This window comes from Elaeis guineensis, chromosome 11 (genome assembly GCF_000442705.2).
Source record: "Elaeis guineensis isolate ETL-2024a chromosome 11, EG11, whole genome shotgun sequence".
Lineage (NCBI taxonomy): Eukaryota > Viridiplantae > Streptophyta > Magnoliopsida > Arecales > Arecaceae > Elaeis > Elaeis guineensis.
The window spans coordinates 115,822,422-115,884,366 of NC_026003.2; the positions used below are offsets into that span (position 1 = coordinate 115,822,422).

General features: G+C 40.7%; 2 protein-coding genes across 3 annotated transcripts; one reads left to right on the top strand and one right to left on the bottom strand.

Annotated features, from left to right (window-relative positions):
- The first annotated feature begins 15,072 nt into the window (after window positions 1–15,072).
- Window positions 15,073–25,867, top strand: LOC105053992 (squamosa promoter-binding-like protein 5). 2 transcript variants are annotated; one of them, XM_073246221.1, is made up of 4 exons: window positions 15,073–15,827; window positions 15,942–16,057; window positions 25,160–25,207; window positions 25,281–25,497. In XM_073246221.1, the coding sequence occupies exons 1-4, from the start codon at window positions 15,304–15,306 to the stop codon at window positions 25,298–25,300; spliced, it is 708 nt and encodes a 235-aa protein (XP_073102322.1). In that variant the 5' UTR covers window positions 15,073–15,303; the 3' UTR covers window positions 25,301–25,497. The 2 variants fall into 2 exon arrangements, with proteins under 2 accessions (XP_073102322.1, XP_029123105.1); XM_029267272.2 differs by having other exon boundaries at window positions 15,085–15,827; window positions 25,160–25,867.
- An 8,094-nt stretch (window positions 25,868–33,961) lies between these two features.
- On the bottom strand, window positions 33,962–35,466 carry LOC105054338 (uncharacterized). Its single transcript, XM_010935833.4, has 2 exons — window positions 34,757–35,466; window positions 33,962–34,631 (listed from the first exon to the last, which is right to left on the bottom strand). The coding sequence occupies exons 1-2, from the start codon at window positions 35,263–35,265 to the stop codon at window positions 34,046–34,048; spliced, it is 1,095 nt and encodes a 364-aa protein (XP_010934135.1). The 5' UTR covers window positions 35,266–35,466; the 3' UTR covers window positions 33,962–34,045.
- Between the last annotated feature and the right edge of the window lie 26,479 nt (window positions 35,467–61,945).

The following is a 61,945-nucleotide window of genomic DNA, read 5'->3' on the forward strand; positions in this document are numbered from 1 at the left end:
AGATAGAAGAAACAGTCTTTCACCCCTGAAAGACAGAAGGCCATTGATGAGGAAGTGGACAAGCTACTCAAGGTGGGCTTCATCAGAGAAACCACATATCCCGACTGGCTCGCAAATGTCATCATGATGAAGAAAGCCAACGAAAATTGGAGGATCTGTATCGAATACACCGACTTGAATCGGGCTTCCCGAAGGACAGCTTTCCACTGCCGAAAATCGATCAACTGGTGGATGCGACGTCCGGTCATCGACTGCTCAGCTTCATGGATGCCTTCGTCGGATATAACCAGATCCAAATGGTGCCCGAGGATGAAGAGCATACGGCCTTCGTGACCACCAAGGGCCTTTACTGCTACAGAGTGATGCCCTTCGGTCTGAAGAATGCCAGAGCCACCTCCCAACACCTCGTTAATAAGGTCTTCAAAGCTCAAATCGGACGCAATATGGAGGTGTACGTGGACGACATGCTGGTGAAGAGCACGCAGGCTTCAGATCATGTCCAAGAATTGGAAGAAATCTTTCGCACTCTTCGACGACATCGGATGAAGCTAAATCCGACTAAGTGCGCCTTCGGGGTAGCTTCGGGGAATTTCCTCGGGTTCCTCATTTTTCAACATGGAATCAAGGCCAACCTCGAGAAGATAAAGGCGATCATCGATAAGCGGCACCCGAACACCAAAAAAGAGGTGCAACAGCTCAATGGAAAGATCATCGTGCTCAGTCGATTCATCTCTCTATCGACTGAGAGGTGCCTCCCATTCTTTAAAAACCCTGAGGCAGACGAAGGACTTTTCTTAGCCGAATGAGTACCGGCAAGCCTTCGAAGATTTGAAGAAATACTTGACTTCTCCACCTTTGCTTGTAAAGCCAGAGGTCGGAGAAATATTGTACTTTTATTTAGCTACTGCCCTAGAAGTGGTTAGTTCGGTACTCATCCGGGAGAATGAGAGCCGAACTCACCAGCCCGTATATTACACCAGCAAAGTGCTCCACGGGGCCAAAACTCAATACTCAAGGGCGGAGAAGATGATATTTGCCCTTGTCATATCCACGCAACGACTCCGTCCGTATTTTCAAGCACACGCCATCGTGGTCCTCACCGACCAGCCTCTGAGGGCGATCCTCCATCGCCCCGACATATCAGGATGACTGGCGAAATGGACGGTGAAGCTGAGCGAGTTCGACATCCAGTATCGACCGCGATCTATTTTGAAAGCCCAAGTCCTGGCCGACTTTATTATGGAATGCCCGACAGCCGACCAAATATCGGAAGATGGGAGCTCCAAAAAAGCTGCGACCTTTGAATATGACCCCGGGTCAACTTGGGTGTTACACATAGATGGAGCTTCCAATGCCCAAGGGAGCACGATCGGGTTCCTGCTCACCAACTCGGAGGGAGTGGTTATCGAGTACGCCCTCCGATTCAACTTCAAAGCTTTTAATAATCAAGCCGAGTATGAAGCACTTCTCACTGGCTTGAGAGTGGTGAAGGAGCTTGGGATCGACAACCTCAGAGTATTCTCCGACTCCCAGCTGATTGTGGGGCAAATCAAAGATGAATTCGAAGCACGGGACCCGACCATGGTGAAATATTTTCAGAAGGTGAGAGATCTCGTGGCGCATCTCAAGTATTTCGAGATCTCCCACATTCTTAGATCGGAGAATGCTCGGGCCGACATACTCTCCAGGCTTGCGACGTCCGCCTATGGCACCTTGGACCGGACGTTCGTGAAGAGTCTCGAGCAACCGAGCATCGACAGGGCTGAGGAGGTGCTACAACTGACGACCGAGCCAAGCTGGATGGACTCGATCGTTCAATATCTGACTGATGGACCTAGCCCTGAAAATCGCATGGAAGCCAAGCGACTCTGATGGACGGCCTCCCAATATGTAATGATGGACGGGCGACTCTACAAAAGGTCGTTCTCCCTTCCCTTGCTACGGTGCCTGGGACCGATGGATGCGGACTATACACTCAGAGAGGTGCATGAAGGGATCTGCGGGAGTCACCTGGGAGGCAAATCCTTGGCCTACAAAGTCCTACGGCAAGGTTACTACTGGCCCACCATGAAGAAAGACGCGGCTGACTTGGTTCGGAGGTGTGAGCCGTGTCAGAAGTACTCCAACTTACAACACCGGCCCGCCAACCAACTGACTTCCATTGTCGTCCCATGGCCCTTCGCCCAATGGAGGATCGACATACTCGATACTTTTCCTCCGACGTCTGACCAAAAAAAGTTTATAGTTATCGCAATCGACTGCTTCACCAAGTGGGTGGAGGCCGAACCTCTGGCGTAAATCACCGAGCGTAAGATGAAAGACTTCATCCAGAAGTCCATCATCTCTAGGTTCGAACTGCCGCACACCATCATCACCGACAATGGACGACAGTTCGACAACAATGATTTCAGAGAGTTCTTTGCGAGATTTTATATCACGCACAAGCTGACCTCGGTCGGGCATCCATAGTCCAACGGAGAAGTCGAAGTAACCAACCGGATCATTCTGCATGGGTTGAAGACTCGACTGAATGAAACCAGAGGCCTCTAGGTCGAAGAGTTACACTTGGTTCTGTGGGCATACCGAACGACACCCCAAGTCCCGATCGGAAAATCTCCTTTCAATTTGGCCTATGAGACCGAGGCAATGATCCCACTAGAGATTGGGCTACCATCGACTAGAGTTGAGCAATACTGTAAACCGGACAACTCCGAGTATCGGAGAGCTGATTTGGACCTTCTATCCGAGCTCCGACGTGAGGCTCAACTCCGCATGGCTTCCTACCGACAAAGAGTAGCCCGATACTACAACGCTAAAGTTGGGCCAAAATCTTTCAGACCTGGAGACCTGGTTTTAAGGAAGGCGGAAGTCTCGAAGCCTCAGGATCAAGAGAAACTATCTCCAAACTGGAAAGGACCCTACAAGATAGCAGACACCTGCAGGCCGGGCGCCTACCGACTTGAAACTCTGGAAGGGACGGCCATTCTCCAGACTTGGAATGCCGACAACCTAAAATTGTATCATCAATGAATTCTGTATGCCTTTGCTCGGAATACAATTCAATTTCAAAACTTCGGAGTGTACAAAGTTTGACTCTCTGTCGAGGGTCGGCCCTTGGCAGAAGTACGAGCCTCGATGCCCCAACTTGGGCCCAACATCTCGTTGGGAATCTACGACTCGATCGTCGAATCTACGACTCGATCGTCGAATCTACATCTCGATCGCCGAATCTATGGCTCAATCACCGACAACACATGACTCTTACGAGAATCGTTCTGTCTACACTAACGGAAGGCCAGTGTTGGTGATGAAACCTCTCTAAGTTGAAGCCGCGCTCCTTCCACAGTCGACTCTCGAGTAACATGGCTGGCTAACTTGCCGACTTAGCTTCGACTAAGAAGGGCAAAACGTCAGGACGACCGCAGTCGCGCTCACGACATACCGACTTGGTCATGATCGGTCGAAGGATATTCGACTTGCCACCATTTATCATGCACCACGACGTACCCGCCCGACCAAGATCTGGGCAACGGGTATTCGACTTGCGACATGCCGATTTGGTCACGATCGATCGAAGGATATTCGGCTTGCCATCATTTATCATGCACTGCGATGTACCCACCCGACCAAGGTCTGGGCAATGGGTATTCGACTTGCGACACACCGACTTGATCACGATCGATCGAAGGATATTCGACTTGCCACCGTTTATTATACGTCCCGACGTACATGTCCGACCAAGAGCCGGACAATGGATATTTGACTTGTCATCGTTATCCTATCTGAATACGTCGGACATTACTCGACTATTAGACTCTACGGTATGATCATGTCAACGAGCTACATTCGATGATTGGCCGACACTCGACCTAACGTACATGCCCGACCAAGGTCCGGGTGGTGGACACTCGACTTACAATCGGTACGGCTCTCGACCATCAAATCCCATGCAACCTGTACGACAGTCGGGATGCCGACCTGCGATCGGGGCTTGCTCTGCCTTTGATGGGGCGCATGCTACTGACTACTTTGATCGGCAATGCTGGATCCTACCGAACGTCCTAACGAGATATGTCAGAGCTACGACCTATACTTTCGGAGATGGCTCGATAAATCAAACACTTTGAACCGTACGTGGAAAAAAGTTTGAAAAATCTTTGATTTCATTTAGTTGAAGTGACTTACAAAATTGGACTGAAGTCCGGTTATAAAATTGGGACAAAATCCGATTACAAATATCAAAGACGAAACAGAAATAAAAGAATACAAAGATAACAGAGCAGACACTCTGACTATTCATCGGAGTCGACTTCTTGCATCGGAGAGAGTTCGGGAGCAATCGATGTGCCCGTTCAGGTCAGGGAGGGACCGGAGGTTGGAGCCGCCTCACCTTTTGCAACTCGTCCTGTCGGCAGTGGGTCAGCCTCCTCCTCTGCGGTTCGGTCTTCCGACCCTGGAGGGACAATGCTGCTCAGGTCGAGCTCCGGGTGCAGACTCTGAATCGCATTTCGGACGTCCTCGTACCCCACCCGATAGGAGGCGAAGCCACTCTCGAGAAGCTCCTCCCGGTACTCGTCCGAGCCACGAAAGTCCTCCATCGCCTAGCTCAATGCCTCCTTGGCCGACTCCGCCTCCACCTTCGCTATGTCGGTGTCGGCTTGGGCGGAGGACAAGTTCTCCTCGGCCTTAGCCAGGTTCTCCAAGCTAACCCGAAGCTATTCACGCTCGGCCTCAAGCTCCCTGACGCAGCCGTCCCGCTCACGCCGCAGTCGGTGAATGGAGCGGGTCTTGCGCTGGACCTGCTCGCGAGCCGACTGAAGTTCGGCCTTCGAGGTGGCTAAGCCGTTGGTGAGTCAGAAAATCTCCTCCTTGAGCCTAGCCTCGCGGTCGATCGATAACTTCAGCTGGTCCACCAGCATCGTCTTCTCAGCTTCAGCAATTTTGGCCCTATTCTTCCAGGCCGCCCGGACGTCGCCGAACCTCCGGTACTCTACCTCCAGCTCAGACATATTGTAGATCAGCTGCAAGAAGAAGGCCGATCGTCAGAAAAATGAAATGACAAAAATAATAAGAAAGAAAAAGAAGAAGAGCTCACCTAGATCATGGTCGGATAAAAGGAAGAGAGCATCTCGATCACCGGCCAACTCCTCAAGAGCTCCCGATCGGTCGGGAGAATGGTTGCCTAACACAACCTCCTAGCCAAACTGTGGTTGGTCAAGGCCGACGTTCCTTCGGGAACCTGAGAGTCGGACGACGCGATGCGGTCCCCCGACCTTGTGTCGTCCGCCGGCACCATCGGAGCCTTCCCCCGATCGGTCATCCAGGCCCGAAGATCGGAGAGAGACAGGAAGCTCGAACTCGACTGGATCCCTCCCGAGGGTGCGACGGGAGCCACCGCAGGTCGTTTGGGCTCACGTGCTTCGACCCGAATCTCTTCCGTGGGTGGGGGAGCCGACACTCCTTCGGCTGCCCCCTCAGCCACCCCTTCCTCGGACGGTGCCTCGAGTGGCACCGCCGGCGCCGACAGGGCGATGACCGGTTCAAAGCCCGACGCACGTTCGGTGTCGGGCTGCGCTGCCACCGTCGCAATGTCGATCGGGGATGATATCTGAGGCCTCTTGCGAGGCCGCAAAGGTCCGGCCTTGGGCGCCGGCCTCTTTCTCGCTGCATGTTGCCGAATGTCGACATCTGTCAATCTCACTCTCGACGGCATGCCTGCAATTTCAATGAAAGATTAGCACAAGTCCGAAGACGGATAAAAAAGATAAAAAAAATGACCGACAAACCGAACTGTACATAAACGGGGAATCAAACTTAGGCCGGCATCGTACAGAGCTTGCTCGGTGACGAGCTCCCTCTGCTTCGGCACCGACACATCCTTCAGTCGATAAAAGTCCTCTCGATCTCCAGCCTCCACCCGACTGTTTTCGTTCGGCTGAGTCCGAGGGTCGCCCCAGCGGGAAGGAAACCCCCAAGGTAGCGAAGAAGAATAAAAAAAAATTGGTTCTTCCACCCGTGGATCGACGATGAAAAATCGGTAATGAACGAAATACCCTTCCAGAGATTGAAGAATCACCACCCTCAGACTTTCGGATGGGGTCGGAGAATGAAGAACGCCCGGAAGAGAGAGATACGGGGAAAAGTCGGTAAAAGTCGATACAACAGAGCAAAACTGATTATCAACTGGACTGAATTCGACGCCAGTTGTGCCGGACAAAGCCCGTAATAATCCAAGACGTTTCGGACGAACTTCGGAATCGAGAAGCGAAGACCTGCCCGAAGGTCCTCGACATAAAAGGCCACATGGCCTGGAGGCGGGTTGTTAACCTGACCCTCAACCCCAGGGGCGAAGAGTTCGAACTGCTCTGGGATACCGTACTGCTCCCTGATCCGTTCGACGTTTGCCCCCAAAAGTGAAGAAACCTCCACCTTCGGGATCGATCGAGAATCGTCGGTCAGATTTCCCGACTGTCTTCCTCGAGGAGAGGTTCTAGCCATAACGCTAGCCCCAAAAAAGAGAACAAAAAAAATGGCAAAGGAGAAAGGATGCAAGGAGACAGGAATGGAAAAAACTTCGAGAAGAGCTTTCAAAGGAAGAGCATGGAAACAACTACCTGAAACTGGGGGATAACTCGATAGGGCCTCAGCGCCAGAAACAGATTTGCAGCAAAAAGTGAAGTTTTGGATGTAAGTGGCCGCATATATATAAGGCTCTTCGACGGTCGAGATGAAAGCACATCGAACGAGGTTTTCCGAACGTCGATACGTGGTAGCGCCTGGGCCCTTCCTCGGTCCGACGGTTCGATACACCTGTCTCCAGATCGAGCCACGTCGCCTCCATCCGCATGAATGGTTCCGGCCCAATAGCCCCCTGACACGTGGCGGAAAAACTGCATCTCGAAATTCATTAACCGACGGTGGTTCGCATTTCCAAGGAGACCGCGGTTCGTATTCCCAAGGAGACAACGGTTCGTGTTCCCAAGGAGACGGCGGTTCACATTCTCAAGGAGATGGCGGTTCGCATTCTCAAGGAGATGGCAATTCGCGTTCCCAAGGAGATGGCAGTTTGCATTCCCAATGGGATGTCTGACACCGAATCATTCGTTGGTATGGTCGCCAGAGTCGGAGCATGACGTGATGGAAAACCACTCCTTTCGTCTGAAACCGTCGCCCACGTGGAAACGTTGGCCAACACGATATCCGACTCAGGAGTGGGGGGGGCAACTGTTGGGATATACCGACTGACCCCTGCACGCCGACTTACCCTCGGACCGGTCCGACCGACGTCCGACTCTACCCACCGGACCGATAGATGACTCTGACAATGACTGCCGACAATATCTGATCGAAGGTATGCCGGTCGAACAGATCCATACTATTTTCGACCGGCCGAGCGGCTGAACCCATATCACCGACTCACTGTCGGAGGTGGCAGCCGACGTCCGACTTCCACAAGGCACCAGATCAGCCGACGCTGTTCTCGAGTCATCATCTAACGTCCCGGCAGCCGAATAATGACATATAGTCGGTCAACCCGTCCAAATGCCATACAACCGCTATGGGCAGTTGTCCTGTCAAGGACATGCGATATGACCGTCCTGGGGCATTGTCCTGCCAAGGACATGGATTAATCCCAGTGACTTGACAACCCACGGTGATTTGATAGTCCCCGACGATTTGACAACTCCCCAGTTGTCTGCACCATTAATGGTGGGACCATACCGCATTCTACTATAAAACGGGATAAGGCTACAGTTTTGGTAAGTTTTAGGCAAGCTTTCTCAAGCTCTCTGAAGCGCCTCTAAGCTCTTGAGCTCTCTAGCTCTCTCTCTCTCCCTCTGAGCCCCTGATTTTCCACTATTGCCTAGTCTCCTCTCTGACTTGACCGTCGGAGGATCTCCGTCGGAGGTATTTTCGGTCAGTGAGAATTTTTCTTGCAGGTGCACGACCCCGACGATCGGACGATGAGGAGATTGACCGCAACAGAAGCTATCATATATATTATAATATCCAATCTGATGACTGTAACAAAAAAATATAAAAAATAATAACTTTCGAAAGTAAAATAAGTTTACTCATTTAGAAGGATCTCAGCCTAATGCACGCCATCATGATTTGCTTCGTCGCAAATATGAAAAACGTTTGCAGCCTTTCTTCTTCTTCTTCTCCTTTGTTTTTTATGTGTGTGTGTGAATGCGTTTGCAGCTCAAATTATCGAAAGAGTATCGGTGCAATCATCATCATCATCATTTTTTTCCTTCTACTTCTTTTTCTTCTTCTTTTGTTTTTTGTGTTTGTGCGTGTGTGTGTGTGTGAATCCATTTGCAGCTCAAATTGCCCAAAGAGTATCGGTGCAATCATTCATTAGCCTGGGGGACCCAGGTTCTCCTCCTAGATTATCTTTACAAGCAACCTCTACGGCTCAAGTCCATGCCGCCTTCCACCCAAGGAGCAAAGTTTGACACGAAATCTCCATATAATACAGCCACAACTGTGCCCAAATGGTGATTGAACCACATGGTAGGGACCATACGGTGCACTACCTGGAACTTTGCGTGCCCTTCGAACCTGGCATTGAGCGACATGCAATGCATGGCTCCAAGCTATATGAATCACCCACTGCAAAGTTACACAGGATTGCATTTGTTTTGGATAGAAAAAAGAAAAAGAGCACGAATCCTTTGCGGTTCATTCACGTTCGTACAGTGATGAATAGCCACCACTAAAAGATGGACAATCATCAAATAGAATAACTCATGATGAATGTATGCCACATACATATGAATTGTTTCATGGCCGTTCTTGTTGTGACGGCGGTCATTCAGGACTGCATGATGTTCTGTAGTGCCTCAGTATTGTTGTTTGAGATATTGTGGAACCAATATCATACTAAAGCTAGTTGGTTGTTCTGTCAGTAAACTAAGAAAAGATTGGTTATGATCGTCGGAAATTTTGAATTCTAATACCATTAAGCCAATAAGAAAACTACCAATAATTTATATCATATTTAACAAAGACTAATAGAAAAAAAATATATGATATTGGACAATAATGAAAATATAATGTTATCATCTTTCATTTTATTTTTAGTATATATAAAATAATATGTTTTAAGACTGAATAAGTATTTTATAAGAGAATTTTGAAAGAAAAATTTGAAATTTAAAAAATTACAATAAAGTATAAATAAATAAAATACTGGTCATTGTTTATGTTATTACAAATTTTTAGAATGTAATAATATTTTTATATTATTTTTCTCAATAATGTAATGGGGGTTGACCGAAACTATCATAATAGCTAGATTATAATCTTTTTATTTGAAATTAAAGATATTTTTTTTAATAAAACTGAACACTCATATAAATATAGTATGAATATAACAAAAAGAATCAGAAAATAAAATATTATAAAAAGGTGCCATAGCCATCTCAGTTTACAAAACATCTCTTGAGTACTCTACAGCAAAAGAAAGACCTAGTCATCTGTATTATTCATCTTTCAATTGATAGATACACCTGTCATCCATATATATATATATATATATATATATATATATATATATATATATATATATATATATATATAATCAAAAAATAAAATATTATGAAAAAGTGCCATAACCATCTTAGTTCACAAAACATCTCTTGAGTACTCTACAGCAAAAGAAAGACCTAGCCATCTGTATTATTCATTTTTCGAATTATGAAAAGGTACCATAGCCATCTCAGTTAACAAAACATCTCTTGAGTACTCTACAGCAAAAGAAAGACCTAGACATCTGTATTATTCATCTTTCGATTGATAGATACATCTGGCATTCATATATATATATATTCTCAAATATGTTTCAATTACCGTAGAAAAGTTGGTGCATACATAGCTGAGACCCACGTCTGTCTCTGTATCCAGTTCATCACCGTTGCAGAATCCCCCAAATGATAACATAGTTAGGCCCCAAAGTTGGTCTCATATACATAATACTCGTCTAAGTCACTCATAGCTCAGCCTCTGGGATGGTGGTATGAAAGAGATGATTAACGTCTGTGACCAAAAACAAGATGCAGAAAATGTGATTATAGTAAGTGTTTGTGTGCGTGCGTGTGTGTATATATATATATATTAGTCTAATCGTATACCCCGCGACGTGAGTAGGAAGCCATAGCCGACGGGGACCAGCTGGAGATGCTTTTCCCTCCGCAGGGACGCGCGGCTACTGTTCTCAAAAATATAAAATCTTCATCGTACGTACAACGATGCACATTCGGAGGAGCGCCCCACCATCGATCTCTACTGTTGCTTGCTTTTGTTTTCAGTGCCTCTGGCTCACCGAAGCATATATGTTGCCTTGTGGACACACATAGCTGCTATTTGCTACGAGGAAGTTGGTAAGGACAACTTGTTCACGGTTCCTGCTTGCAAGGATGTGTTTGGAAATGAGATGGCGTCCGAGCACAAGAGTTTTTGGAGGGTAGGTGCCAAACGCTATATTTTTGGAAGGTCAGATTGTTCATTCTTAACAAATCTATCAGCAGTAGATCGTTTAATTATAAATTAAGTATCTTGATATTATCTGCGATATCATTATGTTGATTCTTAACAGATCAGTTGAGCATCTCACTATGATATGTGACATCATTGCATTTATTATATATTTTTGTAGGTTTTTATGATATTTGAGTTGACCCGGTCTCCAGTGATCAAATATACCAACATCAATCATATGCAATTGGTGTAATAGTTGCGATTGATCGATTTAAGAAAAAAATAAAAAAATGGATAATATATACAAAACTTATGCTTTTCGTAGATTTTGTTGCATGATGTAGCTTGGACATGATTGATTTTACTCCTAAACCACATCTTTATTCAGAAACTTATCCTTCTGGATAGGTTAAATTACGTACAGGTAGATGAGTTTTGGTGATTCCCTGAGTCCCTTGGAAATAAATAAGGATGTGATTATTTTATTCCATATGATTAAGGAACGATCAAAATATTCACAAAAGTATTATATATTCATCTTCAACGAAAGTTACCATATAGTGTTGTCAATTATACTACGGCACTATGTATATTATTGGATGCAGAGAAGGTACTATAACCAAGTGAATTCAGAATTATCCAATTTTATCCTTTGACTATCTATACTAATTGAGGATAGAAAAAGTTCCACCATTATTTTTTATTCCGCATTTGAAGTAGACAAAATTGCATTGCTACTAGTTGAGTCACCCAATTTCAAGAAAAAAAAAAATCAAAAATGGATATTATATATAAACTTATATTTTCATGAATTTTATTAGGTGATATAGTCTTGGATACGATAGATTTTGCCCCCAAATCATATCCCAATTTATTCGAGGCAAGCCAACTTGATTAGCGCATAAGGGATTCAATGATATTTTTGGATAAGTCTTGGTGATTCCTTAGATCCTTTTGAAAAAAATAAATTCCTGATTATGTTATTCCATATGACTAACAAAAGATCAATCGTTTTATCAACAAGATATTCAACATATTTATCTTAAAATGAAAAAGTTAGCATGGTGCTGTCTACTATATATACCATGGTACTAAGTATTTTTTTTTTTTAGAAATTTCATGAAAACTACTTATTTTATTTTTCTCTTTGCGGATGCATGTCATTTTTATCTTAGAATTTTCTTTTTTTTTAATTTCTATATTGAATGTTTTTTCATCTCTCCGGTTAAAACATTGATGTTATATGTCTAAAAATTATTGAATCCCGAATGAATTTAGTCGTGCAGCACTTAATATACTTTCACGAACTAGAACGTCTCCATGGGACAAGCTCCAGGAGAATCAAAAAAAAAAAAAAAAAAGGAAAAAAAGAATGCAAGGGTAGCTATCATACAAAGAGTTAGAAGAGCTGACATCAACGTTCCTTGTTCTGGTGTTGCTTCCCTTTTTCGATTGTTTTGGTAAATGTTCTGGCGCTCATTGTCCACCAAAACATGTTTGCTGTGTTTCCATACGTATGTCGTTACCATCCAGCAGGAACTCTAAAAGGACAGTCCGATGTTCATGGCATTTTTTTAAAAACAATACTGCAATGTGGTCCTGGAACTGTTTTTGGTTACAATAAGAGCATAGCTGAAAAAGGTAAATAGAAAACCAATTCTCATACTACATAGAGAAAACCCATCAATAGCATGTGGATTGCACAGTCAAATACTGTATAAGATACGTAGTCCACAAGTACACATCACGTCGAAAGAATGATCCCTTTTATATAAGCACGGTCTATAATTTGGAGGCTGTATAGAACATTTTGGGTCTCACGATTTTACTCTTTAAAAAATACCTCACATAGAAAAGATGTCTCCTTCTATATAAATCAAAGTATTTCTCGACTTCAATCAATGTGAGACTAATGATATACAACAGTGACCATTGAAAACTGCATAATATTCTGTTGTATAATTGTACATTGCGGAGGACCTTGATTATAAAAGATTAGATCAAGAATGCTATGCTCGAGTAAAATCAATTCGATAACTATTTTCGAGTCACGCTCCACGCCACCGTCCTCTATACATGCAGGCGGTTGTGTTCTCTTGTTTTTTTTCCATTCGCTAGCTGGATTCTTTGAATCAACCTTGTGATTGAATGTGTGACAGTATGGGAATCACTTTTTATTTTCTTTTCTTGAGTAGGTGACTGGGTTCTTTGAATCAACTATCAGTGACCTAATGTGCGACGACATGCAAATCATCTTCAGCATATGTTATCCTCTCTTTAATCTCCACTTTCCATAGACAGAGCCCATATTTATGGACAATATCCACTAAATAATAGAACGATCCACTTATTTCAAGAGCTATAGGGAAGAAGTTAAATTTCTCTCAAATTCAGTCACTAAATGATGCTAATCAATTTATCCAGTCCGATCTAATTAACACGTCCATCCTTTTCCTTTTCTTGATGCCACGACGAATGATTTTAAATATGCAAGCATATTTTGCGAATTTGCTTTAACGAGAGAAGTCCAACTTAATGTTCCAAAACAGATTGCCTTGTCCTACTTGGATAAAAAACCGGACACAAGCTTGCTTCCGGAATCCAAGATCTAATAAGCGAGAACAAATTCGCCGACGAGAGAACAGCGTAACAGGAAAGAAGAAGCGAACAAACCAGACTGAGTTTACGGTCGCAATCGTGGCCCGTGGGACACCGTATCCCAGTCTAGGATCCAGGGCGGATAACATCCGCCGTATACCGTTTCGGTCAATCCTAACGAGCGACCAGAATACGGTGGTCAATCCTACTAACAAGTTGCGAGAATAAAGGCAATCCGTCCCTCCCACCGTACCCTCCATCCCTCCCAAACTCCACTCTTTTCCTTACCATCAGATATTCTCGCAGCCAGGATCCGTTTGGTTGGCGTTGATTTGACGTAAAAAAATAAATTTTATATTAAATTATTATATTTGATATAAAAATAAAAAAAATAAAAAATTGATAAATTTATATTTATTTTTTTAAAAAATAAATAACATAAGTATTAATGTTTGATAAATTTTTGAATGATGATAATTTATATTTGATAAAAATATTTTTAATAAAATTATATAAATAATTATTAAATTTGTTATGATATTTTTTTAAATTTATTTAATGAAAATTTTTTGTAAAATAATTAAGATGAAGATGATATTATGTAAAGAACTATATAATTATGGTCATTATATAAAAAATTAATTGAAAATAATAATATTATTATAATATTAAAAATTTATTTTATGTTGAAGAATGTTGTTGCTGCATATTTTTGGCTTAGGTTAGAGTGGTTGGAGTCAATCGAGATCTTGTGAAAAGGATGGCGATCGAATCTACAAGTGAAGTTCCTAATTAGGAGTGGTTCCAATGAAAATTTCTTGATGCTCAAATTAAAAATTCAGAATAGATCAGAGAGTGAATGCTTAGATTTATTTATATCTTTGGGATCTCTCGTTTGTCTCTATTTATAGGTCAAGATCAGAATCGTACATGGAGACATGACGGCGGGGCCCTTTGACCTCATGTGGATATATCTTTTAAGTTCTCGCTTCCTTCTTACGGGTTTGAATTGCCCAGCTGCTTAATGGCTCAAGTTAGTTTGCCTAGAGCTAGGGGTTTATGTGACATCTTCATGTGCATAATTAAACACTCTCTTTTAATGATTTGATTTGAAAGGTATGCAGGTATTTTCAATCAACTATTTTAGAATAATAGTCAAGATGATAGTCAAAATTAAGATTGATAGTTGACATTGAAGTTGGAAGAGACAATGATCTGCGTATTCGAATCGATAACCGATCTTTAAGTTGGCCGTTTGTATAAATCAAAAATTTAATATTTTTTATTTATTAAATTTATCTATTTTTTTTATAATTAATATATTTATAAATTTAATTATATTTTTATATAAATTTATTTTTTATTAAATATAATAATTTTTTTTTAACATCATTTTTCAGAATAATTTTTCATCCAGCAACTATGATACAAATTATTTTTTTACAAATTATTTTTTAAATAAATAATTTTTAAAAATTATCAGATTCTCTCGTAACCTTCGTACCCCAATCAAACCGACCTAAAGAGATTTTTTTTTCTTTTTTTTTTTTTAAAGGTACAGACCCTGAAGAGGCTTTAGCAAAACGAACTACACCTTTCTTGCGAGCTTTGAGTCATGAGGGGGGGGATGTGTGTTGGGGGAATTAATTCTCTTTGTGAGGCTAAGCAGATGGACCCCCTGTGCGTGTCAGAGGCGCCGCGTTTAATGCAGCACCACCCCCTTCTTACCCCTCCGGTCTTGTCATCCGATTGAACCGCTCGATCATCTCGGGACACGTGTCTGGGACCCACGTCTCAGCACGTGCGCTGCACCGGGGTCTACGGCGCCTGGCACGTGACCCCACTCACCCCTTCCTTCCCCTGCCCCCTCGATATAATCCCGCGCGGGGTTGGACTGCCGGTCTGTCGCAGTGAGTCGCCAGTCGCCAGTCGCCAGTCACCAGTCCGCACTCTCCAGCTGGCTCTCGCCCAGTCGTTGCAGCCTTTCCGCCCTCTTCCTTTATTACTATTATTATTACTACTACTACTATTATTATTATTATTATTATATCATTTCTTTCCTCTTTTAGTTTTAGGAGGCAGAGAGAAGGAGGAGGCCTTCCTTACCCACCTTCCATTGGGGATCGCTTATTAATAGAGCGAGAAATATAGTGTTAGGATACTACCGTCCTTCAAACGAAGAGGAGAGAGCGAGAGAGAGAGAGAGAGAGAGGAGGGGGGATGGAAAACGGAGGAGGGGCCGTGAAAAGTGGCGGGCAGGGGGCACCGTCGTCCTGGGACATCTGGGATCTGGGTAACTGGAGTTCCGCAGCCATCGCCGCCGCCCCTTCGTACTACAACCCACACGCCATCGCCTCGTCCACCGCCTCCTCCTTCTCCTCCTCCTCCTGCTGCCCCCCATTCACCGACCACGCCGCCATGGTCCCCACAGCCACCGGGGACCACCTCGCCCAGGGCCAGCGGTACGGCCACCACCACCACCATCTCACGTGTTTGAAGCTCGGAAAGAGGCAGTACTACGGAGAGGAGGGGATCGCCGGTGGCGGGATCAAGAGGGAGAAGCTGTCGTCGAATCCGGCAGCGGCGGCGGCGGCGGTGCCGAGATGCCAGGTGGAAGGCTGCAATAAGGCGCTGGTGGACGCCAAGGACTACCACAAGCGGCATAAGGTGTGCGAGATGCACTCCAAGGCCCCCAAGGTCGTCGTCCTCGGCGCCGAGCAGCGCTTTTGCCAGCAGTGCAGCAGGTTTAATTCTCTTTCTTTCTTTTTTTTTTTTTTTAATCCATCTCTCGTCTCATTTCCTCCCCCCCTACTCTACTTCTTGGAATGAATGATTAATTTGGATGGATTACTTGACAGGTTCCATGTGATATCGGAGTTTGACGACGCCAAGAGGAGCTGCCGGAGACGGCTGGCAGGGCACAATGAACGCAGGAGAAAGAGCACCAATGACTCCATTAGAAACCCTTCTCTAGGTACACCATCGATCCTCTCTCTTTGTTAAGTTCCCCTTCGTCCTTTATTCTTGTTCTCTTCCATTATTTGAATATAAAAACTTAAAAAAAAAAGAAAAAAAAAAAAGCTACTTTGGCTACTATATTTGGCAAAGGTTGTCACATAGATTTTAAAAATTTCGCTTGATTCGATGCTTGAAGGGGACCTGGTTGCTTTTCTACAAGTGAGGGTTTAGTTTATTTAGTTAAGCTGCTTAGGCCTTTTGTCCAATGGAAAGAAGGGAGAGGCGTAGCATAATTAATAAGGATTGTAGGGGTCCGATACCGAGAAACCGGGAGTTTGATGGAACATAAAGGCCTTTACATGGGTGGGGAAAAGTTGGAAAGGTTATTTGCGGACGATATTTTACTATGGTTTCTAGATTAGGGTTAGGGCTTGGTACGAAAATACAGCATAAACGTTCCAAAAAAAAATAGGGAGGGAAGAAAGGTAGGGGGTGTTGTCTCCATCATGACTGTCAAATCAAGGTCTTGTAGCTGACAGCACGCGGAGCCGGCAAACTTTATCTACAGTGTCTGTGGTTTTAGGTGTTTACGTTGGGAGTTGGTGTGGTGGAGATACATGATGCTTGAGCTTGTGTGATTAGTGTTTGTGACTGTTGTGGGTTAACTAATGGAAAATGGTGGGGGATTAATCCATGGTAGATGAAGTCCATCAAGAATTTACTCTGATGGTATCAATTTTATACTGTCAAAATTACTCTAAATTACCTCTGCTCCCAGTTGACCTTGTATGTATATGGTACAGGTTCTGGTGCTGGGTTGAGAGATGTGGGGGTTGGGTTGAGTAAGTTTGTTCTTAATGGACATGCCTATGTTCTGTATTAGGATTTGTTCAAGATTTTATCGTTTTGAACCAAAGTGGTAAACCGAGATTGTGAGGATTGATGGTTCCACAAGAAAACACTCAGGTATTCACTCGTACATCTGCTCAAGAGTTATTTGTCTCCGTCAAAGATCTTTACAAGGACTATTAGTAGATTCCTTGTTCGACAAGTGGACGGGTAGGAAATAATATCCTGGTCAAGAGTTAATTCCAGAAGGATATCAAAATTGTATTATTTTTGTAACGACTGTTACTGCAAGTAAAGCAGTGCAGAAAATTCATGCATTTGTTGTGTTTTGGACCTATCTTCTCTTTATTTCCCCCTTAACTTTTAATTTCACATCGATGATATGAAAAATCTACAAGATTCCATGAGCAAAAGGGTGTTTTGGTGTGGAGTAATAATGAGTGAATTTGTCCTGCCAGCAAATTATTATCTGATTAGGGCTACTGTTGAGATCATGAACACAATTCTTGGGCCATCAATTAACTTTTTTGCCAACTTAAATACTTTCAAATAAAAAAAAACATTTTATCCTTTACATTTGTCAATTCTATATACAAAAGACAGATTGACTAATAAGTGTGTTCGTTCTTCCCTCCATAATCAAGATGTTACACCATTGTACTGTAAGGGTTTCTTTAAGTTGGTGCAAGGGAAGAGATCAAAGCACATGCTTGTATGTCTATGTTTGTTTTGGACTTGTCTTCTCTCTTATTTTTCCTTTCCACATCACATATATGAACAGAAATGCAGTGATCTAATTAACCAAAAGAGAGTTTGTCTAGCATAGGTTTGAAACTGACTATGGATGGGCAACAAATCATGATGTCATATAATTATGGTTGCATTTGGAAACTCAAGATTTGTTCCATTAAGTACATAACTTTCCTATTATTGTACCACCGAAAGCATTTAAGAACAAAATGAATCCTTTAATACCATCTTCTTTGTATTTAAATGGACAAACAAATTCATATTCTCAATGTTTTCCTCTTGTGCACTATCAACTAGATGGTGCTACCAAGGAAATGAAAATAGAATTATGCTTCCTTTGTGTTGGGTGGATGTCTGGCCAAGACACCACCTCCCAAGATCTTTTCAGTATCACGCGATGCAGCAGGAAAGAAGAAACAAAATAAAATAATCAAAATACGTGGATCAGCCACAAAAGGGCTCACATCCATGGGGCATGCAAATTTTACTATGAAAAAGAAATTTTACAAGAGATCTCACCTTCAACCCTCGTACACCCAATTTCTCTCTCACCTGAAGTTCTCCTCACAAAAGCTCTCTTTCGGAAGGTCCTCTGAACCTCTGAAGTGACCGGCGTCTGCTGTCCAAGAGCCTCCTGCTCCTCTCTCAGTGCTTCAGCCTCTCTTTCTTCTCTCGGATTCCGTACGGTTCCGTACGGCGCATCCTCCGGCAAAACCAGACCACTCTGTTTTCCTCTGTGCTTCACAGGCCCTTTTAAAGGGCTTAAACCCAATTAGATTAGGTTTAAGACTTTAATCAACCCATATAAGGATCTGGACCATTGGATCGAGAATCAGATCAACCCACGCCCTTCGATCGCGCTCCAGTCCACGGAATAGTGCCGTGGACCGCGAGAAACGCGTGGGAAACGCCCATGCGGTCCACAGGCCCAGGCAAGGCGCCTGGGCCGGCCCGCGTGCGGGCCCGCGCACGGGCTGGGCCGCGCGCCCGGTTGGGCCGCCCGCCTGGGTGCGCTTGGGTCGCGCGTCCCGCACGTTGGCCCCACCTGGGCCGCGCGCCGCCGTCGTTCCGCTGGCCCGCCGCTGGCCGTTGGTGGTCCTCCGCTGCCTCGGGTCTCGTGCTGACTTCAAAAGCTCATATCTCCATTCGAGCTCCGTTTGGGGTGATCTTGGTCTCGTTGAACTGTTTTTCGCCGCGAACCTCGTTGTGGGCTCAATGTAGGCTGAATCTCGAGACGTCAAATTCTAACAATCTCTATCTCGACTCGATATTCGGTCTCCAAACTTCGAGAGCTTCTGGATCTTCTCGCCCCCATGTCCTGGGCAATTGCCTGCTGATCATGAATGGGCAAACATGGGAGTCGAGCCAAGCTGCTGGATCTCATCTCTGTCGTATGCTGTGCTCCTGACCTAAGATCTGCTCGGGGCATCATCCTGCGGCAATAGGAATCTCACATTGCGACGTCATCTCTCGTCCTCTCGAGTCTCGTCTCGTGTCCGATCGGCCTCCTGGAGCTCCACCTCGCTCTGGACTTCGTCTGACTCTCGAAGCTCCACCTTGCACTGGGCTCTCTGTCAGGTAATAATGTTCTCTACTCCACTTCTTTTCCTCCAGCACAATTCTATCGTCGTGTAGCATCCTCAAGATTCTTTCACCAGCTACCGTCCTGTAGTCTCTCGAATCCAGTCTGCTAAGTGAGATAAGATTCTGTCTGAAATTGGGTATGTATCGGATCTCTCTCAATCTCCTCACTGCACCGTCATGTGTCTTCCAATTGACCGTTCCAATATCCGATCGCACAGCTCGATAAATCCGACAGATATAGTATCCTCAGTGTTCTTCAGGGAGTCAAACTGCTTCTCTCTGCAACATACATGACAGGGGTATACAGAATTTAATATCCACTGTTGGGAAGAAGTAGATATCTCATCAGATATCTCTAGGACATCTCCATTTGAATCGCTGCCAGCCGTCGCTACAGCAGTCGCCGTCCGATTTTTGAGTTGAGGGTAATCTCTGGTTAGATGCTCTAACTCCTCACACCGGTAATACCTGATTTTGCTCAAGTCCCTCCTGGACTTGGACCGCCCTCGTTGCGATCTTCTGTCGCTTCGTCTATCGTCTCCTGCTCCTTCATAAGTCACTAAAGCTGAGCTACCGTCACCTGAGCTCAAAGTCGGATTCTCCCTCTTGAGAATCTCGTTCTAGAGTATCGCCACGGTGACTTCATCCATCTTGATAGTGCTCTTCTCCACTAGAAGAACAGTCACGAAGGACTCGTACGAAAATGGAAGCGATGCTAGTAAAACCAGCGTCCTGATCTTCTCCTAAACATTCTCACCAACACTGAGGAGGTCGGTGAGGATCTTCTGGAAGTGGCTTAGATGCTCATGCACGCTGTTCCTTAGCCATCCGCAGTTGGTAGAACTGTCTTGAGAGAAAAAAATGTTGGTGAGAGACTTCGTCATGTACAACTCCTCGAGCTTCGACCACAGCACCGTCGAAAAAGTCTCGCTCAACACATGGATCACCATCTCATCCGTCAGGTATATGCGGATGGTGCTTACCATCTGCATCTGTAGCCGTTTTCAATCCCGCACCTCCATGGTGATCGGCTTCTCATCGCACAAGAGAGCATCGATCAATCTCTGTTGGATGGGCACGTCTTTTACCCTTGCCTGCCACAAGAGAAATTGCTTACCATCAAATTTATTGATCTCCATCTTGATTGATCTTGTCTTCTCCATCTTCAGTCTTGCTCACCACCGCTGCAATCTGCATCCTTGTACCGCCTTGTTCTGATACTACTTGTTGGGTGGATGTTTGGTCAGGACATCACTTTCCAAGATCTTTTCAGTACCACGCGCTGCAGCAGGAACAAAGAAGAAACAAAATAAAATAATCAAAATACGTGAATTAACTACAAAAGGGCTCGCCTCCACGGGGCATGCAAACTTCACTATGAAAAAAAAATTTACAAGAGGAGATCTCATTCTCAACCCTCGTACACCCAAATTTTCTCTCACCTAAAGTTCTCACAAAAGCTCTCTCTTGGAAGGCCCCCTGAACCCCTGAAGTGACCGGCGTCCGCTGTCCAAGAGCCTCCTGCTCCTCTCTCAGCACTTCAGCCTCTCTTTCTTCTCTCGGGTTCCGTACGGCTCCGTACGGTGCGTCCTCCGGCAAAATCAGACCACTCTGTTTTCCTCTGTGCCTCACAGGCCCTTTTAAAGGGTTTAAACCCAATTAAATTAGGTTTAAGACTCCTTAATCAACCCATATAAGGACCTGGACCGTTGGATCGAGAACCAGATCAACCCACGCCCTCCGATCGCGCTCCGGTCCACGGAATAGTACCGTGGACAGCGAGAAACGTGTGGGAAACGCCCATGTGGTTCACAATCCCAGTCGTGGACCGTTCGGTCCACGGTGGACCGGGGTACAGGCCCAAGCAAGGCGCCTGGGCCGGTCCGCACCCGTGCGCGGGCCACGCGCCCGGCTGGGCCGCCTGCCCGCCTAGGCCGCGCGCCTGGGTCGCGCGTTGGCCCCGCCTGGGCCGTGCACCACGGCCTCTCCGCCGCCGGCTGCAAGCAGTTCTCCACTGCCTCGAATCTCGTGTCGACTTCAAAAGCTCGTATCTCCTCCATCCGAGCTCCGTTTGGGGTGATCTTGGTCTCGTTGGACTTTGTTTTTCACCACGAACCTCGCTGTGGGCTCAATATGGGCTGAATCTCGAGGCGTCAAATCCTAACACTTCGAAATCAGTTTTCTAAGTTAGAACTAGTAGAAAGGTGGAGAATGGAAGATGCATAAGTGCTTTCGGGACATTTTGGTTTTCTTTCTCTACATCACATATATGTACAGATTTTGTGAGGATGTAATTAGCTGAAGTTGCAGCTTAATTTCGAAACTGATCAATAATTGAATCTCTCTTGCCAACAGCTTATGATGTAATCATGATTGTGTTCTACACATGTACGCATGCAAATGTACATATATTTGAAGTACATATGCCTGTGCGGTAGCATGGATGCACACTATTGTTCATCCACATAAGTACTTTTATGTATTGAGAGGTCAAAGACTCTGAATCTGCAGCCCGAAATAACTGGTTTAAGATTCAAAAAAGATTACAACTTGTAACACATTGAGAGGTCACGAAGGGAGAAACTTTTGATGAAATTTGAGTTCAAATATAAATGATGAGTAAAATCCAACATAAATTGCAGGCACTTGTATAGTCAAACATAAAATGCTGGACACTGACAATGACTCAAACAACCTTTTAGCTTGTGATAGTTTAGTCAGGTCAATCACCTGCACAATCGATAGATGATGCCAGTTCAACATGGTCATTATTTACTAATATTAGGTGCTCTGATGTGATTGTTTGTTATTCATTAGCAAGAGCATGATGGACAATAGAGATGAAAGCATGGTGCCACATGTTGTTTAAACACTGAAACTTCATTGAAACTGAAACAGAAAACATTTTGGTTTTGTCTGGTAAAATATGAAATTGGGGCCAGTTTGGGAGTTTTGATTGAATGCAACTTACTTATTAGGCTAAATTCATTGGACATATGAGCTACCTATGCCTGATTATTCCTTATTCTTCATTTCTTTACATGTAATCAAAATTAAATTTTATTTCTTCATTTTCATTAAACTCAGATTTTATGAGCTTTGAGAAGATTTTTTTTAGCATTACATTCTAAAAAGAAATATAGAAAAGTGAAACTTTTTGACATAATTTGTTATCCAAAACTCAAATCCCATTGATATTTAGATTTGCCATCAAACTAAAAAGAAAGTGACGTTCTACATTCAAATACTGTCTAATTTTATATTATTAAAAACTTTAATCATGTTGGTGGAAAATTATAGAAACAATATTTCCAAAGGTCTTAAAATATATATTTTCCAGACATCATTAGGGGTGTGTGTGCACGCCTACAACCATGTTTAGAAAAGTGGCACGGCGCTACGCTTTTGTTTGACTTAACATGCTAGATGAATTCAAAGCAGCTGAATTATATATGTGTTTTATAATATTCAGATCAGGGTCTCTGTGAGAATTTCAATTTTGAGTTGGCCATTATTTATTTTTCATTTGGAAGCATTTTGGACAAGTGCTCTCGAAAGCATTCTAGTTTATTACTCTCTCAGCCAGCCTGTCTATCTAAATTCTTTTATTCTCTTATTTTTTCGAGTTTTTAATTTATTTATTAATAATTTCCCTTTGAAACTATTAAAACTAGTGCCAAAACTATTAAAATTGCCAAAACTTCCAAAGTTAATTTTCTCTACCAAACTGACACCAAGTTTTTGAATCTTGTGCAACAACAATTGAGCAGGTAACCAGCTTATATCACTAGTTGGATCATATTCCCATGTTATAAGAAAATAAAATATATTAAAGAGTTACAGATATCATAATTTTGTGGTTCCCATGGTATGAATACATGACAGAAGCAATAATTTACAGAACTAACAAGGAGGAACAATTATGTCATCAATGCAAAAGCATAATGTACACAAGTTACTGTTTGGTACACAATCAATTTCGTAGCTTAATGAAAACGAAATTGGACAACTTCAAGATATGCATCCCATCCGGCACTGCAACAGTTATTGATCGACTTAATATCTTTGAAAACATTTTATTAAGGATATAGGAATTTGTTAGAAAAAGAGTGGCGGTACCCCTCCCCCCGCTTTTTTTTTTTTTGCGTCTTCTTATTTTTGAATTCCTTCTTCAAGAAGATTCTTACATTTAACATGATGCCTGTTTTTGATAGGAGATATATGATAAGAGCCCATGTATTTTAGATTGAATGGTACGGGGTCTAAAGGCATTAAGAATAGGTTTTGGAAACGTTAAGATAGAACTATTTACACTTGTAAAAAAATCAAAGAATTGGCTCCATGTAATTTTCCTTCACTTTTTGTGTGAGAATGTAATATCTGTTTTTAAAGACTTTTTGAGTTGGCTACAAGTGATAAGTGTCATCAGGTGGTTACAACCATCGGATAATGTGGCTAGAAGAATGTTAGTATTAAATTGTTACGTCAATTATTTGCATTACAAATCTTGTTTTATCTTTCCTATTCTGAACAATTTGAGTTTCATTCTAATCCAGTTTTAAATATCTTCATTTCTTGTGTGACATCATTTCTTTAGAAAAATAATCCACCTTTTCTTGGGTTATGATCAGTTCCCTTGTATTTTTGTTTAAGATAAGTGGTTTCTTCCCTTTTCTTTCGCATATTTCTTTTGGAGAGCATCTCCTATCAATACGGGGTTCTTCCTTCTATTGTATGACTTTACCATTCTCTTCAGGAAAAATCTGGCCTTTTTCTTTTCTCTTTTTTTTTTTTCCTGGGGAGATGTTGTGGAAAAGTCACCATCCATGTTCAAAACCAGACCTCAATTACTTGATGTTTAATCTTAAAAACAATTTCAAATTGATTTTTATGACTTTGGTTGGTCAAGTTCTACCATTTGAGCTTTGTTTCGAACTTGTCATGAAAACCTTTAGTCTCACATTGAAAGATTTAATGCAAATATATTTAATAGTTCCTCTACAAGTGGACATGGTAGAAGGTGTCGGCCTTTGGGCCACGCACCATCATGTGCACTCATCATCTTGGCTCGGTATGCACGTGTGCTGCATAGCGCGAGCTGGGCCAGGCCGGGTATGTGTGGAACCTATTGTTTTAATGACTTTTGTCAGATTTATTTTTAGTTTTTAAGTAGGCTTAATTGTAGGAGTTATCGGATTAGCTGTTGGAGAGGTTTTCATGGGCTGACAGGTGGTAACCCTCTAGTGCTTATTGCTATCTTTATGAGCCAGGAGATTAGCTGTTAGGGTTGTTTCTGTGTCGACCATTCAAGAACTACATCCATAAACAGACAAGTAAATGTGTATTAATTTATTTTGTATGCATGCATGTATAGAATGCAACACTCCTCTCTCAGGTCTAGCTAGCTTCATCTCTTTATGTAGCCAATATTGTGCTCATGGATGACCATACCATACATGAGGAACAATAGGAGGAAGTTGAGAAGCCAAGGAATGCTTCGTCCACATATAAACTCGAGAAGGCTGGTTTGTTGCATTTTCATGCATCACTTTCTCACTTTCAACACCTGGTGAACCCCCCATGGCTATATTTATATGAATAAGGGACATGCATCTACCATTTCTAGAATATATTCTCTCTCTAGAACTCTTCGAGCAACTCACCATAGGTTTGTAGACAAATCCAGTTGCAAAAACCTGGTCGGCTTGTTTCCAAAGAAATGCTTTCTGTTCAATTCATGGTTTGTTTGTCCAAGTCCCCCTTAATTTCTTTTCCTGTTTTGGCAAACGCAAGCATTCATTTTACTCTTTGATGATTCAAAAGAATTTGTTGCAAGATGGCTTGAAGAACCGGGAAGCAGAACTTTGATCATAAACTTCATCTTTGTGCACTCCAATAATTGATGGTGAAATTCTTGTACTCTATTCCTTGGCAGAAAACACAATGATGAGCAGCAGATTCCCCTATGTACCAACTTCTCCAGGTCGTGCTCACTCTCTTCTGTCATCCAAGGCCTCCCCTTGGGTTTCAAGTACTGACCTCTCTTCTCGATCCAGCGCTGCACTCCGAGAACTGATAGCAGAGAACCGTGCTGCTGTCTTTGCTAGGCAACTCTTCTCCGACCGTGGTGGCTGGCACAATGTGTGCTCAGGGAACCAGGCAACCCTTCCTTACGTGCCACATCAGCATCCAGAGCCATTGCAAGCACAAGCTCAGCTTATGGATGGCTGGAACCAATTCCAGGAGGCTGGCAACCATCATGTGACGCTGGACCTCATGCAGATGCCCAGCTCCTCTTTTGGGATTCTCTCGGGAAGGAGGAAGTCGAAGGAGGATGAAGAGGAGTGCTGTGAGATTTGGAAATCTTTGGAAGGAGCCCATGTGGTGTGAAATCTCCAGTTCTTTCATGGAATCAAGCTGCTAATTTTCAATTGAATTAATTTTTCGGAAATTGGTAATGTATTTGTCAACCAATTAAACTTTAATGTGGAAGCTTCCTTATGGTATATTTTGAAATATATATGTGGTAGCTATTTTTTATGTGTCAAGTTTGAATTTGTTGTGCTTGCTTCATAATTTGTGATTGCTTGAACAACTGTGGCTGGTGGGATCTGTTGGTCTATTTGTAACATATATACGTATACTTGTATACGCCTGAGTATATCTAGCCTAACCCAAACAACAATTTATTTATTGTGAATTCTTCTTAAATTGAAAGCTTCTATCATGAGAAGTGCCCTGTATGACAGAGGGCTTATTGTACAATAGCTAAGAGAGGGCAACTAGAATTTGTTTGAGAGCTCAACGCTGACCAGCTATGGTTATGGTTCAAAATCAGGCTTATTGAAAGTTTCGTGTCCGGTCTGGATTTGAGAATTTTGGGTCTTTAATCAGCGGGTTGGTCATGGTTCAAAATTAAGCTTATTGAAAATTTTGTGTCAGATCTGGATTTGAGAATGTTTGGTCTCAATTGATTGCTATATGGTATGATATGATGTGATGGAATGAAATTAAAATAAATCATTTTACAATATGTTTCGGAATACAAATTCCACTTGTAAATTTGTAATCAATTATGCTTGCTTATATATGATCTAATTTGAAGCACGTAATTGGATGCTTCATCAATAGGCTTCTCAAAGGATGGATGCCTTTTAACTTGATTAATTATTCAAGATATAGTCTTCAGTGCTCATGAAAATCGAACCCTATCTACACGAACCGAATCCCAATAGACGTTAGACAGCGGTCACTTCGTGTTACACGGTCTCGATCATGACCCGATTCTTCAATAGATTTTGTTGTTATAAAAAAAAAAAAATTGAAACAAAAACTTGCCAAGACTTGGATCCGACCAGGCTTAGAAGGTGAATTCTAAACTAGGTTGAGTCTTCTGAAGTGGACTTTTGTCACTAGTGCTTCATGAAATGCGGATGAAGGATAAAATTAGTAAAAGTACAAGCCACAGAGTCTTTTGTACAGCAACACATTCGTACAGCCTTTTCCTTTTTCTGTGACAACATTTTATGGATCGAAAGAATTTGGACAGCAGGTTTTTTTTTTTTGGGTAAAAGACAGCAGGTTGGACCGATGAGACTTACAATATAAAAGGGAATTTGGTGCATTGTAATTATTGCCTAACTCCATTTTTTTTTTCTGAGAATAAAATAAACTTACAATCCATAAAAGGGAATTTGGTGCATTGCATTATTGCTTACCTCCATTTTTTTTCTGAGAATAAAATAAATTTACAATCCTTATGGAGCTCTTCTTCCATATGGGCTTAGATGGACGAGTTTGCTTGATGACACTGGAACTCTAGATCGATTCTATGGATACCAATTCGTGAAAGCAGCCTGGTTAGTGGAGATGGATAGAAGGGCTGATTTGGAATAGAAAATTAATTTAGTGGACCGGTTTGAGACTTGTTAAAAGGGATGGGTCCGGATGTAACTTGGATATATATATAGTGTAAGTGGCGTTAGTGTATTTTCCTTATTTGGTAAATGTTGTTTGTTATGTTAGTAATTTTTTTTACTATTATGTCACTTGTTCCATTGCTGATGAGCATCATTTTGACTCTTTAATGACACGGTCTAGCTAGGAAAAGCTTTGCAAAGTTAGTCATTAATTGATTGGGACTATGTTGTTTAGTTCAATAATAATAATTAGGTGCTAAATCTTATTGAAAGGAAGGAAGACTAGTACATTGAAATTTCTTAATTTTAGAAGTTAACACAAGGTAACCTTTCCACTAAACTGGATTTCAAGTTATTCCATTACACCAAATATTTCTCACAATGCAAACTACTTATACAAAAGGGAAAGTATTTGGTTTGTTGATTAATTGAATTATTCTGACTGTGATTTGCTTAATCAGTATAATCTGATAGATTTTGGGCTGGCCTATATTTTAGAATTCACAGTTTCAACCATCCTCTAAATTCTAGAATTTATCTTTGAGTTTGAAAGTTGATCTTCTTATATAATTTTGACAGAATTTGAATATTACACTATTTTGAACCTAAACCTAGGTAAATGAGTTCTATTTTCCATTGTTTATTAAGTCGTAAGCTATGCATAATGAAGAAATAACCTTGCAGTCTCTCCAAGAAAATAAAATGGTCAAAGATAAAACAAGCATTTTGAACCTATTTACTTTGAGTTATGCCATATGTAATCGTCCATTTGCTGTTTAAAAATACTGAAAATTAATAAAAGTAAAAAAGATGAACAGGCAAGGTGGTAAGACTATTATTAGTATTTTTTACGATGAATGATAAGATTCAATAACCTAAAATACATGGAATACTCTGGCGCACATGCAAAGATGCCCCATGCCAGCCGGGTCATGTGTCATAAGCCCCTGGATGGACCCACATTTAAAGTCATTGCAAATGGTAAAACCACTTTTATTTTTCTTAAATAATCTCCTTTGATAATTATATGCATCATTTTCTTAGAAAAAAATATATTTCTATCCTATGTATTTTGGAAGCAACGGCTGGCGTTTGTCATTTACTTTTTATTTTCCTTTCTCAGCCGAGATCCAAGTTTTATATTGAAACAAAAATGATTAAAAACTAAGTTTATATTAAATAGCTCATTTGAAGTTTTCAGAGTTGAAGACATTCCATACAAAGTCCAACGTATGCGTGTTAAAATCCAGCATGTTTATCAGGAGGCTAATATTGCAGCAGACTCAATGGCGATTTTTGTTGCAGAGCATTCCGACGATTGGATTTGAAGACTGGATGAAAACTGCCCACTGATTTTACAGGATTTTGTATATTTTTATCTTTTGAACTGCTCTCGCACTAGACTGGTGTGGCCACCTGTTTGTACCCCACAAAAAAAAAAAAAAAAAAATCCAATATATGCACTAAAATCCGTGCATATCATAATTATAAACTCATTAGATACCTTTAATTAGTTCTGTCCATGGACTGTATCCATGGGCCAACCAGATCTGATCTTAGATTCACTAGCCTGAGCTTATATTACACGACAAACGGAGCTATTTACTAGCCAGTCATCCAACTAGTCCCTGCCTGCTTGTGGACATTAATGCTTGTTTTGGCTCCTTTTGGACTATCCAAGAGACTTGGGAACTAAAAACATACTACAGTAACTAATAACGCCTGTCGAACTAAGCGACAATCTCAGAAAGCCAAATATTTTGTTCCAAACTTATTTCATTTCATGGTGTCAAACTGCCAATGCGGACAGAGGACTACAATTTCTTATATCTCCTCAGTTGTTTTGGTTTGATTAGCCACTGATGTCTCCTTAATAGAAAAAGAAACAGGCCCAACGTTGCAAAGCTAAAGGTAGGGGAGGAAAGATGATGGATATACGGTAGCCTTTTCCTTGGGAGGTGAAAGCTCAAAGCTGTCCTATTCGAAGCATCCAAGTCTAGTAGCATAGAAAGGGACAGAAAAAGGCCCTACCTTTGGGCTAAATGAGCCTCTCAGCTTTTTAGGACGAGGCACTGTCCCCTTCACCAAACTAAAGCATGCTTGACCCAAAGCCACGGGAAGAAAAGGCTCGGTTGGAACACCCAATTGTAGAACAAAACACTCAAAGCCCATGAGGAGTTGATGTGGCCTAATTATCTCCTCCAAGAGAGACAGGCCAAGTGTGTGGCTTTATCCTGTCCCTGATAAGGCAAGATACGACAATCTCTGAAAGAGACCTTTAACCAAGCCAAGCAGCTTCAATAAATTCACATCCCCTTGCATTGCATGACACTTAAGTTGTGAGCTAAAGAACACTGAAGCTCTTCTAAATCCGAAATCCTTTTTCCTTAATTTTGTTCCATCAAGAAACTCGATCAAAACCACCACCCATAGAAAGTGCTACTGCAAAAAGTGTACTGCCTGTGGGCTAAAGTTGGGGAACTCTATGTTGGAAGAGTAGGAAGCTTAACGCACAGCTTTCCTTTTTATCTCTCTCTCGCTCTCTGTCTCTCTTTCTCTCTCACTTTCTTTGTTTAACGAGTACTACAAAGTTTCAGTTATGACGCCAGGGTACAGTTATGGGGTGGCTTCAGAAAGAAAATGATTTAAGGTACAAAAGTGAAGAATGCTGTACATAAAGGGAGAAGAGAATCGTATTAGATTTGAGTTTAGACAGCGTCCTTTTTGCCCTCCAACACCGATAACGCTTAATTTCCTCGTTCTCTAATTCTCTGGCATCTTATATCTCTCTTAATTAAACTAGCAGTTATACTGCATGCAGGTAAGAAGACAAGCATCGGTGGAGTGAACATTGTGAAATTAGGTTTTTCTCGAAAAGTACTTGAAAATTAGGATATTATTTCAGAAAACTAATTAAATTTATTATGTTCACCCTCCTCTAAAGGACTTTCGTACGTTGTGCTAATTTTCTGATCATAGACTTTCTGGTTTTGGGCGGCGCTGCTACTAAAGGCGAGGAACATTACACCACAAGAAGCCAATTGAGCATCAAATTCTAGGCCCAAGTAACGGGTCTGATCAGCACTCGGTCACTCAGTCTAAAATGTTGGTCCCAGTTGCGTTTTGCGTTTTAGCCATGGGTGTTCTGCCTCACATTTCTGTAGCAAGTGTTGAGTTGAATGCCACAAAATCCACAAAATGACAAGGATATATACGGACATCAAGCAGCATATATACACCGTGGAACTCGCCAAAATAATCAACTTAATAAGGCAAGCTCCCGTCTTCACATATCATGTCTTTCTTCCTTTTCACTTAACAAGGAAATATGATTTTTTTTGTTTTTTTCTTTTTGGCTTGGGCTGGTTGAAACATGTTCTCTCAGCTTTAGATTCTGTAGCCTAAATTTTGTCGTGTCTTCGTTTTGATCGTGCTATGGTTTTAAGGTCACTTCATTAATTACTCCTAATTTCCTAAGCTTTTTTATGGTCACTCGCTAGCTTTTGGCTTGCTTTGATCTGCAAACGATTTAAACATTGGATCCTGGAGCCTGAACTTTGTTGTAGTTTCCATTTTAGTGAATTCACAAATTTTTCAGGTGACCTCTTTAACTATTGAGATAGGTATAGATTTTCGACATTGTCTAGTTGGTTAGTTAACCTTGAAGCACTGATCTCACTTATTCATCCCTCTCCCTTTTTTCTTTTTTCTTTTTTCTTTTTCATTTGGTTCTACATATCTCTCATAATTGAAGCAACATTTTATTTTGAAGAAAACATCCAATATCAGTGTGTGTCTATATGATAAATAATCTTGAGATAAAAAGAGAAAAGACATTAAAAACTTCACCTTGACATTGCTTATTTCATTTCTTTCTCTTCCTTCCAATGCTAAAAATGGGCATTACACATTTATCAGAAAGAAAAAGAACATCTTCCTGGTTGCTAACTCAAAGCTTATCAAGCTTCCAAATCTCTCAAGTCATTCATCCACTCCTTAGGAGGTTCTTCTTTCTTTCTTTCTTTCTTCTTCTTTTTTTTCTTTTCTTTTCTTTTCTTTTTATTCTCACTAAAATGGAGGCGAAGCCAAGCAATTATATTAAGACTTCACATGTAATTCTTAGTGGAGTATTTGCTATATATCTCTCCAACTTATCTATGCAAAGTCTTGTATGTATGCTCAAGATAACACAAATTACCTGATAATCTCCAATATAAGTTATCAAAGTAGGGCTTGAGCACCTAAAGCATCAAGTTGCTATAATTAATCTCCAACTACATGATCTTGCGAACAATCACAAGGTCAGAAACTATAAATTAGAGAGAATCAAGGAGGGACTCGTAGAAGAATTGACTCATTTTCATGGTCTTAGAAAAGTTTAGACTTTCAAGCACACTAAGAGTCTCCAAAAAGAAACTAAAAGATTTTTCCAAGTAATTTATAGTTATATACTATCAAATCCCACTCAAAGCCTTATTATCACTATAAGAATTTATAATTTTATTGATAAACTTTTAGTGATGAAGTAGAAGTCTAGTTGCCAAAAGTCTCATATTTAGTGATGAAAATAAGAAATGGTTGCAACAAACTATTTGGTTAATATTTTTAATGATGAAATGAGATTTCATCATAAAATATATATTTTTATAATTATTTTTTATTTTATCATAAAATAAATATCATTAAATAGAGATTTTAAAGATGAAAAAAAAATTTTAGCACCAAAATTAATTTTGATCAACTCACTAATGATAATTTTATAATTTATCACTAAAAAATATATCTTTAGTAATGATATTTCAAAATGATCACTGAGAGTATACCTTTAATGACCAAATTTATGGAGTAGTCATTAAAGTATATATTCTTAGTGATGATATATTATATTGTTATAATTTTGGTGTCAACATACATCGATGTTGGTCAAATTATTAGTGATGATTTATAATTCATCACTAAAATTTATATCTTCATTGATCATATTTTAAAATGGTCATGCATGTATGATTTTAATGATGAGTTGATAAAATGATCACTAAAATGAATATTGATCAATGTACTAATGATGTTTTTATGATTCATCATTAAAGTATATATCTTTTGTGATCTATTTTAAAATAGTCAATATAGATATCTACTATTAATAATAAGATTATAGGGTGGTTATTAAATCTACGCCTTTAGTACTATTCATTTTGTTAATCCTAAAATCTTATATATTAAAGTTTTAGCCACGGTATCTTTAATGACCATCGAGTGATGAAATATTTAGTCATTAAAAAACTTTTTAATGATAAAAGTAAAAAAAAAATTGTGACCAAACTTTTTATTGCTAAAAACCTAAATTTTTATAGTAACATTTGAAAACCATATATCCCCAAGGATATCCGTGTGCTCTGCTTGAAGGGGAGCTAAGCAGAGATAAAAGTTCATTGATATAAGAAATATAAGCATTATCCATACTACAAGTCAGTAAGAAGTGTTATTGATGATAGATCCTGCGATTTTTGATTTTGTCAAATTTATTTCTTCCATTTTTATATCCTTTCCAAATTTATTACCGTTACTGAAAACTTGGAAGTAGGAGCAATTTCTGGCTTGCTTTTTTACACCACCTTCCCTACATTCTCTTCTTCCCATGAGCCACATCTGGCCCCCCAACTTCACTATCCTAATGCAAATGGTGTTGCTTCTGCATCACTAGCCTAGATTTCCAAAGTGGGAAGGTTCCTCTTCATCTTCCTCCCTAGGGCTAGCTGATGGCCTCCGGTCCATCGTTATTATAATTTCCTTCAAACCCTTACTTGAATCTTTTTCCTCCCCTTTTAAAGCATTCTGCTAGTCAATGGATTCTACCTGGTTCTATAGTAATAGGTGAAGATAGGCGGAATTATTACGGTAACCTTGACTTTACCAGTCCACACATTACTATTCTTCACAAGAATCATCAAGAGTGGAAAAGATATGCGGAATCCTTGTGCCAGAAGATTTGATATGCATGTTGGAATCCAATTTAACCAAAAAACTCAGCTATTAATATAAGTTATGGTCCCAATCATGTATGTTAGTCCTTTACCTCTCATAAATTATTTCATGCAGGACTATATCCCATGCGTGATACTCAATACTCCACTAAATTAATAGATGGATGCAGCTTAAATATCTTACCATGGCGTAAGATAATATGATTTGCATATAAATAGATATCCCTTTGAAAAAAAAAACGAATTATTATTCTCATTTACAGCATTCAACCAGCCAGGTAACCATATGCTTTGACCTGATAACAGTCATTGTTTAATTAAGTTTATGATTATTTGGAATCTTTGTCTCTGGCTTTCCAGTAGCCATGAGCACTGCTAGGAAAGAGCAGGATACCTGAAGATTAAATTAAACTCTTCTTAATGAGATATAGGAAGCTTCCTTCAGGCGACCACGTAAAACATGCGCCCTTTTTCCCGTTAAGGCATCTCATCATCACCCATACTGTACGAAGATGCCTTCTCCATTGGCAGCTTCTTCCCAACTATAACATATTCTCTCTCTCTCTCTCCCCCCCCCCCCCCCCCCGTTTTTTCCTTTTTTCCGCCGGAAAAGGAGACTAAAGGGTTATCAATATAACTCCTTTCATGCCATATTAGAACTTAAATGCAAGAGAAGTATCTACTAGTCTTCTTTACGAGATGATAGAACTAAACCCACCCGCTTTACCGACTCTATGTCATCATCCGCCACCTTTAATTGCACTCATGTATGGTTAGCAAAACTTAAAGAGAAACAAATACACATACGATCATAGGAATGTTTTCAAAACTAAGATAGCTCTTATTAAGAAGGAAGAAACTCAAAAAGACAGCGATAAAGCAACCAAGAAACACAGACTACCACTACTCCTACTTCTCCTAGGCGCTCTGATAAAGACCTCTAATGCTGCGGCCATCCCCCGCCTCGTCCCAGCTGGGGTAACGGTTCTCATGCCCACCAAACTCCACAAGGTGAGACAGGAATGAGACGCTCGGCGGCGAAGTGCCCGCTGACGACGAGGCCGACAGCCCTGTCGCTGCCGCTGGGACTGTCACAAGGCCTCCACCGCCACAGCCCAGCCCCAGCGCCATCCTTGGCGCTGTGGCAGGTGCGGGCAGTGGCAGCGGTAGAGGTGGCGGAGGAGACGACACCGGAGTCACCGAAGACTCAGTCTCCGGCTTGCAGGTAGTGAACCCCAACGGACCGGTAGGAGAGCAGTTGTTAATATTATTATTGTTGTTGGTGGTGGTGCTGCTGCTGGTAGTGAAGAGTATTCTCTCTGGATTGGCCACCGAGTTGTTGGTCACGCCGCTATTATTATTGGTGGCGCCGTTATTGGTCTGGGTGGCGGTAATGTTGGTGGCCGTTGTAAGGTCCTGAGATTTCCTCCTTCGACGGTTGTGATCCGCCAGCCGCTTCCTGCAGCTCCGCTTCCCTTGATCGAACTCCGCGAGTACATGGAACCTATATGTATGCGAACACATGCACCACCATATCATTTCCGGAGAGGTATAGGGTGTAGCAGTTTATATATTTGGAAATAGAAAACGAGAAGAAGAGAAGGTGGTGAGGTTGTGAAGAGGGACGACCTGCTGCACTGCTGACAGAAGCGCTGGGAGAGACCGGCGGTGATGACGATGGAGGCCTTGGAGTGGAACTCGCAGACCTTGTGGCGGCGGTGGTAGTGCTTGGCGTGGGTGAGGTCGGCGCCGCACCCCTCCGCCTGGCACCGGGCGGTGCGAGTCCTTCTCCGGCACACCCGGCCGACGACCATTTGATCCTCCGGCGAGGTGGAGGAGAAGTAGGTCCGCACGCCCAGGTTCAGCCCGATCCTCGCCGGCGCCGGCGGCAGCGCCAGTCCATACCTCTGGTGGCAGGAGGAGGACGACGATGAGGATGGCGAGAAGAGCGCCGCCGCCGTCAGAGGCTGCGGGTTTGGGAAGAAGTCGACGCCGCCGAGGCCACCGTGGCTGCCGTAGTTGTCGAACAGTACCTCTCGGTCCTGCCCCGTGTCCTGCCCGGTCTCCTGGTCCCCGAACAACAGCATCGCCGCCGCCGCCGCCGCCGCAGGATTCCCCCATTCATACTCCAGCATCATCTTTCTTCACTTCCCGTCTTTCTTTCTATATATATATAGTTTTATCTCCACTGGCTATAGCTGTCGACTTATGGCGTCATTTCCAGAAGCTAGCTACCAGAAAAGTAATACCGGTCATCGCGGAGACCAAAGAGGATTCGGAGGGCAGAGGAAGGAACGAAGGGTGGTCAGACGGGGGAGTAAAGAGAAAGTGCGAGACGGTGAGAACCGGCTGGCTTTCACACCATGCACCCCGGACTGGGGGGCGGTTAGGGTTTATATAAGCGAGATTTTTACCAAGGTAAACCCACTGGCTATGAGTTTAACCGGACAAAGGTGAAAAAGATTACCTTCTTTTGAACTCGGTGCGGTGAATCTAGGAGGTAGGTAAAAGGTAGGTAGGTTCATCAGAGCCACAGGCAGCGCTGTTTGAGGCACCAACCTTGGTACTTGGGATTTGGTTGGGGTAACAATATCGTGACGACTCGCATCGAATCAGATCGCCCTACAGTTGGGAGCCCCACCGATTGGGTTGGGGTTTTTGCGTTCCATATCGGATGCCTCCGAAGACGTGGGGACGTGGGGGTGGGACAGCGGGACTGGGGACTGGGGGCGCCCTGACACCAGGAAGCTTGTATGCACCTTCCTCGTTCGTGATTTCGGTGTCACGCCCTTGTTTTGGCTGCGCCCTATCTGCCCTCCGCCTTGTACGAATTTACCGCCCCCCATGGGGTGCCCACAGCCGCCCTCGCTCTTCCCAGTGGAAAGCCATGGGCGGCCTCCGACGGGGACAGGGGCATAACCGACATTTGGTAGAATTCTAGGGGCAGGAATCCGGGGTAAAGAGGACGGAGGGGATGGGGACGGGAGGGGGGGAGGATTCAGAATGGCTATCATATCCACGTACGACTTGTTATCATATACGTACGTATTAATATGTTCATTTGGCCGCATGAGGTAGTCGGAGGCCCGCAGGCAAGTGTTGATATTGGGACGACTTCAGCCAACCGTTGTCTAGACGCGGCCCTCCCAATCGTATATTCGTATCCCACCAACTCTTTCTTGGCTATTCTGGGGGGCCAGCTTGTTTGTAACAAATAGTGCGATTAAGTCTGGACTGGTGGCTTTGGCATGGATTAATTAGGACGAGAGCTATTTGCGATCACCTGCAACCTTAGCATTAATTGGTACATGATGAATACGTATCTTACGTGCTATATGTTCATATGGATAGAGAAATATTATAATATAGATCTTTCTTAAATCAGCGATAGATCAATATGGTGTTTGTAATTGAATTTGATAAATTTTGAATCGTCAGGGTGTTATGAAAGATTTTGGATACTTAGAAGATGCCAAAAAATTTTCAGATAACATCTTTTGATTGACTTTTTTTTTGGAGAAAATTATATAGATGTTTAATCGAACTTGTTGCTATTAGTTTTTTGGCTGATGCCAGATCAGCTGGAGAACGAATGCGGACAGGCTCTCGACAGCGGTAGCTCGATCTGCAAAATAATTTTCTGATGAGAGTTGGCTTCAGTAAAGATTCTCTGATGCTCAAGTCAGAAAATTAGGAAACAGAGAGAAAGAGCGTAATATGTGAGAGGTGATTACATACTTTGGAGGTCCTCTATGTGCCTCTATTTATAGATAGAAACTGAGGTGCTATGAGGAGAAAAGAAAATAGATTATTATTTCTTATCTCATTGGGTGTAATACATTTATTATCTTCTGCCTTATCTAATGAAATATATTTGTTATCTCTTATCTTATCTGGTAAGATTTGTTATACCATGCTTTATCTGGAGAGATATATTGCAATTTTTTTTTCTTATCTACTTAGAGAAAGTTGTCTCATGGGCTCTGAATCTTCCTTTACATGGAGTGAATCAGGTAATAATATCACGTACAAACTTTTTCTATTATGGCTAGGCTCGATCGATCTCGAAAATATCTTGGGTCGACCGACACTAGGGCAATCCAGACTGAGGTTCCTTGAGCTTCAAATTTAGTCAAGAAAAAAAATTTTCTTAGGATTGAAATCAGATTAGATATAGATCAGATACCAGCATATTTATATCCATATTTGTTTTGTCTAATGCATACAAATATGGATATGGATATTATTCAAATATAAAAATATATGTCCACATTTATTTTAGATGGATACAGATATAATTTGAATACTGAAGGTATGGATATATATAATTATGGATATAACTTAGATAATTAAACTTTATGACTACAGAATCAAAGATACTACTAAATAAATAATAAATCAAGTTAATAACATATTTACATGATTATATATTTTTTTAAAAAATTAATAAGTGATATATAAAATTTATAAGATTACATATAGATTTGGATATTCGGATATGGATCAGATGGTTGTCTATTAATATTGATATCTATTTTTTTTTATGGATATGGATACCGATATAGATATTAGTTGAATCTTAAAATTTATATCTATATTCAAATTGATTTGGATATGAAAATAGATTCAGATGAATAATATCCATATCACTTTCATACCTAATTTTCTCCTCGTATCATACGCCTTCTACTCTTGAATTTGAACTAGAATTAGGCAGATGAAATATATCAGATTAGTTCTTTCAACTCTATGAGCAACACATGATCACGCTGAAGCTTTGGATGCATCTTCTTTTTATTTTGGTAGCTTTGAGTATCTTTGTGTGATTATTCCTTCAAGGATCTCGGATCAAGTTGGCATTGCTGATGCACCGAGCTTAATTTTGAGGATCCCCTTAAGGGTTTTTCTACCACTAGTTTCGTAGCTCAGTTTGTCTTAGGATGAGAGGCTTCTTGTCCTTTTGTTGTCCGAGATCTTCGGTTTAGATCGATGTTTTAGGACTTCGAGGATCTTCTTATTGGAGTTACCCTTCACATCATAGGTGACGGAAGATTTCAGTTCTGCTCATCTTAGGACGAAAGGCTTTCTTCACTCAAGGTCGTATAAGGTCTTTGGTCCTATCCAACCTTATCTTCAGGTTCTGTAAAAGAGTTTGATTAGTTATTTTGTCCTCTTCCAGTCGGCATTGTCAAGTCGGCCTCCTCAAGTCGATTGTCCCCTTTGACCATCTCAGATTGGCTTTGTTATAGGTCGGCTTCCTTAGGTTGGCTTTCTCAGGTCGACTTAGTCTAGTCAGCACCTCGATCGGCTTTGTCAGATCGACCTCGTTAGGTCAGGTTTCCATCTCGACCTTCTTAAACAGCTTCTCAGTTCTTCTGCCTTCGCTTTGGCCTTAGGCTCGATCTTTTGGCCTCGATCTTTTTGTTTACCTCAGCTTGATCTTGGGTTTGATAGCTTAGCCTCGATCTTGATTGATCATTATCTCGGCTCGATCTTAATAGCTTGGTAGATCTAGAGATGATCGGATCTGATCAACATCCGATCGATCTGTAGATGATCGACCTGAATTTAGTTGGCATCTGGCCGATCTGATAATGGGGCTTGGATCTGGTCAGCGTCCAGCCAATTTGATCTTTAGGAGTTTGGCCCTTTGGCATTCAGCCTTTGGAGCTTGGCCTTGAGATAATGGCATTAGAGAGGTGCAACAAAATTCTTTTGCATGGTGTCATGGTGACAGAGTATTTGTTCCTTCTCGTATTGGATGTGGATCTTTCATCTAGTGCCGATCTATTGCCGCTAATTTTTTGGCTAATGTCGGATTGGCTGGAGAAAAGATGTGGATAGGCTCTCAGCAGTGGCAGCTCGATCTATAAAACAAGTTTCTGATCGAAGTTGACTTTAGTGAAAATCCTCTGATGCTCAAGTCAGAAAATCAGAGAATATAAAGAAAGAGCATATTGTGAGAGAGGAGATTGCATTCCTTAAAGTTCCTTGTAGGTCTCTATTTATAAGCAGAGATTGAGATACCGTGAGAAGGAAAGAGAAACAGATGATTATTTTTTACCTCATTGGATGAGATATGTTCGTTATTTCTTATCTTATTTGATAAAACATGTTTGTTATCTCTTATCTTATTTGGTGAGATATGTTTATTATACTATGCTTTATCTGAAGTGATACATCGTTATTTCTCTTCTTTGTTTGCTCACCTTTAGTTGGCATGAATCGGCAACAATATTACGTACAAATTTTTTCTGTTATGGTTAGGCTCGATCGATCTCAAAAATATCTTGAATCGATCGATATCAGGGATGATCTAAATCGAGATTCTTTGAGCCTTAAATTCAGCCGAAAGAATTTTCTCTCCGTATCAGAACACATCTCAACTATACATGGCACCTTTCTTTCTCTTGTATCTATGGAGAAGTTCAACTCTAGCGCAGTGATTTCCCAACGGTGTATCTCCTGTGGCACAATGTTATTTTCATGATTTTTTTGAAAATAAAAAGTAGTACATGGTCTGGACATGCTAGCACGCGAATGCTATTAACCATTCAACGGCAAATCCATGCGACTCCAACAATGCATTTATTAGCGGGTAAAGATATCTGACAGAGACGTCGACAGGCTGTACGGAACGCTCAGTGCAGAATATGGAGGAGGAAAACGAGGTCGGTAGACATGTTCGGATCCTCACGCGTCCGATCCCCATCAGACCGCGCAGAGCCGACCATCCCTCACATGCTTTCCGCTGCCGCATAAACCCTGTTCTTCTGTCCGTGCATCGTCCACGTTTTACGCGTCGCGCGATACGTGTACCCAGTCCCCCCCCCCCACCCCCCCGGCACGTGCGAACCCGTGCAATGGGAGAGAGAGAATTTTACGGTGTACGAGCTCTGGCAGCGGAACATCCGGCGATCAGGGCCCTCCGATCGATGGGCGCATGGGAAGGTGGCATGTTTTAAGACTGAGCCACTGCTTTGACCAGTCAAACAGTCCAAAAAAGTCCTCCGGCCGTCGGGCCGGAGTCTGGTCACCGCCGTCGATCGAAGCAGCGAGCTCAGGGACTACCGAGGGAAGGATCGGTGTCCCATCCTCGGACCGTCAGGGATGGCACTGGCAGAGGGTACAAGCTTTGGTAACCCGGCCGAGGTCGAGGGAGGTAAGCTCACGAGGGGAGTAAGCGAATCCATTAATTGGGCTGAGTAACGATTCTCGCTAAACGTGTGGGAGAAAGAACCGGAGAACTCCGACGGCTGGTTTCCTGGAAGGTTCGCATTTGTTTTCTAATGGATTTTATATGTCTTTATTCCGTGTTTCTGTTTATCCTTTTTAATGCTATGCGGAATTCTTGGCGGATATTTTACCATGTTGTTTCTCTCTCACTTTTATTTCGTGTTTTTTTCTTTTTTTTGGTAAATTATTTTTTCATATTTTCAGGCTCTATCGCGTATTTTGAGAAAAATTATTCGGTGATTCAGATCCATCATAGATTTAGGATGAAGTTATCCTACCACATGTTGGTATTACACATAAAAAGAAGAAAGAACAGTATGTCCTAAAATGATTTCATTCTAGGTCTACGATGGATCAGGTCCACCTAATTATTTTTATTATTTTGGCAAATATGCTCCAAAAATAAGTAAGGGCACAGCAAAGAGATAAAATCATAGGGTTGTGGACCACATTGGCTAGGATCGCAGCAGCTTCATCTATGATGAATGATCCAATGTGATATTTAAAATGCTCCATCAAAATGTGCTTCAACTCTTGCTCAAGAAAATAATATGAGAAAAAAATAATAGAAAAAATAGAAGCATATTTATTAAATAGCCTAAAGTATCATAGTTATTAATATACGTTTATAATGATCTAGGATCTTATTTTAAAAAATTAGCTGAAAAATGTTATTTGAACTTCTTATATAACCCTATATAAATACTTAAGATTTATTGGTTTATCAACAATGCAGGACTCAGCTCACACTTGCATTGGTCCTCACAACTTTCTCTCACATGATCACGGTCATTTATGCATGCTTTCCATCACATACATATTTACTGGCAACATTATGTTTTTCTTTTTTTTTTTTTTTTATGAACTGGGAGGTTATACCACCCTCATAATTATTAGTGCAGTAGAATACTTACAGATGGAAAAATGTATCAAGCTGAGAAAGCTTGAATCCATACCCAAACAAAACAGAGGGGAAAGCAGTTACAGATTTTCAGGTTCTCATGTTACAGTAAACAGGTTTCCAGGTTTTTCAGGGACAGGTTTTTAGATACAGGCTTCAAAGTTTCAGATTGTCAGAACCCTTTTCGTATTTGTAAGAATTTCTATTGCATCCATTGCAGTGTATGCCCACTCAGAGGATGGATTTCAGATATATGTTTCAAGTTTTCAGACGATGCATGTCGGTTTGGTGTTGCTATGTACTTGACTCATTTGCTCAACCAGACCGAACGGCCAAAATCAAGAATTTGTTCAAAATAAAAGAGCTCTTCAAAAATTATCGTTTTGAAGGTTAAGATGTTCTAGTGAATACTTTATCCTCTCCAACGAGGTCCGATTTTGCATTTCAATTGCCATTAGCCAGTCCCTGAACAAAGTCATTCGCATTTCCGTGGTCCTTTCATAGGAGTTAGCTTCAAAACAAAATAACCTTCTATTCCGTTCTTTCTACGAGCACCGCATCACTGCAGAAACAAGACAGCAAATCACCTATTTTGGGGTTGTCTTTGCCTAGATTGCTCCTCCATACTGTTAAAAAATACGCATTAAGATTCGGTCCACATTGAGCTCACAGCGAGGTCTATGATGAAAAACAGAGTCCAACGAGCCCAAGATCACTACAAATAGAGTCTGGACGGAGAAGTTACGTGCGAGAGAAGATGACACGGTGCACGAGACGGCGGCAGTTGGCGGTGGGCCGGCAGGGACCGGCGGAGAGCCGTCCGGCCCGGTGGAGATGTGCCCAGCACACAACCGCATGCAGCCCAGCACGTGGACGGGCCTAGCGTGGGTGCATGCGGCCCAGGCGCGGGCGGGCCCAGCGCAGGCAAGTGCGTGGGTTGGCCCAGCACGTGTGGGTGCCCAGCCCAGTGCTCGCACGGTCCACCATGGACCACAGGGCACTGGCGGTCTACAGGAGGCACGTGGACCGAAGTCGCGGTCCACACACTTTTTAGGTGTATTTTTGTGCGATCGGATGGCTCAGAACGCAGCTGGTCATGATCGGATGGCTGTGAGCGAATCCGAGCATGATCAGGTGATCAGTGGGGATGTTTTGCATGATCGGACGGCTCTGGTATGAGCCGGTTATGATCAGACGGCCATGGATGATTTCAGACTTGATTGAGACTCTGTTTCTTGCTGAAATAGTATTTTTGTAATTCTGGAGTCTATATAACTATGATTAACGAACCATTTATTGTGTCAGAGAGTTGGTGACGTCCTAGAGGTGCAGAAAGGCTTCAACAGAGATTTTAGAGAGCTTTTGTGAGAATTTTGAGATTTTTTCTTAAGAGATTCTTGTACAAGAGTTAAGTGGTAAGTTTCTCTTGTATTGATTTTATTTTATTTTCTCATAGTGAAGCTTGCACGTCCTATGGAGGTAGGTTTGAGGTTGATCCACGTATTTATATTGTGTTTCTTGTTTTGTTTCTTCTTTCTTCCTGCTACACTGCATGGTATCAGATTCTGGTGGCACTATAATTGGTATCAGAGCAAGGTGGTACCAGAGTGTAGGTTGCAACGGTGGTGAATGAGATAGAAGATAGAGAAGACAAGCACAATTAAGGTGGAGATCAGCAGGTTTGATGGAAAAAGTAATTTCTCTTTGTGGCAGGCAAAGGTAAAAAAGGTGCTCATCCAACAAGAATTGATCGATGCTCTCTTACGCGATGAAAAATCAACCATCATGGAGGTACAGGATTGGAGGCGGTTTCAGATGCAGGCGGTGAGTATGATCCATTTGTACCTAGCGGATGAGGTGGTGATCTATGTACTTAGCGAGACTTTCTCGACGGTGCTGTGATCGAAGCTCGAGGAGTTGTACATGACGAAATCTCTCACCAACACTCTCTTTTTCTAGAGGCAGTTCTACCAGCTGTGGATGATTGAGGGACAGAATATGTAGGAGCATCTAAGCCACTTTCAGAAGATCCTTACCGACCTCTACAACAACAAAACAAGTTATTAGCGACAAAAATTTATCATCGCTAATAACCTATTTTCGTCGCTAACAGTTATTAGCGATGAAAATTTCATCGCTAATTTTTCGTTGTAAATAATCACGTCGTTGATAATATTTTACGATGAAAAAATATTTCATCGCTAATAATATTTATTTACGATGAATAATTTTCATCGTTAAAAATTTTTGATAAAAAATTTTAATCATATAAAAAAATTATTTGCGACGAATTATAACGTCGCTAATAAATAAAAAATTAATAGTGACGAAAATTTTTTTATCGCTATTAATTTAATTTATTTTTTTTAAAAATTTAATGTTTAAAAACTTTTAGCAACAAAAAATTTACATCACAAATAACAATTTTTGCAACAAAAATTTTATCGCTATTAATTTAATAATAAATATTTTAAAAGTTAAATTTAAATAATATTAGTGATAAAAAATTTACGTCATAAATATGATAATTTTTTATGAAAATTTTTATCACTAATAATTATTTACGATGAATACTTTTCATCTCTATTAATTATATATAAAATTTTAATAATTTTATATTTATTAAAAAAATTAAATTATTGCACTAAAATATTTTTGGTGATCAAAATTTTATCAAAAATAATTTCATCGCTAAGAATTTAAACATATATTTTAAAAATAATTTATGAATATATATTTTTAATTTATATCTATAATATTTTTTATAAATTAAAAAAATAAAATAAAAAATTCATACAGTAAATAGATAAATAAATTTTATTATTTTATTATATTAAATTAAAATTATAAGAGATTTGAAATAAAAATAAAAAATACATGAAGAAGCTGTCAAGTGTCGGCATATGGAGAACGAGCTGGGGAAGGAGAGCGCTCGAAAGAGCTCGGACCGGTCTGTTGCTGCCTCATCAGCTATATCGTCTGCTCCATCTGCACCATTCCCTCCATCATCTAGATCTGGAGCTGCTGATACTCGTTGATGCATGCAGCCAACTCCTAAACTCGTTGCTCAACCTGCTGTTGATCCACGACAGCCTACCTCTGCACCTCCGTTAGTCGAGCCTCGCACGCAGAATGGATGTCAGCCCTAGATGAGTGTGAGGATGAGAGAGCAATGATCCCATACCCTAGACCCCTAACATAACAGGATCTCGTACCAAGCATCTTATCACAGATCTCATCATCTGTGGATGCGGTCGAGCCCTTAGGGATTGGCTGGGATCTCATGTCAGTCATATGGTCTTGAAAATTAAAATTATAGTTATTTTAATTTTGTAATAAAAATTAGACTGTGAATAAAAAAATAATTAAAAAAACTTACAAAGAGCTCCTGACTCTCCGTCATCCACTCTTCTGACCGTTGTTGATGGGTTCGCTAGTAGATATAGATCCTACCAGGAAGCTCGCCACTCTCAGTATCTCTCTTTAATTTGAGAATTAATTAAAATAAATTAAATAACTAGAAAATTATATGCTAATTAAAAATTAAAAATTACCTATCATGTGCTCCATATGACGAGCGAACGACCTCAAACCCCCATAATGCAGTACGGTCTGTCTCGCCTGATTCGCGACGTTCTGGACACATCTTCTCTTTACAGTTATCAGTCAAATTAGTAGATCACAAATTTAATTTAAGAATAAATGATTCAATTACTAAACTTAAAAAAAAGAAGAAGTTTGGATGTGTAATCTGATATGTCGGATTCTTGTAATGCTGGCATATGACAGTCCAGTCATCCATAGTGATGCTATCATAGGGCTGCTGCCGTGCTGCCTCCTCCCCATGATCCTGCACCACATAGTACCAATGCTGATGCATGTGATGGTGATAATTCCTGAAATGCAACGATAAATGAGTGTCCACGGCTTGCCTCACATGATCTTCCTCAAAATCAATGATGTCGAATAGACTCTACCAATAATAAATATTAGAAGAATACTATACAAATTAAATATTCATAATATAATTTATTTTACCTGTAAGTAGGTGTACCAAACCTCTTTTTGAGCCAGTAGAACGTGACGCCAATCGAAGAACGTCACGGGGGCATAGCTGCAGCATATGATGCCCAGCTCAGTTTGCCACGGCTCGCACCATCTCCTAATGGGCCTGATGTATTTGGCTGGTATCTCGATTCGGAGATGCTGTCCTAGGTGCTCGCATCTCCAATGCTCCAGAACGAGGTTCTTCGATGAATCTCGCCCTCGCTTCACTACAGATGAAGACTGACCTGAAACAATAATAAATAATTTATTAGTATGATAGCTATCCAAATAAAAGAATCAAATTTTATTATATAAAAAATATAATAATACCACTCAAACCTGTCTCACTAGGATCCGCCTCACTGGGATCTGCCGGTGCAGGATCCTCTGACAATGGAGTCGGTGCGGCAACGGAGATCAGTGAAGGCACCTCAACCTCCGGGCTAGACTGTGAATGCGAACATCGTCGTCTGTCTCCTGATGTCATATCTGCAATAATTGACATATAAATGAATATAATATTGAATAATAATAATAATAAATAAATAAATTATATTCTAATGAATACAATTATATTGCATACCATTATTGCAAGAGAAGATGGAATGAAGAATATAGATATACTCATCAATATTTGTATCTTCCTCGATGTGTAGATCTTCCTCTAAATTACAATAATCGATATATATGTCATCTTCTATCTCATCATCATTTATCAACTAAACGTCGTCCTCTGACTCACCAAGATTAAATACATGATCAGCTTCAACTTTATTGGACGGCAGATCAACCCTATTCAAAAGTACCGTTACAAGTTCTTCATCAATAAAAAGCTCGGCTAATGTTTGTTCTTCTTGCTAAAAAGCTTCCACTTCATGTAAATCCAAATTTTTATCTATTTCTATTCAGGTTGGTATGTCATATACGCCTCTAGGTATTAGTTTTTGTACAATATGCCAATTACCTCGATACTTTATATCTTTCAAATATATTATTTATTTTGCTTGAGTTGCTAATATATACGGCTCATTTTGCTACTATGTTCGTGCAAAATTTACACTAATAAAGTATGAATCGATATAAATATCGATCTTTTTAGTACTCTAATATCCCACCATTCATACTAAAATAAGAATATAGAATTACTGGACCTATACTTCAATTCTATGATATCTATCAGTACATCATAATAATCAATTTATTCTTCTCCTTCATATCCTGTAGTAGCAATCTCACTATTCTGAGTCCGTCGTTGTATCTCAAGTTCTCTTACGTGAAATCTCATTTCTCCAATGATATAGGATACTTAGTGATTAACTTTTCGATCGGGACCACATGCTAAATCGTACAACTCATCAGTCGCATCCACTTCTTTATTGAAATACTTATGTTTCATCTACACCATAACATAAAAAATTATGTTGGTTCAAAATATATTATTTATAATTAAATAAATAACGTATCACTAATGTAACTTACAAGATCACTAAATCATTTTATAAATTTTTTTCTATGTCGATCATCGGCATCTGTATTATTCTCTCTACATAGTATACTTTTGTGCTCACTGCAACAAGTTATAATTTTTAATTTTACATCGATATAAAAAATTTACTTAAAATATTAAACAGTATGCTAAGATGGTACTTAATAAAATTTTTAATTTCTTCACAATTATTTAGAACGTAAAAGTGTGCCTTGGATAGCTCATTCATATCCATAAATTCATATCTGTTTGCATCAATAGATCGAACCGTTTGTTTAAATATAGGCAACGTTAGTTCGTTATCATCCTATTCACGGTCTGCGTTACGATCTATATGATTGAATCTTGTTTCGATATCATCAAGATATATCGAGCGAAATGTGACACACTCCGTGGCCACATATGCTTCCGCTATAGACCCTTTAGCCCTTATTTTATTACGCACATATTTTTTTAAGGTACACAAGAATCTATAAATAAAAATAAATTTAAATATTTAAAATATATTTACATCTTATAATTGATATGACAAAGTGCGTATAATTTTTTTATCTTTCAATAGGATACATCCATCGATAATGTATCGGTCTGGCCAAAAGAGCTTCCTTTGGAAGATGAACAGCTAGATGCACCGTAACATCAAAAAATGATGGTAGAAATTTTTTTTCTAACTTACAAAGAATGAATACAATATCCTTCTTTGATCTTTCAAGTAAGTTAATCTTCAATTTTTGATAACACAGTTTTCGAAAAAATACTCCCAGCTCAATCAATGCAATTTGAACATCACCACTCAAATAGCCATGCATGACCACAAGAAGCAAACATTGCATCATCATATGGGAGTCATGATTTTTCATGTCAGAGATATTGCCATCGTTGTTCCCAACGCACCGCGATACGTTTGAAGCGTATGCATAAGAAAATTTTATGGTTTTGAACCATACACAGAAATTTTTCTTTTCCTCACCAAACGACGAATAACATGCAGGTGGCATAAAAAATCTCTCACCTCGACGAACTAAATACAACTCCGATCAAATTTTTATTTTCTATAAATCAAGACGAGCTTTTGTACCATCTTTTATTTTTTCTGGGATATTCAGTACAGTACCGATGATATTATCATAAATATTCTTTTCAATGTGCATTACATCCAGTTATGACAAAGTAGTAACTGCTTCCAATACGATAGTTTGAAAAAGATACTTCGCTTCGTCCAATTCAGCTCAGCTTCAGTACGCTTTCGCTTGCGAGTACCCGATATTTTTTCAAATTAGACGTTTTCAATAACTTCAAGTTGTTTTAAAATTTTTGCTCCACTTAACTCCTTAGGTAGCGGACGTCGGTCGGACTTACCATCAAAATATTGATTATAATGGATCCTCCAAGAATGATTAGTAGGGAGAAATTGCCGATAACTCATGAAATATATTTTTCGTCCGTGCTTTAAATGTAGGGACGATGCATCCCTATTGCATATTGGACATGCAAGATATCCTTTGATGCTCCATCCAGATAAGTTTCTATATGCAGAAAAATCATTTATGATCCATAGAATCGAAGCATGCAATTTAAAATTACTTCGACTCACAGAATCATATGTCTATGTCCTATTTTTCCATAGCTTCTTCAGATCATTGATTGAAGATTATAGATATATATCAATTTCATTACCTGATGCTTTCGGATCCAGAATCAACAATGACATAAAAATAAATAGTTCTTTCATATACTTCAAAGGTGACACATTATATACAACTAGCATCACAGGCCACATGCTATATGAGGTACTCAGATTGCCAAAGGGATTAAATCCATCAGTCGCTAGACCAAGCCGCATATTGCGTGGGTCACTCGCAAAGTGCAGATGCTTTGCATCGAAGTCTTTCTACACTAAAGAGTCGGTCGGATGGCTAAGTATGTTCTCCTCCAGAATCCACTGCTGATAATGCAATCTCATTTCTTCAGCTGTCTTTGTGGACATATACAACCTTTGAAGTCTTGAAATCAATAAAAAATATCTCAAAATCTTTTGAGGTATCTTCTTTGCTTTCCTATTATCGATTTTGTATCTTGGCTCACCGCATTTCGGACATTCAGTTACTTATTCATTATCCTTATAAAATAATATACAATCATTTTTGCAGGCATGTATAAGAATATAGCCAAGTCCCACTTTTCGTATGTATATTTTTACTTTAAAATATGATTTCGAAAGTCTCTCGCCAACGGGAAGAGCTACTTTAATCAATATCAAAATTTGATCAAATGACTTATGACTCCATTGGTTCACGATTTTAATATGAAGCAATTTTATCAAAAACTCTAACTTGAATAACTTTGTACAATTTGGATAGAGTGGCTCTCATGCATTCTTTATAAGCTTTGCAAACTGTTCAGAAGTCTCTTCTACCTCAAGCCAGATATTATGTTCATGATCAGAATTGCTTTCAAATGCAGTAGTACTTATACGTATATTTGAACAAGCACCCTGATGTAAATCATCTAATAATTCTCCTATATCACTATGTTTGACAGGTCCAGCAACATCACTATCATCTTTAGTATTGTCTTCGTCGCGTACCATTTCATTCGGATCACCCTCCCCATGCCATATCCAATAAGTATACTTCTTATCTATACCATAATGTAGCAGATGCTCCTCAACAAGTGTTATGTGATGATATATCAAATTGACACATCTCTTGCATGGACACCTTATCCGACTAGCACTGTTAGCCTTATGCCGTGCAAACTCAATAAAATGTCGAACTTTTTTCGATATTCAAGCAAAAAAATACCTCTAATATTCATCCAATTTTTGTTGATATCCATTTAACAGCAAACACAAAATCATTAACAATCAAAAAAAGGTTAAGTGATATTCTGGATCCCGATCCAAATTTCAGACTGAATCACGATCCGAATTTCAACCAAAATCTCGATCTGGATCCAGACACGGATCACTTTATACAAAACAACACATATTAAAAAATACAGACTGAACAGTAGCACAAAAAATATCTTTCCATCAATTTAATGAAGTAAAAATGCATGATCCTATCAATTTTAAATTATTACTAACAGGTGTGGTCATATCCTTTTCAAAAAAATAATAATCTTATTATTGTTATTAGTGGATATTTCATCTCATTTTTGTGAAAATTTCGACAGTATCTTCTCATGGTTCTTCTAGTATATGATGTGAATATGGTGCCTATGCATCCTATCCACCATATATCCAGAGAATAATAGATAGATAACTACTAAATACCACATAATGAAATAAAATATCAATTATTACAATAATAAGATTATTACTTTTCTAAAAAATCCGAATACGGGACATCCAAGAGTCGATCTCGATGAAGATCGACTCTTGAATAAAAATCTACAGCTCAATGTAATTTAACTACTATCTTTGAACATACATTCGAAGATAGATTTCTAATTTATCAAAAAAGAATAATTCTGCATTGAATTTTTTCATCAAAAATTTGAATAGAGTTTTTTTAAATAAAAATATTTTTTATATTTAATTATAATAAATAAAAGCATACAAAATAATACATAAAATAATTAAATTATAATAAGTAATAGCAATGTGTATTGTGTTAGTGAAAAGAATTAATTAATCAAATAATTAAAAAATTTTAGTAGTAATACTAAAAAATTTATGCAATAAATATAATTAATCAAATAATTTTTTCAATCACATCTCCACCGACCGACACCCTCCCCAGCCCCATCTCCCCCGGTTGCCCCCTCCCCAGCCCCGACAAGCTCCCTCCCCGACCCCATCTCCCCCCGGCCCAGTCTCCCTCGACCGCCAGCGGCCCTGTCCCCAGCCCCATCTCCTTCAACCGCCGACAGGCCCCCTCCTCGACCCTGTCTCCCCCAGCCACCGACCGCCCCTTCTCCGACCCCATCTCCTTTTTTTACTTTCTTTTTTTTTCCTTTCTTTTCTTTTCTTTTCTTTTTTTCTTTTTCTCCCCTCCTTTCTCTCTTCCCTTCCTCCCTCCCCACCGTAGACACCCTCCCCGTGAAGCGAAAATTTAGTGCAGGGGCAAAATGGTAATTTTAAAACTTTTTCAAAATTACTATTTTACAGCAGAATTATTAATTAATCTCATTAATTAATACTAATTAACCCTACACTAGGATCTAAATATGATACAACAGCATGCATTTAAATTTGAAATTCAAATTTGAATCAGTAAACGTTTTACAGTACTGTGTTCAGAACACATCACCTTTTGCGGGTAGTCGATCACCGCAATCTGATCACTGTCGGAGGGCTCTGATCGTCACGTCGCAGCCACCCAACTGTCTGGCCTCTGCGGATCGTCCACACGAAGCTCCCGTCTGATCAGCTCCTCACGAATGCTAGTTCGTGATTTCACCCTTTTGATGGCAGATGTTGATCGAACTCCTTCGATCGATGTGTGCCGACTTCTCGGATGCTCCGGATCGTCTGCACAGTTACTTGAGAGGTTGATGGATCTCTCTCTAAAATTTGATGGACTCACGACACTCGTGGCACACCAATCTCACTTCGCGAACCCTAGGTAGAAAACCTAGGGTACACACCAAAAACCCTGCGCCCAATTTTCTCTCTTTTCTTTCTTTTTCTCTCGGAAGGTTTTGGACCTTCACCTTGCGCAGAAGCCTTCCTCACGCCCCAAAGTTTCTCTTCTAATTTTTTTTCTATGCACGTCCCACCTTTCTCCTCTTTTTAAAACAACGTCAAACGTGTCTTATCCGCGTGAGAGGATAAAGACAAGAGGTTACACATTTGAATTCAAATCAAATTTGAATTCAAACGAAAACCAACTTATCCCTATCCTTTTGGGTGTGAGAAGAGAAGGGGCGTGGCTCTTTGTGCATGGAAAAAGTTTCACGAGAAACCTTTTCTCGTGTAAGTAATGTGGCGCACAAAATGGATAAGGATGAAAGGGCAAGTGATAAGTTATCCATTCAAATTCAAACATGCTTTGAATTTGAATGGCTAACTAATTATTTTATCCATCCATATGGCGTACAAATGAGGACGTGGGGAAGGGTTTTGCGTGAGAAAAATTTCACGAGAAGTTTTTTCTCGTGAATTCAAATGGGTGCAAGGAAGTTGGGTGACGCAGGGAATTTAAAACAAGGTGGTTTGATTCAAATTGAGCCAACCTAGTTTAAAATAGGTTGAGCACAATTAGACCAAATTAAACCCAACATAATTAGGCTTAATTAGGTTTAATAAAATCCTAATCAAATCAGGAATTAACTAAACCTAACCCCTGATCAAATCAGGGACTAAACCACCTTAGCGATTAGGTCAACATTTAACCTAATCGGGTCAATCCAAACTGAATCCAATTCAATTGGACTTGATCCAAAAATAATTACTCAATCAAATTGAGTTAATTAGTGATTAAATTATTAATTAAACCTCTCATAAATATTGAGTCCAAATCTGATGGGCAATCAGGCATCAGAGACCATCGATATGAAACCCTGATCAAAGAGTTCAAATTTCAAATTCAAAATTTGAAATTCAAAATTTTGACCCCGGTACCCAAAATGTGTGGAACTCATGATTAGACAATCCTAATTCTCAATCATAGAGTCCCAGATAGATAAGACTCATAATCAGCCATCAGATCAGAAAGGAACCTCTAATGTGTGTGACCCCGCAGGTTCGAACCTAAGCCGGTAGCACAGGAACCAATTTCTGTACTAATCGAAGTGACCATCTAGCAATGGTACCCGATGATCAGATAGGTCGAATAATCGCAATCGCAACATTCAGAACCTACGTGAATATGGTTACCGTATAATCCATCCCTTTTGACCCCTGTGTTTAGGATGACTCAGGGTTAAACTGTCAACCCTGATGATATCATCCGAATCGTGCTCAACTCAATTAGTCCTGTGACTCCTCACTAGGACTACCCTAGCCAAGGTTTTGCTAAATTGAAACACGACTGTACACAGCTCCTAAACTGGAGTGGTCAATCCCATCTTGACACATGCACCGACAAGTCAAGTACTTGACTACACCCAGCATCCTTCCGTCACTGAATTAGAAATTCAGGTAGTCCAGTGCCTAAGTGCAGTGAGTTGCTTGCAAGTCACCGTGGCGGTCTCAGGTCGGAGGGACATTTATACCCATATCCCATCGGAGCAAATCTTGACAGCAGAAATAGCTCCGGAGTTGGTCACGTTCAGTGCAGATGTACCATTACATCTCACCTGTATGCCATACCAGTGTCTCCACACTCTTTGGTTATGAGGACAACCAACCCATATGGCACACAACGACCTATGCTCGATAAATGTTGTCGTCCTTGGTAACAACGTATCATTTGGTCGCGAACATGTTTAAAGACTAAGCGACAAATCCTCCTTTGTCGAGTCTAAATAGTCCTAAGGACTTCACCACAACACAGGAGTTCATTAGAAGATGAAACATTTGTGATGAAAAAATACCAAAATAATTTTTATTTATTTATAATTCATGTACTAATACAAAAGGAGCACAACCGTCAACAGGCTGACGATTGGCTTTGGGACACTATTCCCAACAATCTCCCACTTGGCCTAAAGCCTATCGGTGCAGTATCTAATATCCATCTTCGACTTGTAGTCGTTGAACTCCTTCACCGCAATGGCTTTAGTGAATTGGTCGGCCAGGTTCTCCTTCCCGTCGATCTTCTGAAGGTCGACGTCACCTCGATCCACGATCTCCCGGATGAGATGGTAGCGGCGCAGAATATGCTTCGTTCGTTGGTGTGCCTTTGGTTCCTTCGCCTGAGCAATGGCTCCAGAGCTGTCGCAGTAGAGCAGAACTGGACCAACAAGGGAGGGTGCTACTCCGAGCTCGGTGATGAATTTTCTCAGCCACACCGCTTCTTTGGCAGCATCTGATGCAGCAATATACTTCGCCTCGCATACTGAATCAGCCACAGTGTGCTGCTTGGAATTCTTCCAGCAGACAGCCCCACCATTAAGGATAAAAATAAATCCTGACACACTCTTGCTATCATCTCGATCAGACTGGAAACTAGAGTCTGTAAACCCTATAAGTCTCAAGTCCGATTCACCATATATAAGCCACTGGTCCTTAGTATTTCTTAAATACTTCATGATGGTTTTAACAACCTTCCAGTGATTCTCTCCTGGATCAGATTGGTATCTACTCACTATCCCTAGTGAGTATGCCACATCTGGTCGTGTACATGTCATGGCGTACATGATAGATCCCACTGTCGAAGCATATGGAATCCTATCCATACGCTCTCTCTCTTGAGGTGTTGTCGGACAATCCCTCTTCGAGAGAGAAATTCCATGGCCTATCGGTAGATAGCCTTTCTTGGAATTTTCCATGCTGAACCTTTTCAGCATAGTATCAATGTACGTGGACTGGGATAGCCAAGCAACTTTTTGGATCTATCCCTATAGATCCTCATCCCTAGGATATAGGAAGCTTCTCCCAGATCCTTCATGGAGAACTGTGACGATAGCCAAATCTTTATTTCCTGTAATGCAGGGACATCATTCCCGATTAAGAGAATGTCATCCACATACAATACAAGAAATACTACTGCTGGACCATTAGCCCACTTATAAATGCAGGGTTCTTCTCCGTTCTTAACGAAGCCATACGTTTTGATCGTCCTATCAAAACGTATGTTCCAACTCCGAGATGCCTGCTTAAGTCCATAAATGGACCTCTGTAGCTTGCACACCTTAGACTCATCTGTGGATGTGAACCCTTCAGGTTGTATCATATATACCTCTTCGTCCAGCTCTCCGTTTAGGAAAGCTGTCTTCACATCCATCTGCCAGATTTCATAGTCCAGATGGGCAGCTATCGCAAGCATAATCCGAATGGATTTGAGCATTGCCACAGGAGAAAACGTCTCGTCATAGTCTATACCATAACGTTGACGATATCCCTTGGCAACCAGACGGGCTTTATAGGTCTCCACCTTTCCGTCTGCGCCCCTCTTCCTTTTGAAGACCCACTTACACCCTATGGGTTTTACTCCTTCGGGTGGGTCAACCAATGTCCACACATCGTTGACCTTCATGGACTCCATTTCGGATTTCATGGCCTCTAGCCATTTCTCAGAGTCAGGTCTCTGCATTGCATCCATGTAGGTGATCGGATCCTCATCGTTTTCATCAAGTTCGATAGGATCACCATCCCGGATCAAGAAACCATAATATCTGTCCGGTTGATGTGGTACTCTACCAGACCGCCTTAAGGGTGCATAATCAATGGGCTCCGGATCTGATCTAATCAAATCCGGTTCAGGTTCAGTAACATGTGTCGGTTTTTCCACCTGTCGAACTTCGTCAAGTTCGACTTTAGAGGCAACAGTTCCTTCACTAAGGAACTCCTTTTCTAAAAAGATTGCCTTAAGGCTGACAAACACCTTTTGCTCATCAGCAAGGTAGAAATAATACCCTTTGGTCTCTTTTGGGTACCCTATAAAATTACACTTGTCAGACCTAGGTCCAAGCTTGTCTGTAATTAAACGTTTAACATAAGCCGGACACCCCCAAACCCTAAGGTGCGAGAGTACTGGCTTACGTCCTATCCATATCTCATATGACGTTTTGGCTACAGACTTACTCGAAACTCTATTTAGAAGGTAACAAGCCGATTCGAGCGTATATCCCCAGAGGGAGATCGGCAGACCAGCAAACCCCATCATGGATCGAACCATGTCTAACAGGGTCCGATTCCTCCTTTCAGACACACCATTATGCTGTGGTGTTCCAGGAGGAGTCCACTGAGAGAGAATCCCATTCTCCCCTAGATACGTCAGAAACTCATTGAAAAGGTATTCACCTCCTCGATCAGATCGAAGAGTTTTAATACACTTCCCAGTTTATTTTTCTACCTCATTTCGGAATAGTTTGAACATTTTAAATGATTCCGACTTATGCTTCATTAAATAGACATACCCATACCTAGATAGGTCGTCTGTGAAGGTTATGAAGTAGAAAAATCCACCTCTTGCACTTGAGCTCATGGGTCCACATACATCAGAATGTACCAGACCTAAGAGTTCACTGGCTCGCTCACCTTTTCCAGTAAAAGGTGACTTGGTCATCTTTCCAAGAAGACAGGACTCACAGGTTGGAAGTGATTCACAATCACTAACTTCAAGAATTCCTTCTTGAGCCAACCTGTTTATCCTGTTCTTATTGATATGACCTAGCCTACAGTGCCAAAGGTAGACTTCTGACACATTATCTATTCTAGAGCGTTTACTGAATTTTTGAACCACATTAACAGGCTGTGATAGTAAGTAAATTCCATTATTTAATTGTCCAACAAATATTGTAACACCATTCAAAATGATATTGCAAATATTTTTTTTTATTAAAAAATCATAACCGTACATGGCCAAAAGGCCTACAGAAATAATATTTAATAAAAAACTTGGACAATAGTGATATTCACTCAGAATTACATTACGAGAATTGATTACAAGACTCATGATTCCTAAAGCTAGAACTGGAACTTTGCTTCCATCTCCAATATTCAGGAACCTCTCGCCTTCATCAAATCTCCTACTGACCTGCAGACCCTGCATCGAATTACAAATATGATAAGGGCTTCCGGTATCCAATACCCAGGCAGTAGTATCACAAATCGAAAAGTTGCAAGGAGTTATCATATAAATACCTTGCTTCTTCTTTGGCCTGTTCGGGTCCAGGGAGGCAATGTATTGAGGACAGTTCCTCTTCCAATGCCCGTGCTTCTTGCAAAAGAAGCACTCCGCCTGGCTCTGGTCATGCTTGCGCTTCTTGGTCTGACCCCGTGCTACTGTCCCAGCATGAGATTGTACCTTCTTATTTTTCTTCTTCTTGTTCTTCTTCCCCTTCCCAAAGGGTTGACGACGAGAAGAAGACCCTCCCACTACATTCACCGACTCCTTATGGAGTTGGTGATCCTTCTCAAAGTTCTGCAGCAACCCCAACAATCCGTGGTAGTTTACTGCAGGCTTTGTCATTCGAAAATGAGTAAGGAATGGGAGGAAGGACTTGGGCAAGGAATTAAGGATCGCATCCTTACCGAGCTACTCGTGCAGAGGAAAGCCCAATTTGCTTAGGCGCTCAATCATCTCGATCATGTACAGTACATGATCAGTGACTGAGGCCCCATCCCTCATCCGAGCATTGAAAATAGCACAACTAGTTTTGTGCCTTTCAACGTCGTCAGGCGTGCCAAAGGAGTCGTTCAATATTTGAAGCATCTCCTGTGGCTGGGCGTTCTCAAACCTTCGGCTGAACTCGTCATTCATTGCTGCCAGCATAATACATCGAACGGTGGTGCGGTCATTGAGCCACTTCAAGTAAGTGTCTCGGATCGCTTTACTAGCGTTCGGAGCTGGCTCCTCAGGTGCTGGATCCGTTACTACATAAAGGATCCGCTCATGCTCAAGGACGATTTTCAATTTTCGATACCAGCTATCGAAATTGGGTCCCATGAGCTTGTCATTATCTAATAATGACCGGAGCGACAGGGTAGTGGCCATAGCTGCTTAAAGGAAAACGAGACCTCTATTAGTACATAAATTAATACTAAAGACTTGGACTTTATCTAAAGTTTTTTCCAATATTTTTACGAACTGGTAGCCTCATCCTCCAATTCGAGGAATTACTTTAATTCCTTAATGGGTACTAGAATCCACACAGACTACACACGAGCCCAACTTTGGTTGGTCAACCCATGTGCATCTATGAGTAGGTTCTTAACCAGTTGTTTCTCTAAACAACTTCTAGTAATTGATTTTGCCCCAGAACCTAATCAGTAGGCTTTGGCCTCCACTGAAAAAATCTGGTTAGGTCCAACCATTAACATGACTTAATTTAGTGAATCGGACCAATAAATGATCAGGCCCGACTTTGACCGGCCAACCTAACCACCATCAGAAAGACTCAATCAAATTATCATATTATGAATAATAATTCCATTGGCCAATGAGCACCAGGCCTTTGGGCCTCCAATGATCATTGAACTAATGGACTCATTATCATTCACTTAATGGGAGGCTATGACTTAGTTATCATTATAACTTAATCATTTTAGGGACCTAATAATTTTGAGGATTTTATTAAAGAATAGTAGAGAAGAAATCATCCAGCCAATTTCAATCCTCCCACTGACTTCACCAAGTCAGATTAAAAAGGATTTAATTAAAGCTGGCATTAGGAGCACCTAAATCAGTCATACTGATTTACCTAATGACATGGGTGAGCTCTAATCACCAAGTGATCTAATCAAAATCTAACTTACCAGATTGGCCAGATAAGTGAGATCAGTGGTGGGGATTTGCCATTAACTCGTCAATGATCGAATCAATGCGAGTAGCTCCCGCTTAAGAACCACTGGTCGAAACTGCCGAACTTACCTTAGACACCAACCGGTTCATTAGTTTTAATTTTGATCAACTTAGTAAATAGAGCTCCACCGCGTAGCCATGAATTAAGTCCATCTTGGTCTAGTTAAAGACATGGACCCATTCAACTACAACTATTGAAGTTGAGTCTAGAGTATCCTTGACCTAATCTAATTCAACTTTTGATTAGATTTGACCAATTACTCCAATTCGTCCATTTTTTAAACTAACCTTAGGTCTAACCCAATTATGGACCTAATTCATCTAACCCATTGACCCAAAAGTTTATGCAATTGTCTTAGGTCTTAATTCACAATTCTAGACTTACTAGACAACACTTAATTCTTTTAATTAAGTACTTAGACTGATGGGTCAGGGTTTAGCATTTCGAAAATAATTTTCAAATTTGAAAGATTTTATTTTCTGTTCACCAAATGTGTTAACTCATTTCACAAATGGGTCAGCACATTTCATAAACAGCAATTCTATTGCTCATTTCATAACAGAAAATAACTCAAAATAAATCATAAATTTTCTTTTAGATCTAATCTAACACATTCATGATAAATTTCTTAATTAAGTCCTTTCGCTGCTTCATCGGCATGGGATATAATTGCATCGGCACCCCTACCGCCATAGGAGACCCCATCGAATGGGAAGAGAGGGCCTTTAAACCCTACTTTTCTCCTATGACCGGACGGCCATGGCAACCAATCCAATTAGATTACTTGCTACTTGGATCAAGTATATCTAAATATACAAATTTCAAAATTTAAATTTTGAATTTCAAATTTTAAATTTTAAATTTTAAATTTTAAATTTCAAATTTGAGATTTCAACCAAATTTCAAATTTCGAATTTTCAATCTTTGAATTTTAAATTTTGAATTTTGAATTTCAAATTTTAAATTTTGAATTTCTAATTTCAAATTTCAAATTTGAGATTTCAACTAAATTTCAAATTTCAAATTTTGAATTTTGAATTTCAAATTTCAAATTTTGAATTTCAAATTTCAAATTTCAAATTTGAGATTTCAACCAAATTTCAAATTTTGAATTTCAAATTTGAAACTTCTAAAAATTTTAAATTTTAAATTTCAAATCTTTTTGAATTTCGAATTTCAAATTTTGAATTTCAAATTTAAACTTATAGATTACACCTTAATCTACGCATGCATATGTATATCATATTCTAGAACCTGCTCTGATACCAATTGAAGCGAAAATTTAGTGCAGGGGCAAAATGGTAATTTTAAAACTTTTTTAAAATTATTATTTTACAGCGGAATTATTAATTAATCTCATTAATTAATACTAATTAACCCTACACTAGGATCTAAATATGATACAACAGCATGCATTTAAATTTGAAATTCAAATTTGAATCAGTAAACGTTTTACAGTACTGTGTTCAGAACACATCACCTTTTACGGGTAGTCGATCACCGCAATCTGATCACCGTCGGAGGGCTCTGATCATCACGTCGCAGCCACCCAACTGTCTGGCCTCTGCGGATCGTCCACATGAAGCTCCCGTCTGATCAGCTCCTCACGAATGCTAGTTCGTGATTTCACCCTTTTGATGGCAGATGTTGATCGAACTCCTTCGATCGATGTGTGCCGACTTCTCGGATGCTCCAGGTCGTCTGCACAGTTACTTGAGAGGTTGATGGATCTCTCTCTAAAATTTGGTGGACTCACGACACTCGTGGCACACCAATCTCACTTCCCGAACCCTAGGTAGAAAACCTAGGGTACACACCAAAAACCCTGCGCCCAATTTTCTCTCTTTTTTTTTTTTTCTCTCGGAAGGTTTTGGACCTTCACCTTGCGCAGAAGCCTTCCTCACGCCCCAAAGTTTCTCTCCTAATTTTTTTCTACGCACGTCCCACCTTTCTCCTCTTTTTAAAACAACGTCAAACGTGTCTTATCCGCGTGAGAGGATAAAGACAAGAGGTTACACATTTGAATTCAAATCAAATTTGAATTCAAATGAAAACCAACTTATCCCTATCCTTTTGGGTGTGAGAAAAGAAGGGGCGTGGCTCTTTGTGCGTGGAAAAAGTTTCACGAGAAACCTTTTCTCATGTAAGTAATGTGGCGCACAAAATGGATAAGGATGAAAGGGCAAGTGATAAGTTATCCATTCAAATTCAAACATGCTTTGAATTTGAATGGCTAACTAATTATTTTATCCATCCATATGGCGCACAAATGAGGATATGGGGAAGGGTTTTGCGTAAGAAAAATTTCATGAGAAGTTTCTTCTCGTGAATTCAAATGGGTGCAAGGAAGTTGGGTGACGCAGAGAATTTAAAACAAGGTGGTTTGATTCAAATTGAGCCAACCTAGTTTAAAATAGGTTGAGCACAATTAGACCAAATTAAACCCAACATAATTAGACTTAATTAGGCTTAATAAAATTCTAATCAAATCAGGAATTAACTAAACCTAACCCCTGATCAAATCAGGGACTAAACCACCTTAGCGATTAGGTCAACATTTAACCTAATCGGGTCAATCCAAACTGAATCCAATTCAATTGGACTTGATCCAAAAATAATTACTCAATAAAATTGAGTTAATTAGTGATTAAATCACTAATTAAACCTCTCATAAATATTGAGTCCAAATCTGATGGGCAATCAGGCATCAGAGACCATCGATATGAAACCCTGATCAAAGAGTTCAAATTTCAAATTCAAAATTTGAAATTCAAAATTTTGACCCCGGTACCCAAAATGTGTGGAACTCATGATTAGAGAATCCTAATTCTCAATCATAGAGTCCCAGATAGATAAGACTCATAATCAGCCATCAGATCAGAAAGGAACCTCTAATGTGTGTGACCCCGCAGGTTCGAACCTAAGCCGGTAGCACAGGAACCAATTTCTGTACTAATCGAAGTGACCATCTAGCAATGGTACCCGACGACTGGATAGGTCGAATAATCGCAATCGCAACATTCAGAACCTACGTGAATATGGTTACCGTATAATTCATCCCTTTTGACCTCTGTGTTTAGGATGACTCAGGGTTAAACTGTCAACCCTGATGATATCATCCGAATCGTGCTCAACTCAATTAGTCCTGTGACTCCTCACTAGGACTACCCTGGCCAAGGTTTTGTTAAATTGAAATACGACTGTACACAGCTCCTAAACTGGAGTGGTCAATCCCATCTTGACACACGCACCGACAAGTCAAGTATTTGACTACACCCAGCATCCTTCCGTCACTGAATTAGAAATTCAGGTAGTCCAGTGCATAAGTGCAGTGAGTTGCTTGCAAGTCACCATGGCGGTCTCAGGTCGGAGGGACATTTATACCCATATCCCATCGGAGCAAATCTTGACAGCAGAAATAGCTCCGGAGTTGGTCACGTTCAGTGCAGATGTACCATTACATCTCACCTGTATGCCATACCAGTGTCTCCACACTCTTTGGTTATGAGGACAACCAACCCATATGGCACACAACGACCTATGCTCGATAAATTTGTCGTCCTTGGTAACAACGTATCATTTGGTCACGAACATGTTTAAGGACTAAGCGACAAATCCTCCTTTGTCGAGTCTAAATAGTCCTAAGGACTTCACCACAACACAGGAGTTCATTAGAAGATGAAACATTTGTGATGAAAAAATACCAAAATAACTTTTATTTATTTATAATTCATGTACTAATACAAAAGGAGCACAACCGTCAACAGGCTGACGATTGGCTTTGGGACAC

Excerpts from the sequence above, each read along its gene's own strand:
- LOC105054338 (XM_010935833.4), bottom strand. The coding sequence starts at position 35,265 with ATGATGCTGGAGTATGAATGGGGGAATCCTGCGGCGGCGGCGGCGGCG. Across the intron at positions 34,632-34,756 it reads TTCTGTCAGCAGTGCAGCAG|GTTCCATGTACTCGCGGAGT; the intron begins GTCGTCCCTCTT and ends GCATACATATAG.
- LOC105053992 (XM_029267272.2), top strand. The coding sequence starts at position 15,304 with ATGGAAAACGGAGGAGGGGCCGTGAAAAGTGGCGGGCAGGGGGCACCG. Across the intron at positions 15,828-15,941 it reads TTTTGCCAGCAGTGCAGCAG|GTTCCATGTGATATCGGAGT; the intron begins GTTTAATTCTCT and ends ATTACTTGACAG. Across the intron at positions 16,058-25,159 it reads CATTAGAAACCCTTCTCTAG|AAAACACAATGATGAGCAGC; the intron begins GTACACCATCGA and ends ATTCCTTGGCAG.